Source organism: Malania oleifera, chromosome 6, assembly GCF_029873635.1.
Source record: "Malania oleifera isolate guangnan ecotype guangnan chromosome 6, ASM2987363v1, whole genome shotgun sequence".
Classification (NCBI taxonomy): domain Eukaryota; kingdom Viridiplantae; phylum Streptophyta; class Magnoliopsida; order Santalales; family Ximeniaceae; genus Malania; species Malania oleifera.
Window position 1 is genome coordinate 108,149,051 of NC_080422.1, and position 72,089 is coordinate 108,221,139.

At 34.4% G+C, this 72,089-nt stretch overlaps 2 protein-coding genes across 2 annotated transcripts; both read right to left on the reverse strand.

The window, feature by feature from the left end:
• Positions 1 to 3,928: 3,928 nt before the first annotated feature.
• On the reverse strand, positions 3,929 to 30,217 carry LOC131158757 (uncharacterized). The gene is made up of 2 exons (XM_058113612.1): positions 30,146 to 30,217; positions 3,929 to 4,297 (listed from the first exon to the last, which is right to left on the reverse strand). The coding sequence occupies exons 1-2, from the start codon at positions 30,215 to 30,217 to the stop codon at positions 3,929 to 3,931; spliced, it is 441 nt and encodes a 146-aa protein (XP_057969595.1).
• An 8,484-nt stretch (positions 30,218 to 38,701) lies between these two features.
• Positions 38,702 to 41,110, reverse strand: LOC131157899 (probable E3 ubiquitin-protein ligase RHY1A). Its single transcript, XM_058112354.1, has 4 exons — positions 40,837 to 41,110; positions 40,315 to 40,573; positions 40,054 to 40,178; positions 38,702 to 39,190 (listed from the first exon to the last, which is right to left on the reverse strand). Exons 2-4 carry the CDS (start codon positions 40,471 to 40,473, stop codon positions 38,854 to 38,856), a joined length of 621 nt encoding a protein of 206 aa, XP_057968337.1. The 5' UTR covers positions 40,474 to 40,573; positions 40,837 to 41,110; the 3' UTR covers positions 38,702 to 38,853.
• Between the last annotated feature and the right edge of the window lie 30,979 nt (positions 41,111 to 72,089).

A 72,089-nucleotide genomic window follows, 5' to 3' on the forward strand; every position in this document is an offset into this window, starting at 1 on the left:
TCATTAGCAGATAAATTTTCAAAAAGCATGAGTTATATATGAGTATACTTGTAAGAATGTATATTTGGGAAAATACTGCTGTTATACATGAATGTACATTTTAATATGAAATGTTAGGAAATATGATTTCAGAACAGAATGCATGATTTTATTTGGCTTTGTGTGACATGAATATCATTTTACGCATATCGTATTATGTTAAGTTAATTTTACAGTTAAAGAATGTTTCAGTTATTTTCAAGAATAACATGATAAATATAAAATTATGATTTTAGAATATATGATATATAGTACATTTATTTAGATCAGTATTTATGATATGTTCGGTGCAAGGCTATGATTGATAGCCGGCGCAAGGCCGTGGATTATACTTGTTTTTGGCGCAAAGCCGTAGTTATGAATGTAATCGGCGCAAGACCGTATTTATTTTTGTTATTATAGAAACTAGAAGACGCTATCAATCTATTTATGTGTAAACAGTATATTATCATGTATTATATGTTATCAGAACCTAGATGGTAGTTCAGTTCAGTTTCAGGAGCACAGTACTGTTGCTATGCAGATCAGTTGTGTTTAGACTTGTGCTAACCGCCCCTGCTAGTAGAAGGGGTGGGAGATGGATAGTCGATGTGGCTTTTAGTGTAGAGTTAAAAATGTCCACCTGGTAGTCCAGACCAGGGTGTGGCGGACCCTTCGTACTTACAGACATTTTTGACTTGACAGTGGTCAACCAGCCATTGTCGGGTCCCCCCTTCGGGCTGCGCAACCCCTCATGGGGGGTAATACATGACATCGATTAGCTATTCATTCTGGGTAAATTTCAGAATTACTAGTTATATAAGATATTTTATGAACAATGAAAGGTAGTATGATTTAGTATATTTATGAAATGATATGTTTATTTAGCTATGATATTATCAATATTTTCAAGCATGTGACGAGTACTGTATTTTTAATATAGTACCTAAATATTCATGTTGCCACACAACTGTATTTAGTTATTTCCCTTACTAAGAGGTGTGTCACCTTAGTTTAAACCATTTCAGGGAACCTAGAAAGACCGGTGAACTGAGCCCGCCATTGAGGCAGTATTACTACCCCCCTAGGAGGGTGAGTTTTTTGAACTAGGGTCAGTGGGTTTCTGATGTAAGACCCTAGATATAACTTTTGATGTTTTGGGAATTCTATATTTAAATAGTATATGGTGGAATGTAGGTACTCTGGTATAATGTGTTATATGGTTTGGTGAATGAAATTTATATTTATTACTGCTTAGGTTTCCGTCGTGCATAACAAGTGTATCACCGTTACCCACGGGTTTCAGGTTGAATTTATTGAATTGTTAGAGATGGTATCAGGGTGTTTAACATGATTAATTATGTAGTAAGTTAAGCAGGTCGTTACATCAGTATTGGCTGTTCCATCAGGGGAGAATGGATTTGTGATATACAATGATGCATCTTTGAAGGGTCTTGGATGTGTTTTAATGCAGCATGGAAGAGTCATTACCTATGCATCTAGATATCTTAAAGAATATGAAAAGAATTACCTTGTGCATGACCTAGAGTTAGCTGCAGTGGTATATGCACTGAAGATCTGGAGGCACTATCTTTATGGTGGGAAATGCGAGATTTTCACTGATCACAAAAGCTTAAGGTATTTCTTCACCCGAAAAGATTTGAATATGCGGTAGATAAGATGGTTGTAGCTTATCAAAGACTATGATTGTACTATTAGCTACCACCTAGGGAAAGCAAATGTGGTGGTTAATGCGCTGAGCAGGAAAATGGTAGGAGTAGTGGTGTCAGTAGTAGAGATTCAGTGCCCTATTCAGATGGATTTAGAGAGGCTAGGCGTGGAACTGATAAAGGGTGGTCACCAGGCATTTATTATCAACCCGGCGTTACAACCTACATTGCAAGAGAGGATTAAAGTTGCCCAGAGAACTGATCCAGAGTTAGTAAAGTTGATAGAGAAAGTGTAAGACGGGCAAGAGGAGGAGGTCAGCATATCAGATGACGGAGCCCTGTGGTTCCATACTAGATTATGTGTTCCTACAGATGTTGAGATTAGGAGGATTATCTTAGAGGAGGCACACAGATCCTTATATACCATGCATCCAAGTAGTACTAAAATGTATCGGGATCTACGAGAATCCTTCTGGTGGAGCAGCATGAAGAAGGAGATAGCTGAACTCGTAAAGTAGTGCTTGACGTGCCAACAGATAAAGGCTGAGCACCAGAGACTCGCAGGGTTGTTGTAGCCACTTTACATTCCTGAGTGGAAATGGGATCACTTCTCCATGGATTTTGTGATAGGGTTACCACCAACTCGACAGGGATAAAATGCTATTTGGGTGGTCATAGATTGATTGATGAAGACCGCTCACTTTATCCCTATTAAAGTCAACTATAATACTATGGACGGGTTAGAAGAGTTGTACATTGAGGAGATAGTTCGCTGCTATGGAGTTTCGGTATCCATAGTCTCAGATCGAGACCCCTGATTTACGTCACGATTTTGGAAGACTTTTCAAGAGGCATTGGGGTCACAGCTAGCATTCAGTACAACTTTTCATCCTCAGATAGATGGACAGAAAGAGAGGACAATACAAATACTTGAGGATATGCTACGTGCATGTGTGTTGGATTTCGGGGGTGGTTGGACCCAATATTTACTGCTGGTTGAGTTTGCGTACAATAACAGCTATCAAGCCAGTATTAGGATGACACCGTACGAGGCTTTATATGGTAGGAGGTGTCGTTCTTCATTATACTGGGATGAAGTAGGAGAAATGCGAGTATTGGTACCAGAGTTGGTGCAACAAGCGTACGATAAAGTTCGACTTATTAAAGATAGAATTAGTGTAGCTCAGATTTGGCAGAAAAGTTATGCGGATACTCGCCGCCAGGAGTTAGAATTTGGTGTGAGAGATCGGGTATTTTTAAAGGTAGCTCCATTGAGAGGAGTTATGATATTTGGAAAAAAGGGTAAGTTAAGCCCTAGGTACATTAGCCCATTTAAGATACTTGAGAGAGTGGGGTCAGTTGCTTAAAGGCTAGCTTTACCACCAGACCTATCTAGAATACACGACGTATTTTGTGTTTCCATGCTGAGAAAATACGTCCCAGACCCGTCTCACATGATTACTTATACAGAGATAGAGCTTAGGGATTCACTGGCGTATAAGGAAGCACCAGTGCATATTTTAGACAAGAAGGAACAGGATTTGCGCACAAATAAAATTTAGTTAGTAAAAGTCCTATGGAGGAATCATGCTTGTAGACACCTTATTTTTGCCCTAGCCAAATAGAACAAGGGGTTCCCTTTGTTTTATTATTTTATTATTATTATTAGTATTTTTATTATTATTATTTTCTTCAAAATTGATACTTTATTATTATTATTTTTTATTATTTTTATTATTATTATTATTTTCCTATATTATTAGTATATTTATTATTATTATTATTATTATTATTATTATTATTATTATCCTTACTAGTACTGTTATTTTAAATTTTATTTTCCATTTATTTTATTGTTTTTGATATATTATTATTACTATTTTTATTATTATTATTATTATTATTATTATTATTATTATTATTATTATTATTATTATTATTATTATTATTAGTATTACTATTATTTTTATTATTTTTATTTTTATTATTCTTATTAGTAGTAGTAGTATTATTATTATTATTATTATTATTATTATTATTATTATTATTATCCTACTAGTATTATTATTACTATAACTATTATTATTATTATTATAAAAAATAAAAACAAAAAAAACAAAAAAAGGAAAGTGTGTATTAGGGTTTTGGGGAGATGCCTATTTAAAGGCATGTTTTGGAACCAAAGGGGGGGAGGCCAAAAAGAAAAACAAACCAAAAAAAAAAAAACCTCATTCTCTTTCTCAAACCCTCTGCTCTCCCTCTCTGTTTCTCAGTCCCCCTGCTCTTCCCCTGTTTCCCCATCTTCCGGCCGAGCCACCACCATCATACCAGCCCCACTGTTCCTGCACAATCTCCCGCCGGAGCACCACAGCGGCCCTGGACCAACAACTTCCTAAACATCCAGCAGCAGCGGCTACTCCGGCCTCCATCAGAGCACCACTCCCTCGCCCTCCGCTTTCTGCTCCAGAACTAGCCACAGACCCCTCTGCAACTCCTTTGCTGCACCAACTCCGGTAGCCACCCAAGCCCTCACGCACGTCATCTCGTCGGCAACCACAAGAACCATCTCCTTTCCCCTTGGGTCGCGACTTTGGCGATAGCAGCAGCAGCTTCAACCATCACCGGCGTTCTCCATCAATACCAGACTGAACCCGAACCTCCGGCGAGCCTCACCCACAGCCCCTGCTCAGGCCAGCGTCTCCAGCGATCCTCTGCAACTTTTGTTGCTCAGGCCTCTGCCTCCATCGTCTCCCCAGCCGTGCCTCCTCCACGGTAAGCCTCCTTGCTCTCTCACACACACACACACACACAGTAAACACAAAAACATAGCACACACAGACACACACCATACACACGACCAGCCACACACACACGCTGTACATGAACAGAGCACACACAGACACACACCATCCATACCCACAGACACAGACACACACACGGCTCCTACTCCAAAGGTAATATTTTTGGGCATTATATTTGTGTTTGTTATATCCTCATATACATATATATTTATTGTTATATTATTATGTAATATTGTATATTCACATTATTGTTGTTATATTGTGGCTGTAGTTCAGGGGTGAGAATTCTAGGCTGATGCCGGCAAGTGATTTTGTATTATTCAGCATCTAGTTTCTAGTTTTAATTTATATTGTATGATTTACGATTTGTATTGTTTTAGTATTATTTTAAGTTTTTTTTTTATGTTAATATTTAGGTTTGTAGAGGTCAGATTTATCATGTTAATATGGTTTAAATTTTCCTTTAGTTTATTTTGTGTTATTTAAACGTGTGTAGGATTTTAGTTATGGTTACTCATTATTTAAATCATTTCATATTTTATATCTAGGTTTGTTTAAGACTTTGGTAGTTTTCATGTTTTTAGAAGATTGATAATTTTATGTTTAAGTATTGTTTTAGAGTTTGAGTTATTTTCCTATTACTATTGGTCTTATTATTGTACATTGATTTCTGTCCACATCATTGCATATCAATTTCTAGCATTTCTATATTATTGAACACTCTTTGATAAAATTAAAATTATTTCCATATTTATTTTTAGGGTTCCCCTCTTGTGGCATATTGATTTCTCTAGAGTTTGTGTATATATTAACTATTATTGTTGAAAGGAGTATATTGTTGATTTAGTTTAATATTAACTTCCCCTGTTTAGGTTTTGTTGTATTTGTTTGTATTTCCTAATGTAGGTAATCATATATATGTTGACATCTAAGGTTCATGTGTAATCATAGTTATATATTAGTAGTTTAGAATTTTAATCATATTGTATAGCATGTTAGGACTTTAGTAGGTTAATATTTTAGTTGTATTATATATAGCATCTTAGAATTATAATTGTATTTAGTATTCTAGAATTTTAGCTATATTATATGTTTAGTATCTTAGTATTTTTGGTGATATTGTGTATTTAATACATTAGAACTTTAATTACATTATATTTGGTAAGTTAATATGGTATGGTTTATTATGGTATTTTTTCATAGTATATATGGTATTAGAGTATTTTATTATTATTATTGATATTCTTAGCATTTTAATACATATAGAGGACTACTTATTATGGTAACTTTTGTATATTAGCATGAATAATTGATTGGCGGTGACTTTTAGTATTTCAATATATAGGAGACTATTTATTATAGTATTAGCATATATATAACTTATTGGGATATTTTAAGTGTTTTAATATATAGGGTATTACTTCTTGTAGCATCTTAATATATATGGTATTTTATTACCTATTTTAACAGTTGAAATATTTTAGTAATTGCTAATTATCCTATGATCATATATTAAAACTTCCCATACTAGTACTTTCCTACTAAAAATTTCTATACTATTTTCAAAATATGGGAATGTATTTTATTAAAATATTTTTGATTTTTTATCCCTATGATTTTATTGCGGGGGTATGAGCCTTCGGGCATCACGTACCTTAAGCTCTGAGGGAATATATGTATATATATTATATGTATTTATTTATTTATTTATTTTTTATGTGTATTTATAAATTCATAAAAAGGAGTAATGTAAAGACTTATTAGATTAACTTAGGGATAATTTCAAATTAATTAGGTACCGTTCGTAAGAACGGGCGCGCAGGGGGTGCTTGTACCTTCCCCTCGCGTAACCGAACTCCCGAGCCTAACTCTGGTAACATAGACCCACTCTACCCCTAACGGGGTAGTAATCATGTGTTCTAACCACACTAAAAGGTTAGTGGCGACTCCGACATTCCATGATTTTTCCTTGAAAATTAAAATCGATGATTTTAATTTCGCCGCCCGGGGCACACGCACTCCCGGGACGTCGCGACAATGCTATAGAGGAAGCTTCATGGGAGCTTGAGGAGAAAATCAGACAAAAATACCTACACTTATTTAGTGGGATACAGTAATAGTCAGCATGATTCAAATAATGACAATTTTAATTTAATCAGTACAGAGTGATGAATGTATAGTTGCATTTTAGATTAGGGTAGGTAGTGTTTTGGTTTTGAGAGAATTTTCTTTTATGAGTATATTTTTAATCTCCCAGAACCCTCAATGTAACCACGGTATTCCTCTGCTATAAGTGAGGATAAATAATAAAATAAGTAGCCTATTTTCCTCAAAGAATAGTGTTTAATATAGATAGCAAATTTCGAGGATGAAATTTTATAAGGAGGGGAGAATGTAGTAACCCGGATAATTATGGGAATTAAACAATAAAGAAAAGAGAGGGAAAATTTTTTTTAAAGGGGGACGCAGTAGATCCTCGTCGACGAACAGTCTTCTTGGGCTCGTCGACGAGAGTTTACCAAGGGGCTATTTTTGGGGCTTGAAACTTGTCGACGAGGGTTAGGTGCTCATTGACAAACTTCCTTCTTGAACTTGTCAACGAGGTGATGTGCTCGTCGACGAGGCCACGTGGCAAAAGGTCTATAAATAGTAGAAAATCGGGTTTCAGCAAGAGAAATTAATTTCTCTCTTTTTCTTTCTCTTTCTAACTTAATTCTCTCTCCTTCTCTCTACGATTCTCGCCCTGTTTCGATGATTAGAAGCCGCCACGTTGATCTTGGGGAGATTCTCTACAAGTTTGCGGGAACATATTGTTGGCTTGGCCAACTTGAGCACCATCCCAAAACTAGCGTAAGTAGATTATTGGGGTATTTTTAGTATTTCCAAGCTTACCTGAGTTTAGATTTTGTGTTATATGGAAATATACTGGTGTTTTGTAGAATAAATTAGGGTATTATGATTTCAGGACTAGGGTGTTTTTTTGGGGACCCTGCAAGCATGAGTTAAGGACCTCGATGGATATTTTATAGGAGCTCATGTGACAACCCGAAAAATAATGGGATTTAAATAATAGAGAGGAAAGGAAATGGAAACAAAAACAGCAGGAGGCAGCAGACTTCGTCGACGACAATGCATTTTGGGAATAATAACCAAGGGAAATTATCAGGGCCTCGTTGACGAACACAGGGGATTCGTCGATGAGGGTATAAGAGGACCTCGTCGACGAAGCCCAGTTTTGTCGACGAGAAGATACCGAGAGAAGGTTTTGGAGAAGACTAAAATTCGTCGACGAAGGTGTAGGTTTGTTGATGAAATTTCTACAGGACTCGTCGACGAGGTGACGTGTCTCGTCGACGAATTTGACCCTATAAATAGTAGAAATTCGGAATTAAACGTGAAAGTTAAGAAATCCTCACACACACTCTCTTTCCCCCTTCGGTTTCTCTCTCCTCTCTCTTCGATTCTGGCTCCGTCGCTCACTGGATCAACGATCTGAGGCCACCACGACGCTCCTGGAGAAGTTCTCTGTGTATCTGCCGGAGCAGATTGTCGGTGGAACTCCATTGAAATTCATCCCTGAATTTATGTAAGCCTTTTTAAGCCAAATTTGGTCTTACGGTAGTTATAGGAAATGATATGCATGTGAAAATATTGAAATTTAGTACTGGGAATTTTCAATTTCAGGGTATTGATAAGGAAACCCTATGGGTGTTAGACCAAGATTTTTAGGGATTTTCTTAGTAGTCAGGTAAGGGAATAAACTAAAACAATTATTTTTATGCAAATTATTATTATTTATGAGAAAAATTATTTTCAGGAAAGCATGTATTATATCTGTATATTACGAAGGAAATGCATGTTTGAGAAAATATTGCTACTATGTTGAAATGTATATATATGTATGAGATGTCAGAAATTATGATTTTAAGAATACAATGTATGGTTTTATACAGCAAATGTGTGGCATGAATATTATTTTACATGGAAGAATATCATGATATGACAATGATACGAATGAAATATGTTTTGAGAAATTATGAAAGAATACAGTACATTATGATGTTGAAAATACATGATAAATTGATTATTTTCAGAATGATATACATATATGAAATGATTTCAGCGCAAGGCCGTATTTATGTATGATATCGGCGTGAGGCTGTGTTTATGTATGATTTCGGCGCGAGATCGTATTTATGAAATGATCGGCACGAGACCATATTTATGAAATGTTTGGCGCGAGGCTATATTTATGAAATTATGAAAGATGCTATAATATCATGTATTACATGTTATTAGAACCTAGATGTTAGTTTAGTTCAGTTCAGGAGCACGGTACCGTAACTTATAGATCAGATATTTATGATCAGATTGGTGCTAACCACTCCATGAGGGGGTGGGAGATGGATAGTCGATGTAGCTTTCAGTAGAGTGTGGACGTCCACCTAACAGTCCGGACCAGGGTGTGGCGGGCCCATCGTACTTACAATCATTTTTGACTTAGCAGTGGTCGACCAACCATTGTCGAGTCCCGCCTTCGGGTTGCACAACCCGTCATGGGGGGTAATATATGACATCAGCTAGCTATTCATCCTGAATATGTTTTCAGTATTATCAGATATAACAGACAATTTATGAATGATATGAGTTACTAGAAAAATATGAAAGTATATGATGATTCAATATGTTACGACGAACGTTTACAGATATATAAAATGCATCGTATATGTAATAACCCCAAAAAGGGTTATAGAAGATAGTGGATAGATTTTTTTTTTTTTTAAAAATAATAATAAATAAATAAAAATAAAATTAAAAATAAAATTAAAAAAATAAATTAAAATTAAAATTAAAAAAAAATTAAATAAAAAAATATATATTAATTAATTAATTGGATATTAAAAAAAATAAGAAAAAATAATAATAATTAAAATTTATTTTTTTTATTTTTTTAAATAAAATATATTATTTTTAATATTAATTAAAATATATTTATTATTATTATTATTATCATTCCTGAAGCTAGAAGCTTCAGGAATTTGGCAGCAAGCCCCCCCCTTCTTCCTTTCTTCTTCTTCTTCTTTATCTTCTTTTCTTTTCTTTTCTTTTTCTTTCACTTATCCTGCGCAGCCTCTGCACAATCTCTCTCTCTCTCCTCACGTTCTCTCTCCCTCTCTCCTCAATTTCATAACGGATTTTCGCCCGATCGAAAATCCAAAGATACCACTGGACTCCATTCGCCGCTGCTGTCATTTCTACCGGAGCGGATCGGTGGTAGGAGTGGCGTAAGCGTATTCCCTGGGGTAAGCCATTTCCCCCTTTTTCTTTAATTTCTTGCAAAATATAAGCCCAATTGACGAACGGACACCACCACGAGAATCTAGGGATGATTCTCTACAAGTCTACTAGGACGGAATTCTCGTGGAGGTGTCGGGTCAAAACTCCAAATTTGGGGTGCGGCGATTATTAAGGGGCTTATTTTTAATTAATTAGCATTAATTTAGAAATGCTAAAATATTGAGCATTTTGGGTTGAAGTAGGTTTTCTAGAATTTAGGGTTCGGGTGAGCGCCGCGAGTGTAATTTTGGGACCCGCAGGCAATATTTAGAAAATTAAGTGGGGGTGTTAAATAATAGTTTAAATATTAATTTGAGGTATATGGAGTCTAGGGAAGGCTAGATGGGTATTATTTTGAAAAAATAGATTAATTAATTTGGGAAAAATGTAAATTGCAGGAGTTGAATTTCAGACGCCAAGGGCGTAGAATTTGGGATTCTAGGGAGACTCTCAGTAAGTCAGGTAAGGGGAATAAATTATAGCAGTGTTTTTAGAATTATTATTTGAATGAATATGTGAAATTGAGCATATGATATTTTGTCTGAAAATTATTATGATATAAATATAAGATAAATTGTGTGGCATTTGAGTAATTGTAAATTGTGATATTTTGGAGTGTAAAATATAATAATGTATAATTTCTGAGAAAATATTGAAATGAGAATTACTGATCTGATTAGTGAAAAATAATGTAATATGGTATTATTATATGAGTAGAAATGTTTTGCCTGGAAAATGGGATTTTGTGAATTATTGATATTGAAAAATAATGAAATATGGTATTTATTTGTGAGTGGAAATTATTTGCATGAGAAATGAGTATTTTGGGAAAATGTGAAAAATACATGAAATATGATATATGATATTACGAGATGATGAAATGTGCACAGAAAATGATGAGAATATTTATATTAAACTGAATTGTGATATATTGGAATATAATTGATAAAATGCCAATACCGCATAATGATTGCGGGTATGTGGTGGTAAACCCTGTTGGATGGTTATGATATTTGGTACGGTACCGTTGCGAGTGGTGTTAGTGCAACCACACGGACTCTTGGAGCGTGTGGCGTGACAGTCGACTGTGCCATTGTGTAAGGTTGTTGGGCCCCCTGAGTCCGGATCAGGGTATTAGGCCGGCCAGTCATACTACAGACGCGATATGTTATATGATATTTGATCTAACCGGGTCGGCCAACCGCGGTTAGATCCAGCCTTCGGGCCGCACAACCTTGACCATGGGGGGAAGCATGGCGTGTATAGAAAGATCCTTAGGGTGGCCATGAGTTACAGACGCGATGTTGGTATTTGATACCGAGGATACTCATGAGCCGGAAAGTAAAGTGGAAATGAAAAGTGAAAGAATGATAAAATTGGCTAAAATGAGAAATGAAAGAAAGAATGGAAATTGAGAAATAAAGAATGATAAAATTGAGAAATGGAACAGTGTGAGTTAATAATATAAATAATTAAGGCGAAGTGAAACTCTCCGCCTAAGAGCTTACTAAGTAAGGTGAGTGCCCTGATGGGTATCAGATGTGGCTATACCCGGCTGCATAACGTGTTAGGGCAGAGGGAAGCTACCTATATGGGCGGGTAATCTTCCCTATTCTCAGGAACTTCACGTGTAAATATGTGTTGGAAATCATTGAATTTGATAAATGATTTTTAAGCTTATAAAAGCTTGTGTTGTATATCTATATGATTATGTGTATGTGAATATCAGTGTATTTTCTCAAATGAAATGGTGATTTGAAAAGTAAAGTGTATTATAATTGTACTCATTTGGCCACACACTGTAAATAATTTATTCTTTCTTACTGAGATATGTCTCACCCAATTTATCTAAATTTTTCAGGGAACAGAGACCGGCCAGGTGATAGAGCTCCATGATAGTAGGGAGCTGAGACCCTGATACACAGGGTGAGTTTTTAGACTAGGGGAGATGTAATTCCCCTAGAGTTGAATAGTAATTTTTAGTATGGGAAGGTAGTGTGAATATTTGTATGTATGTTGATACTCTGGGTATTGTATTCTGACTGATATGTGTATATTGTCTTCCGCTGTTAGGTTGAATATAATAAAAACTTTTTACCCGGTACCCAATGCGGGTCGGGTTGTATGAATGGTACTAGGATTGTTGACGTGGCCGATTTGTGGATGTTGTGAATTTATGACGTGATTATTTATTATATAAAAAAAAATTGTACGAAAATCGGGGCGTCACAGTATATGTATAACTGCATTAAATATTCATGTTGTCACACAACTGTATTTAGTTTATTTTCCCTTACTGAGATGTGTCTCACCCCTAAACTTAATTAATTTTTTTTCAAGAGACCCTGAGAGACTGGTGGGCCGTGACCGCCGTTGAGTGAGTTGAGCTACCCTGCTAGAAGGGTAACCTTTGATCTAGGATCAGGAGATTTTTGTTATCAGATTCTAGATCTATTTTGATGTTTTGGAGATTGTATTCAAATATTGTATTTTGGGAATGTAGTAGACTCTAGTATTATGTAATTAATAGTTTGATGGATGTAAATTATTTTTACTGCTGCTTAGGTTTCCGCTGTTTACGTCAGGCTATCCCTGCTACCCACGGGTTCGGGTTGATATTATTATTATTATTTATGTTTATTATGTGATAAGTTAAGCAGGTCGTTACAGCTCAAGTATATTATAATTTAGGAAATTGTGAATAGGCAAGTTCAAAAATATGAGTGAAATAATTTTCTGGGAAAATTCAGTAATTTACTAAGAAATTTGTAAAAATGTATTCTTGTAGGATTTTGGGGATAGTACGCCGTGAGCGTGAGATTAGAGTTGGAGGCGAGCCTCCCAGCTAGTTAGGTAAGGGAAATATGCTATGCTAGGAATTTCATAAATTTTTTCCAGTAAATTATAGTATTTGTTTATTAAGATACAAAGTATAAATTATGCAGTTTTACATATTCCAAAACATGAGTTTAATTAATTGTGTGGACTGAGTAGTTATTTGTTTAGTACAAAATTTATATAGTTTTGTAGAATATTATGATTTACAATGTTTTTGTATAGAATCATGTTTCACTAGATTATATAGAATTATGAATTACAGTATATATACAGACAGATATTTATCAGATAGATATTTTACAAATATTATACAGACAAGTAATTTATAGTATTTACAGAATGCCATGCTTTCCAAAAACATAACACTCATACATTATAGATTATTCAATTAGATATAACAAACAGATATTATAGTCATATATTATAGTTATTTTAGTTGGATATTATAGTATTTTTAGATCAGATTTATAGTGTTATCGTTATTTTGGAAACATGATGAAAACATTAGGATATCTATAGAACTAGTATATACAATATTAGACCCTGATGAAACAAGTTATGTTCAAATGGCAGAGCACGGTACCGATGTTAGTATAGATCAGAGTGCAACCACACATCTTAGATAATGTGTGGACGGTTTCCATCAACTGTGCCTGGAGAGATTGCAGATTCCCTAGAAGACTGCGTTGAGGTGGCCGGTTTGACGAGGTAATTACCAATTCCGTGCCTGGGAGAGGTTGTAGTTTTTTCTGGGCTGAGGATTGGTAAAGTTACAGTTAACTTACCTGGTAGGCCAACCAGGATTAAGTCCCGGCTATGGATCGCACAACCCTGTCATGAGGGGTTAAATCATGACGTATAATTTTCCAGGGTAAACATCTCAGTTATGTATATGTATACAGATTCATAGAATATCAGCAGATATAGTATGATACTATAAGTATGATAAGTAGAAAACTCAGATATTACAGTTATACTTTAAACTATGATAGATGCAAATTATATTGTATATTGATATATAAGCTTTTACAGTTTCAGATATTGTCAATATAGTATTTACATAACTCAGCCGCCAAACACTAGTAATAGCATATTTCCTTTTACTGAGTATTATCTCATCCTAGTCATTTAACATTTTTAGGTGATCCAACTAGGTGAGCAGATCAGGCTCACAGATAGAGAGATCTTTTGTACTGCCATGTTTATAGGGTAAGTGTATTCAGGGGATTGTATTTTTGAGCAGATGACACTAGGGTGACGTGTGAATATATATGTGTGGTTTGGAAATATTGAATTCTGGTATTGTTTATATGGATGGACAAATTTATATTTTTCCGCTGCATAGGTATGTAATATGATCAGGTTTCCTCAGTGCTCACTTGAGGCCTGGAATGTTATAGCAGGTATTAAAGGGGTATCAGAGTAATATATATATATATATATATATATATATATATATATATATATATATATATATAGTATGAAATTTTAGGTCGTTACACTTTCAGTCCAATTATACTCTAGTTAATTCCCCTGATAAATTATATGATATCGGGGACTTAGTGCACTATGTGTAGGAACCTAAAGTCTAACTAAGGTCATTTGAGCATGCCTACCTATCATGCATGATGCAGATTATTACAAGTCATATTGAGGTACATTCCATAATTAAATTACAGTTCAGAATGAAGAATATACAAATAATTACAAATACAACATAATTTTCTTCATTCTTCTGCGTGATCACCATACGCCATCATGATGTAGCTTTTTGTTCAAATACACACATCAGGTGAACCTGTATGCAAGTACGAGTGCAAACATCAGTACCATGTGTATTTGTCATTATCAAAACGGGATATGACCACCCAGGTCAACACAATTGAAAAAGAAAAATTGAATGAGAAAAAAAAAAAAGCTGAATTCAATCTAAAAATGAACAAAATGAAATTATGTAAAGTGGATTTGTATTTTTGTTGCCTTGCATTTATTTTTGTTTTCATATTTTGTGTTATACTTTTCAATTATTGCAATTTAATTATAAGTTTATAACTCTATCATGTATATGTGTCATACAAACAAAATGCACTTATAAAGGAAATTCGAACCTCCTCTTAAAAGACTTTTTATAAAATATAAGAAAAAATTAGTATCTTTTTGCAAGTATTAGGGGAGGTTTTTAAAATTTGAAACCTCAAGAGGGAGGTTTTTGAAATTTTGAAAACCTTAGGAAAAGTTGATATCTTCTTATTAAATTTCGGGGGAAATTAATATCTTTTACCCAAAATTTAATGAGGTCATCATTTAGCACAAGGATTTATCTATTCTCCTTAATTTTCTATTGGTAAAGGGAGGATCTTATAGTGTCCTTTGCTCTCCACCATCTTCTCTACCTTGACATTTCCTATTTATCAAATACTCTATTTGGACAAGAGGTTCATTCAAACACTACAAAAACAAAGAAAGAAAATATGAAGAATTGGAGATGTAAATTCTTGAGTTAAATGCATGTGACAAAGAGAAAAGGTAAAATAACAAAAGGGATAATCTTATCGTTTCATGAAATAAAAATAGACATAAAAACTATACCTGAAAATCAACAATAATTTTCAATTAATATTTTTAAAATTAAAACAAATTTAAAACTTGATTGAAAAAATTTTCATTATTATTTTTTGCTTTGAATCAAGAAAAAATTTAAAATATAACTAAATAATAAAAATAAAAAAAGGATGCAAAATTTTAAAATATTATAATAAATTTTTTTACTTAATTATCTTATTTTAAAGCTCATTGTTTAGTGCTAAAAGAGTAATTCTATTGTACATGACAATTGAAAGTAGTAAAATCATTTTCTAAATGACTTCTATTATTTTTTTTTTTTGTTCAAAATTTTAGAAGTTTTATGGGTGTTTTTACTTTATTTATATTTCACATTCCCATGGTTTTGTATTCTAATTCTAATTAAAAATTATGCATAGAATGAATGGTTTGACTAAAAAAAAAAAAGATATAACAATATTTTGACAACATGTTGTAAAAATAATGATAAAACAATAAAATTTGATTTTTTTTTTTTAGTTTTTTGAAAATAGTTGAAAACTTATAAAAGAAATAAAAAATCGGCAACATAAATAAATGAGTTGTAAGAATCTGTTCTTTCTCTTTACGAAAATGAAAACATAAAATAGAAAATAAAAATAACACCAAAACGACTATAAGAAACATAGTCTAGCTATCACTTTAAAATCCTTCAAACTAGCTTCTAACTCAAAAGAAAATTCTTGAAAAAGAGAAACCATTTAAGAGAAATTGCAGATTGTTCACATATTATTCAATATATATATATATTTTAAGAGAAACCATTGGATTAGCGAGAATCTTGATAGGAATTCTCATGCACATAAACTACATGTCTTCCCATAATACTCTTAAAATACAAGTTTCGAAAAAAAAAAAAAAAATATTTCTTGATTGCAAGTAACCTCATAATTAATAATAACTATGTAATCTTATCTCCTCCATCTCCATTAAAATTTGTAGAATAATTCTTCTTTAAAATCCACAACAACTACATGTTCATGGTTATCCCATATGGAGTTTTGTAAAAACAGGTTCCTTAGTAACCTAGTTTCATAAGGAAGAATGTTGTGCTATGGATGGAATAAATATGAAACACAACAGAAAAATGCAACAAATAAATGAAACATAATCAGAAAATAATAAATAGGAAGAACAACAATAACATTTATGTGGTTTGATAAGCTTACATCCACGGAAGTAATGACACACAAATTTCACTATGGAAATTACAAAGTACACAAGACAATTCTCAAATGATCACTCTATCAATCAATATATGCCCAGAATGACATATATAATAGTCCCTTGGAGGTTTCCCTCCGAATACCCAACCACCCAATGTTCAAATTCAAAATTCAGAAAAACTGCTCGCAACCTAGGCGCATTCGTCGATGAGTACAAGGATTCATCGACGATCAATAGAAGACCACTCGTCGACGAGAACAGGGCATTCGTCTACGAGTCCGGAACTTTGAGATTTTCCTGCTCTCGGGATCTACTCGTCGACGAGCATAGGGCACCTGTTGATGAGTCCCTGTTGTGTTGCCCCTTTATGTTTTTCTTCTTTCTTCTTTGTTTAAAAAAACCAAAATATAAGAGCCATACCTCAGACAACAATCTCTACTTTGACGATTATACGCCCCTTAGGAGAATCTCCAAAAACATGTCTAATTGCTCTACTTTGTACTTGAAATGCTTGGTTGGGTTTGTCTTCCTTCTATCAATTTGAGACATGGAGTAAGTCCAAGTAATGCTTGAACTTCTTAGAAGTAACCGATTTTGTTAGAATATTCGCTGCATTTTTAGACGTGTTGTAATAATCCCAAAAATGATTATACAAGATTAGTAGGGTGATTTCAAAAAAAAATAATAATAATAATTAATTAAAATTTTTAAAAATAATAATTAAATTTTTTTTATTTTATCAATTAAATATATTATTATTAATATTAATTAAATATTATATATATATTTATTTATTTATACCTTATCCTTTAGGAAGGCTCCTTCAGGAATGATTGCGCAGGAGACCCCCCCTTTTATTTTTTCCTGCTTTCTGCTGCGCGCAAGTTCTCTCTCTCTCCTCTCGTTCTCTCTCCCTCTCTCCTCAGTTTCGTGATAGATTCTTACCTGATAAAAAATCAGAAGGTACCGCTGGACTCCATTCTCCACTGCCGTCATTTCTATGAGAGCGGATTGGTGGTAGGAGCGGCGTAAGCGTATCTCCTGGGGTAAGCTAATTTCTGCTTTTATCTCAATTTCTTGCAAATTATAGCCCAATTGACGATCGAACACCACCACGAGAATCTAGTGGTAATTCTCTACAAGTCTAGTGGAATAGATTTCTCGTGGGGTCGTCGTGGGCATAACCCCAAATTTGGGATAAGGGGGTTATTAAGGGGCTTATTTTTAATTAATTAGAGTTGATTTAGAAATGCTAGCATATTGAGCATTTGGGGTCGAAGTAAGATTTTTGAAATTTAGGGACCGGGTGAGTGCCGTGGGTGTAATTTTGAGACTCCCAGGCATAATTTAGAAAATTAAGTGAGGGTGTTATTCATAGTTTAAATAATAATTTGGGGTATATGGAGTCTAGGGAAGGTTAGTTGAGTATTATTTTGGGGGAAATGAGTTAATTAATCTAGGGAAAATGTGAATTGCAGGAATTGAGTTTCGGGCGCCAAGGGCGTAGGATCTGGGTGTTAACGAGACTCTCAATAAGTCAGGTAAAGGGAATAAATTATAACATTATTTTTAGAATTACTGTTTAAATTAATATGTGAAAATGAGCAAATGGTATTTTGTCTGAAAATTATTATGATATAAATATCAGATAAATTATGTGGCATTTGAGTAATATTAAATTGTAATATTTTGGTGTGTGAAATTAATATGTTATAAGTATTAGATGAGAACTGTGTGACATATGACGTGTATTGAAAATGTGAAATACAACGATGAGTAATTTTTGAGAAAATATTGAAATGAGAATTATTGTTGTGATTAGTGGAAAATAATGAAATATGGTATTTATATGTGAGTAAGAATGATTTGCATGAAAAATGAGATTTTGTGAATTATTGAAATGAGTATTTTAAGAAATGTTGAAATATGTGAAACACGATATATACTATTATGAGATGATGAAATGTGCGCAGAAAACGATGAGAACATTTATTTTGAGATGAGTTGAGAAATACTGATATGAGAATATTGAAATGTGAAAATGGGAAATATGAATACTGCAATATGGAATTGAAATATGATTGATGAAATGCTAGTACTGCATAATGATTGCAAGTATATGGTAGTGAACCCTGATGGATGGTTATGATATTGAGCATGGTACCGTTGCTGGCGGTGTAGTGCAACCACACGGACTCTTGGAGTGTGTGTTGTGACAGTCGACTGAGCCATTTTGTAGGGTTGTTAGGCCCCCTGAGTCTAGATCAGGGCTATAGGCCGGCCAGTCGTACTACAGACGTGATATGTGATATGATATTTTGATCTAATCGGGTCGGCCAATCGTGGTTAGATTTAGCCTTCGGGCCACACAACCTTGACCATGGGGGGAAGCATGGTGTTGAAAAAAAGATCCTTAGGGTGGCCATGAGTTACAGACGCGATGTTGATATTTGATACCAAGGATGCTCATGAGCCAGAAAGTAAAATGGAAACGGTAAGTGAAAGAATGACAAAATGGGCTAAAATGAGAAATGAAAGAAATAATGAAAATTGAAAAAAAGAGAATGATAAAATTGAGAAATGGAACCGTGCGAGAAAATAACATAAATAATTGAGGCGAAGTGAAACTCTCCGCCTGAGGGCTTACTGAGTAAGGTGAGTGTCCTGATAGGTATCGGATGTGGCCATACCTGACTGCATAACATGTTAGGGCAGAGGGAAGCTACTTGTATGGGCAGGTAATGCAACCATGTAAATGTAAGACAGCTAAAAAGAGTCATGTTAGCATATTCTAGTACATTTCTATGTAGACTAACTGATGACAGCTAAAAGGAGCTATAGACTAACTGATGATGGCTAAAGGCCAGCTGTAGTACGAATGAAAGAAAGGAAAATACAATGTAATGACAATGAAATGATAATGGAATGAAATGTAAAATGTGAACGATATGAATGGAAAGAGTCACTTAAAGTGAAATGTAATGTTATGTTTAAGCTATGAACATGAATAGATGTGAATGGTTGAATAATGGCAGAAAGAATAATGTATTATATTCTTAAAAGTATTTATGCACGTAGAACATGTTATAATTGGGCGGGGCATACACTTTGTCTGAGGGCTTGCTAAGAAAGGCGAGTGCGCTAGTAACTTCAGATGTGATAGTAGTTGTATAACGTACTAGGGCAGAGGGAACCTACTTATATGGGCAAGTAGATTTCCCTATTCTTGGGAGCCTTCACTGGTAAATCTTTGTTTGAACTATGTGAGTACGAGATCAATCTAATACTTGAGGGCTTACTGAGTAAGGTGAGTGTCCTGATATGCTTTAGCAGTGACCCTAGGGTTGCCTAAGTATCAGAGTAGAGAGGTGCTACTTGTATAGGCGAGTAATCACCCCTATCCTTGGGTAATCTCATGGGTTAAATCTTTTGCATGTGATTGATTAGGTTTAGAGAATGATTTCAGTGTTTATGATAACGTTTTGAAAATGTTATTAAAATGATATTTATAAACCTCATGTTAGCCACACGCTGTTTTAATATATTGTTTCTTCCTTTACTGAGATGTGTCTCATCCAAATATGATTATTTATTTTTCAGGACATCCTCGAGGTCGGGCCTAGAGAGCTCGAGGGTTTATAGTCTTTTGAGAATTGTAAAGGGAAAGGGTATATTTTTGTTAAACTATGGGGTTGTATAAAGTTTAAGTTTTTTCTTTATGTTTTATATTGTTATGTTTTAAGTCTGTTGAGGAAGGAATGATTGTGAATACGGAAATGTTTTGGAGATATGTGAATATATGGAAATACAGGTGAAGAATGGATGATATGGCTTGTAGATAGGAATTAGTAAACTCTGGTATGATGGTATTATATTTATGGAGACTATGTTTATGTTTTTCATTGCGTATGTTTTGATTTATGGATTATCAGGATTTTATCAGGTATAACGCACCGGATCGGGTTTAGGAGTTCGGGGCGTTACACCTCATATTTCTCATAATTTCTCTTCTTCCAATCCGAACACTCCAGTTTCACATGCCCCTTTTTACCGCATTTATAACATCAAATTTCTTTCTTCTTCTTGGATTAATTTTGTGATTTTTGACTTGATCCATGTTTAGATTTTCCCTTGCCTCGCTCGTTATTACCCTTTACCACAAGTCATTTTCCCTCATCATATATCTTTAATCTTTGATGAAAATTTAGTAAAGCACTTGTTACCTCTTCAAGATCAAGAGTTTCTTTTCCCTACATAAGAGTGATCACAAGATTTTCAAAGGTATGAGTTGAGGGTAAAGAACTTAACAACATTAAAGCTTTGTCATCCTCATCAAAATTAACATCAACTATCATCAAATCACTAATAATTTGAATGAAAGCATTAATGTGTTGATCTAAGTTTGATCCTTCAACCATATTAAGCCAATACAGACGTTGTTTAAGAAAAAGTTTATTATTGAGAGATTTGGACATGTACCGACTTTCTAACTTTCGCCATATAACCGCTGGAGAATCCTCGTCCATCACCTCGATAGGGTATTTCGTCGGCCAAACATAAGCGTATTGTAGAAGCGGCCTTTGCTTGTAATTCTCCCTATGTTGCCTCATCCATTCTATCTGATTGAACACAAAGTAATGCCTTTCCCATTCCTTGTTGTACAAGAATATCTTTCACTCTCCTCTGCCATAAACCAAAGTTCCTAGTTCCATCAAATTTGATGATGTCAAATCTTTCAAAAGATAATCCCAATGCCATGACAACAATCGTTCTGATACCAATTTGTTGTGATATGGATGGGATAAATATGAAGCTTAACGAAAAAATAAAACAAGTAAATGAAATACAACCAGAAAATGATAAATATCAAGAACAACAACAAGATTTACGTGTTCGGCAAAGCCTACATCCACCGAAGCAATGACATACAAATTTCACTATGAAAATTACAAAGTACACAATACACTTCTCAAATGATCACTCTATCTATCAATATATGCCCAGAATGACATATATAATAGTCACTCGAAGGTTTCCCTCTGAATACCCAACCACCTAATGTTCAAATTCAAAACTCAGAAAAACTGCTCGTAGTCCAGGCACATTTGTTGACGAGTATATGGGATTCGTCGACGATCCATAGAAGAACACTCGTCAATGAGAACAGGGCGTTCGTTGACGAGTACAGAACTCTCATATTTTCCTGCTCTCGGGATCTACTTGTCGACGAGCACAGGGCACTCGTCGACGAGTTCCTGCTGTGTTACCCCTTTATGGTTTTCTTCTTCCTTCTTAGTTTAAGAAAACCAAAATATAAGAGCCACACCTCAGACAACAAAGAAAAATCTAAAACCCTAGCATGCTGAAATGAAAATATAATAGATAGAAAAAGGAAAAGAAAGGAAAATGAGAAAGAAATTCATTTTCTATTATATTTTTTTTCAATACCAAATGCTACTAAAAATAAAATTTATTTTAATATAGTTAAAAGTTAAGAAAAATGAAATATAAATGGTGTGTAAAATCATATTTTTATTGATTAATTTGATATATTTTTTATTTTATTTTTATTTTTTTGATAACCAAATATAAAAATGTGGATTCTATCATATTTTCCTTTCCTTTCTTAAAGATTTTTCAAGTTCCAAATAGGTACTAACTCTGCTTAAAAAGGAAAAAAAAAATTGATTCCTCGTTCACCACTTTGTGCTACTAGTCACGCCATATATATATATATAGCTATGAGTTTAATTTTAAATAAAAAAAAAAGAGTAAAAATCAAACTACATAACAAACCAATTCATCTAGAAACTTAAGTTCAATTGTCCAATCTTAAAAATAATCTTGCTTTTAAAATAATTGGATATATCACATCATGTTCGAGTAGAAACATGACTTTACAACCCTAGTTTTAATTTGAAAACCATCCCCACATATGTATCCACATTTGACTAGCTAGCCCAAATATATATATATCTACTATCTTGTGCATTTAGGCAAGAGTGAAACTTAAGACGATTTTATTGACAAGATAGTAGATATGTAATACATATATATAATCAATATATAGCATAGAGGATGAAAATCAATATAATTACATTCAACTTTAGTTCAAATATTTATACAGTAGCATAGGGGGACTATGCCCCTTTTGTCCACCACATCTCCCCTACATACTTTCTTGAGTTTGCTTTAAATAAATAAAGAGATTTCGCATATGGTGGAAAGCGTCATTATTTTTTTGGATAAAATCTACCTTTTAAAACGTGATTTAAATGAATTTAAATGAATAAATTATTCTAAATATGAAATATAACTCAATAATATATATATTAAAAAGATAGAGCACAAGCATACCTCCTCCCCCACTTAGCAACTTCCGGAAGAATGAAAGTAAACAAGATATCCCTGTCCAGCAAGAGTGTTAGGCCCATGAATGGGACATATCCCTTCCCATCAAAATTCAAAGCTGAGGGACTAGAAGGCAAGCGTCTTCAACTGATTGGTACGCCTGTCCCCTAACCCAAGCCAAGCACCTCGCCCACTTCATTATTCATCTCCTAGGAGGAAAAAATGACAAGAGCATTAATTTTGTACATTGAATTTAGATTTATGTGTGTTTAAATAAATATAGTATAAAATTATATTAAAATTAAAATTAAATCTTATCTCATATCTACTTTGATTGTTTTTGCACCAGGAATTCAAAATTTTTGCTTAAAATAAGAAAAGGAAAGGAGAGGGTAAACTTATTTTCCATTATATTTTCTCTGTATATTATTGGGTTTTGGTACCCTCCTATGTGAAAATATCCATTCAACCCTTTATCCCATTTTATTTGGGTTCTTTATTGGGTTTTCTTAGAGACCCTTTTTACACCTTATTTAAGTAAAGAAAATTAGAATTGACATCGTAGAATTCCATCATAAAAGTGAGAGAGAGTGTGCGTAAGTAAAAACGAGGAAGAACCACGTTGAGAAAATTTGGATTTTTGTAATAGTGTGCAGTTTTGATCAACCAACGATTAGAGAGTCATCCATGATCCGATTGAGGTAATTTTTTGTCAATAGATATAGAACTCATAGATGCTGATTTTGAACAATTGGATTGGTCATCCAAATACTGTAGCGTCAGATATTGACATTTGAATAGTAATCACATTGAGAAAATCTGAGTTTTTGCAAGAGTAAGCAGTTTTGATAAACCAACAATTGGATGGTCATCCGTTGTCCGATCGAGCTAATTTTTTGTCAGTAGATAGGGAACTCAACTGATTTTGAATAGTCGGATTGGTCATTCAAGCACTGTAGCGTCAGATATCGGGTTTGAACAATAACCATATTTTTGGTGAAATTCTCAATTTTCCTTCTCTGATTTTTAAGATCTCTTATTGTTAGCTAAAAATAGAGTTATGTACTCATTTTGATAGCTAAAAATTGAAACCTTTGTACCCACACTTTTATTATAGTGAAGTTTTTGAGTGGACTCTTAAGTTCCGTGGTTTTTACCCTTTGATTTGAAGGGGTTTTCTACGTAAAATTGTGTATCTCCTGTGATTAATATTTATAAATATTTTTTGGGGTAATTTTGTGCTATTGAAAAAAAATATATTTTTTGTGCTATTGTCATATTAGAAGAACTGATTTTGTTAATTAAGAGAGAAAGAACTTTCGATTGTACTTTCGGGATTTTTCAGTAAGTCTCGTTTCTTCCCAACATATATCAAATACCATTTAAAATGAAAAAAAAAAATTCTAATATGATTAAAAATTAAGAAAAAATAAATATTAAGTATGTATAAAAAATTTAGATTTTGTTCATATCTTTTAATCTTCTTTCTCACTTTGCCAGATAACCAAACACAAAAAAAATAAATTTTTAAAATTTTTTTTCTCTCTCCTATTTTCCAAGTTCCAAACTATGTCCAAATTAATCTCCAAGACTTATATACACACATACATATACATATATACATATATAAAACTTATATAAATATATTGTGGGTATACTACTTATCAATTACCCTATTCCCTACCATGGGATTTAAATTCCCACATCCCAATTTGGTCCACCAGTGGAGAAGAGTGCACGGCACTATTGCAAAATTTGAATAATAGAGTGGGCCAAATACAGAGAGACATGAAGGGATAGACAGTGATATTTGGTGCAACCACGATCACTTGCACTCATAGCAAACTGTAGGCCATCCTCCATGCGCATGAACCACACCTGCCCCTGCATCTATTCTATGCAAAAATCAGTTTAACATTAAGGTTAAGTTTGGATAAAAGGTTTTGTTTGAAAAATAAAATAAAATTATAAAATTGATTTTCTCTTTTAAATATATATATATATATATATATATATATATTCTCTATCAGATATTATCAAAAAATGATGATGTAGAAAAATTTTAAAATTTTTGTTCATAAATTTGGTGTACTTTTTATTTTTTCTCATTTTATTTAATAACTAAACATAACAGTGTTGATTCCTTGATATTTTTCTTATTAAAGCTTGATGTACATTGATGGCCCAAAGCCTATAGTTTAAACTTTTAGATAAAGTGATAATCTAACATGGTATCAGAACTCTAGTTGCCAGGAGGTCCTAGATTCTAGTCTTGTCGCCCGCCTTTATTTTGTGGTGTTATTTATTGTTTGTTTATCTCTCCATGTGCTGTCGAATTGCACAAGCGGTGGAGTGTTAAAACTTGATATATATTGTTGGGCCACAACCTCATAGCTTAAATGTTTAGGTAAAGTGATAATCTAACATTTCTTTCATTTCTCAAATATTTTCCAAATTCCAAACAGTACCTAAAAGATGTATGAACCTTCTCTTCACCATTTTAAACTTCATGTTTTTAATAATCCCCTTCCATAGTCTTTCCCCTTTTTTTATTTATTTATTTTCATGAGTCTATGGAGAAGTTATTGGGTCTACATTACACGTAATTCATTCCTTTTTGTAATGTCTTCCTGCCTACTTCAAATTTAAGCTGAAGCGTCTCTTAGAAAAAATATTTATTTTATAGGTTCATAAGATTGGACTAGACAATCATATTCTCTTAATTTCTATCTAGTTTTTATGTATATAGGACAAGATAACCGCATGAGCAATTTTTTTTTTTATTTCGTATTTTTACTTACAAGATGTATTCATTCGAATTGGCTGGTAATTAAGAAAGAGTCCAGTACTAGTTCTAAACCACATACTTAGATTAAGAGTCCCTTTACTAAACGTACTATATACCAAAATATAGTAAAGGCCGATAATTTCTTTTAACTTGTAAAACAAACTCATCTTTTGTACTTGAAATTCTTATTAGAAGACACATAAAACCCTATTGTCTTAATTAAAATTTCAAGAATTTACCCTTTCTTGCCTTTACATTGAGTACCTGTGTGTGCTGATCACACATCACAGCTCCAATGGCCATGTATGAAAAAAAGCAAGCTATAATTGCTATGAGCAATGAATGAAACTTCCCATTATGTGAAAAATCTAGATGGAGTTGTTTGTCCTATAGCAAAAATGAGAGGATTTGACAGAGTGTCTTCACTTGGATAAGGGCAAAACCACAACCAATGATATGGTAGTGGTAGGAAAATGTTTCTTTCATTTTTCATTTTATTAAATTCATACTTGCCTTTATATTTTTAATATCATGTTTTGTTCATGAAATAAAATAAATTTTTTTAAAAAAAGAAGAGTAATATACAAAAATTAAGTGACAAATTCCACTTCTTTTCGTTCATGTATATATGTAAGACATATGGTCGATGACCAATGATTTATACAAGGAGGCTCAAAATGTTACATCGGTTGCAAATAAAGAAAATTGTAACTTGTAAAGTTGGGTTAACTTGACCAATGCGAAACTCTGAGTCACATTATTGGAATTCAACAAAAACTATGGCTTGTGAGACCGAGACTACTTTGAGCGTTATTTTGTTCGTAGAAAACTTTTCAAAAATATAAAAATGTCAAATTATTTTTGAATTTTCTCATATTTATGCGATAAACTTAAAAAATAAAATAAATGTTTTCAAATTTTCTCTCATAGGATTGGGAACATGAATTTTATGACTGTCGATTTAGTTTGAAATGGTGTGAATTTTGATAAATTTGAATGCAAATAGAGACGAGACAAAGCTTTCAAACAAAGATTTTTAACTTTTTCTTCTTTGTCTACGAGCTAAGTCATGCATTTTATGTTGTCATGTCACCTTGAAAGTCGTGCATTTCATGATGGATCAATTGTTCATGAAATTCTTGGAGTGTTCTTTTCATGATTTTGTTGTTTTCTTTATTTCAACAATTTTGAGATATGGATTGATGCATTTTTTTAATTTGAAAACAACCCATTCATGAGATTTCCAAATGATTTTAAAAGGGCTAAAAGCAAATGTGGTGGGAAGTTGCTTTCCCCTCCACAGCTGGCCATTTGCCTTGTCCATTTCTCATGCCCTAAATATTTTATTAAGAAAGAAATAAAGAAAAGGGAACACAAAGGTGGGAACTGGGGGAGTCTCTTGCAAACGACCTCTACTTGCTTGGAATACACAACAGGGCATAGAATATTATTGAAAAATTAAAAGGCTTCAATACCTTATCCCACCAAAAAATCCTAAAAGTGTGATCAGTGTGATGAAAAACTTTCGGTAGAGGTTGAATCATAATCGATGAAAATACCTAAATAAGGCATCCTCTTCCCGAGTAGCTATTCCACATTGACTTAATTAACAATAATTCGACAATGATTGGTTCCTCACTTAACAAGTTTAAGCAACTTGGTTCTTTGATATAAGTAGGATAACATATTAGAGAAGCTAGTTTATGAAATGTTTGAATGACCCATTTGTGTAGATAGTAAAAAAAGTGATAAATTTTATAGTGGCATACTCAACCTTTCAACAATAAATTGTATTGAAATGTAGCTAGAGCGTTATTTTTATAATCATGCAGCGATGTAGAATTTAAGCCCTATTGTAAGAACCTGAACTATGATAAATGGGTAAAATAAATAAAGAGAGGGGCAAATTGGGAATTTGACACATTTCGTTGACGAAGCCATATTTCATCGACGAAGCCTTTGTTCTTCTCGTCGACAAAATTCAGAGACTCGTCGACGAGGAGAAGCTGAGGAGTCTCGGAAAAACCAAAGATCCCAATTTTGTCGACGAGGCCACCGATTCGTCGACGAAGTCAGTGAAAGATTCGTCGATGAGAACATCATTTCGTCGACGAATTGGGTCAGGTCGAAGGGCTATAAATAGAAAATTTCATTACTTCTTCATTAAGAAAACTCAATTCTATCTCTCTCTCTCTAAAACTCTCCCTACTCTCTCTCTCTAGATTTCTTTGTCGATCGTTGATGGAATCGAAAATCTGAAGTTACCACGAGAATCGTGGAAGGATTCTCTACAATTTCTACAGATCGGAATCTTGTTTCAGAGATTTTCGGGTTTTGGCGTAAAATCAAGGTAAGGCTCGGTTTTCATTTTTGATTTGGTAGTTTTGTAGGTAACTGTCTTGTGAGCATATTCTGTACTGTGATTTGTAGGTTTTGGAACTCGGTTTGTTGTTTAGGGACCTTGGAGTTCAGGATTTGCTATTCGGGGAAAAAGGTAAGGGGAACTATGTTTATTGATTATTTTTGAAATCGGACTCGGTGAAACTATGGTTCACGGTTCTATGTGTGTTTTGGCTACTCATTTGGGGGGATCTAACAGGAAAAACTATGAGTTTTTCATTATTACAGTTTTGGGAAAAGCGGGCGACGGGCTGCATCCCTAGTTTTTTTGAAAACCGTGGGTATATGTTGATTTATACTGTGATATTGGGATGACCGTGCCTTGACTTGTTTAAACTGTATTTGTTTGGAAAACCATGATTTAGATTATCAAATGGGTGTGGTTTGTTTGGTTATATAAGTATGTTGTATCTTGGTGAAATAGGAACGGGGTTCCGAATTGTTCTAGGTTTGAAAATTTGGCTTTTACTGAAGAGTGCGCAATACAAGTAGATTGGTCAGCTTTTGAGCCGAAGGGTGTGCGAACACCAGATCTGCACCGGTTCAACGCTGATGCTATGCCAGGTTACCGGGGGCACCGGTGTTTGCCGAAGGGTATAAAATATCACCATACTGTTGGCATTGGCCGAAGGGTGTGAAATATCACCAGTTTTTACCGAAGGGTGTGAAATACCACCAGACAGTTCGGCTTCAAGCCGAAGGGTGTGACGACACCAGATTGTATTGCTTGGTTTGTGAAAATACTGGAACTGTTTTGATTGTTTTGGCTGTTGATCCATGCATGTTAGTGTATCATGATAACACTCAAATGTCACACACTGATATAACCTGTGTTCTTCCTTACTAAGAGGTGTCTCACCCCTACTGTACGTACATTGTAGACACCCCATTTTTACCCAGGCCCAATGTATGTATTATTATTATTATTTTTCACTAATCTTATTATTATTATTATTATTGTTATTATTATTTTCTTTACATTATTATTCTTATTATTATTATTATTATTATTATTATTATTATTATTATTTTTCATTAGTATTATTATTATTACTTATTTTTACTTCTATTATTATTATTATTTATTATTTTCATTATTATTTTTATTATCATTATTATCAGTGTTTTTTATTACTATTATTACTATTATTTTATTTGTTATTATTACTATTATTATTTTTCGCTAATCTTATTATTATTATTATTATTGTTATTATTATTTTCTTATTATTATTATTATTATTATTATTATTATTATTATTATTATTATTATTATTTTTCATTAGTAGTATTATTATTACTTATTTTTACTTCTATTATTATTATTATTTATTATTTTCATTATTATTTTTATTATCATTATTATCAGTGTTTTTTATTACTATTATTACTATTATTTTATTTGTTATTATTACTATTATTATTTTTCGCTAATCTTATTATTATTATTATTATTGTTATTATTATTTTCTTTATATTATTCTTATTATTATTATTATTATTATTATTATTATTATTTTTCATTAGTATTATTATTATTACTTATTTTTACTTCTATTATTATTATTATTTATTATTTTCATTATTATTTTTATTATCATTATTATCAGTGTTTTTTATTACTATTATTACTATTATTTTATTTATTATTATTATTATTTTTATTTATTATTATTATTACCTTATTATTATTATTATTTTTGTTTCCTTATAACCATAGTGGTAGTATATCTTATTTCCAAAAAAGAGAAAATACCAAAAGTTGAAAAAGGAAATATTGCTAGGGTTTTTTTCAAAAAAATTTTATAAGAAGGGGGATCCGGCGCTGCACAGAGGACACACGGCCGGGGCTGCGCAGAACAAAAAAAAAAATTCAGTCCTGCTTCTTCTGCTGGCTCTCTTTCACACACCCGGCCATCACCATCGCTCTCTCCCTGCTCCTCTCAGTCACCCACAAGCATCTCCTGCTTACCCTCTCCGTCTCAGTCTCCTTCGCTCGCCACCCTCTGCACAACCAACAGCCAGCAGATCAAGTCACTCCCCACAGCCATCTTTAGCCTCCAACCCTTACCAGTTCCCTGTCACCATCGACAGCCAGCACATCTAGCCATCCTTTGGTCATCCTTGCAACTCCAGCGGCAACCCGACGACTCTCTCCGGCGACCACCGAGTACCAGCAGCAGCCTCGCAGCTCCACTGCTGCCCCACTGCAACCGACCACCCCCCAGCAGCTCCGCCATCACCATCGTGCCAGACGAACCCAGTCGTCGTTCAGCGTCTCCCACCGTACCCCCCCTCTGGTGAGTTCCCTAGGCTCACATGCATGCACGGCTCGCGGGAGGCTTCCTGGTGAGCGCCTCTGCATGCTAACCCTATACACACGCACACACAAAGATATATATTTATATATATAGACTGTTTTGTTTTATTTTCATTATATAAGGTTTAGGTTTTATGTTATTTTATTTTTCTGTAAGTATTGTTGTTTATTATTACTTTGTTAAGTTTTTTATCTATTCATTTATTTATATTGTTAATATACTTGCTAGATAATTAGAGAGGAGTTTTAATGTATTTTATATTCATGTTTAAGTTATTATATATATTTAGATTTATTATTGTTTGTTATCATGATTCGAGGCTATTATTTTGTATACATGCAGTGGCTTGGTTTGCTATTTGCATTATGTTATATTGATATGTAATATTATATTGTACGTGTTTCCTTTATTTATTAGGTATATATATTTTATCATCCCATACATGTGTGTTATTGACTTATGGTATTAATTTTTGTAGGTTTATTGTGTATTTATTATCCATGTGCTTTCGCATGTAGTATATTTAGGGAGTTTTTATTTATGTCTAAATTTATTGTATATATTAAATAATATTATTATTATTGGATTTTATTGTTGTAATAAGTGCTTTAATGTTTAATATCCATGCAATATTTTCCTTGTTGTTATTTTTGTGTTGTAATACGCATTGTAGTATTTCTGATGTTGTAACATTTGTTTAAATGATAATATCCAAGGTTATTTTAGCTTATGGGGAAATATCGGAGTATTGGTTTATTTTTGCGCAAGTATATATATAAATATAAATATATGTTTTATTATTAAATGTTAAGCTCATGTACATGTATATTTACGTAATATCATTGTTGCATTATTATGTAATATTGTGTATTCACATTATTGTTGTTATATTGTGGCTGTAGTTCAGTGGTGAGAATTCTAAGTTATTGCCGGTAGGTGATTTTGTATTATTTAGCATGTATTTTTAATCGATGTTGTCTTATTTAAATTCATATTGTTTAGTGTTATTTTACATTTTGTTTTATATGTTAGTATTTATGTTTTTAAAGGTTAAGTTTATCATGTTAATACAGTTTAATTTTTCTTGTAGTTTATTTGCGTTATTTAAATTCGTTCACGGTTTTGGTTACGATTGTTTATTACTTAAATCATTTCATATTTTATGTGTAGGTTTGTTTAGGATTTTGGTAGTTTTCACGTTTTTAGAAGGTTGATAATTTTAGGTTTAAGTATTGCTTTAGGGTTTGAGTTACTTGCTTGTTATTATTAGTCTTATTATTGCACATTAATTTTCGTCCACATCATTGCATATCAATTTCTAGTATTTTCATATTATTGAACACTCCTTCATAAAAATTAAATTTATTTCCATATTTATTTCTAGGGTTCCACTCTTGTGGCTTATTGATTTCTCTAGAGTTTGTATATATTTCCTATTAGATTCATAGCTTGAATTGTTTCTATAATTAATTTCTTTCCCTTACATGTTTATAAAAGTACATAATTTCTAGGATTTAATTTGTTTCCACATTGTCATTGTATATTAATGGTAAGACTTCGATTGTTTCCATAACTATTATAGTATACATCCTATATTTATTCTAGGGATTAATTGTCTCCATAATGACTATTGTATATACCGTTATTTATCTTAGGAATTAATTGTTTCCCTATGTGCATATATTGAGGTTTTGAGTACTTATAAGTGAGTATCATTATATTTATAGAATGTTGATATCTTACTATATGCTTGTGTATTATTATTATTATTATTATTATTACGTGTAGTATGTCATTATTAGTATTACTGTTATTAGTATTATTATTATTGTTATTATTGTTATCGTTATTGTTATAAGTTTAGTATTATATTATCATTCCTATTTTTGTGTGTATATCACTACTATCTATTAGGTGGGTTTATTATTAGGATATGCCATTAGGTATTATAGCAATTTATTATTATATCCCTATTATTATCACACATATTAGGGTAATTTAATTTCTTAGGTTATTATCTTATTAATATATATTAAAACCTCCCACACTAGTATTTTCCTATAAAAATTTTATATATATAATTTCAAAATGTTGGGAGTGTATTTTCTTAATTTTATCCCTATGATTTAATTGCAAGGGGTATTAGCCTTTGGGCATCACGTACCCTAAGCTCTGAGGGAATATATGTATATATTTATTTATTTTCCTATGTATTTATAAATTCATAAAAAGGAGTAATGTAAAGATTTATTAGATTAACTTAGGGATAATTTTAAATTAATTAGGTGCCGTTCCTAAGAACGGGCACGTAGGGGGTGCTCGTACCTTCCCCTCACGTAACCGAACTCCCGACCCCAACTCTGGTAATGTAGACCGATTCTACCCCTAACGGGGTAGTGATCATGTGTTCTAACCGCACTAAAGGTTAGTGGCGACTCCTACACCATATTTTTCCTGAAAATATTAAAATGATTTTAATTTCACCGCCCGGGGCACACACGCTCCCGGGACGTCACGACATACATTTTTACAGATCCTTCGAGTAACCGGAACTAGCGTTGGTGTAGGGAGCGTAGTGGTCGGTGTACTGCGTATAGCGCTTAGGTAAGTGTTAGGATTGTATTTGTGGTGGGTTGCCATTTTGAGATGTATTTGGGCACCAGTTTGTACGTTTTTGATAGAGCCATGTTTTGCTCTTGTATAGACTCTAATATGGTACTGCATATGTGTATATAGATGACATTTTTCCGTTGCGTATATGTTTGTGACTGGATGTGTTTAGGGTGGCTGGGAACCCCTCAGTGTCGGAGCCTCATCCATTGTACTGTATCTTTGGATGTTTGATCGGATATAGGGACATGTTAGATTACATTTTCACCCTTGGGTCCCATTTCGGGGTTCGGGGCGTGACACCTATAGCTTGAATAAGTTGAAAAGCTTAAAACTTAAGGTTTAAGATGAAAACTTGCAAAACAAATTTGGTTAGAGAGTGCTTTGATAACAAACTTTTGATACTGTTGGAATTGGTGTATTCCCAAGAGGGGGGTGAATTGAAATTTTAAAACTTCTTCCTAAGTTAAATAAGATATTAGTAATACACAACCTAGGGTCTTTTTAAGCATATACTAATTGCGCAAATAAGAATAATATATGAAAATTAAATCATGCGCAACATTCACAATATATCAAATATAACATACATGTGAAAGAATATAAAGTGCTAGAAATTAAAAGTAGACACACGATATGTTATTGGGGTTCAGCCAATACTGCCTACGTCCCCGCCTCAACTCGCAAGTCCAAGGATTACCACTATTGCTCACTTAATGGGTGGAGCAGCACCGTTTACAACACCTTACCAGAATGATGCATCTAACTTTCCTAATCAGGTAAAAGCCAATTAGAAATTATTCATAGGGCTAGTCTCCCTCTTCCAACCATACGTCGGGAATACAACAGATAATCAAATATTATGTACAAATACAGTGTTTCTAATACAAGTAGATGATGTACAACAATTAAAGCACAATAAATACACTCACATATTATAAGGATTTATGCTCAAGTAAGATTGGTCAAACAATGTATTGACTCACAATAATATGTGCATCTATATGTATATGTGTGAGTAAGTGAGATCTTTGAATCAGAATGGTATGATCACAATATGAATATTCAAAGATACTCTACAACCCTAAACAAATATCTCAATAAGATTTTTCAAATATTAAGCACAATAGATATTAGGGTTTTTGGCTTAAAAAATGTTTTCGCAAAAAACAAGCAAGTGAGCCTTTGAATCTTGCAATGGATGTGCAAGATTCACAAGCTAAAAATATATTTCTCCACCAAAAATATTTTCCAAAGATAATGTGGGAGAAACTTGAATAATACTCTCAAAATAGGATGTGAAGAATAGATGCGATGTGAGAGTAAATAAATTTTTGATTTGTAAAGCAAGTGCCCAAGATAAATAAAACATTCTCTTTGAGAAATGATTTTCAAAGCAATGACAAAGAGAGGATAAAAAATTAAGCTTGGAAGATGAAAATAAGATTTAAAAATTTAAGAGATTTTTCTGACTAATCATCTCCTAATTATGCATAATGAGGGGGTATATATAGAGTTGGGTTGAAATCTAACCGTTAGGGACCTATTAGATATTTTGAAATTATTAAATTAAAGTTTAACCTAAAATAACCTTAATTAACCATGGTAAAAATAAGGCAACCCGAGAGTTTTAGTCGCCCGGACCTTAGGGTCAGTCGCCTAAACACTCACAACTAGAAAACTTGAATTTTCAACTTCGGGTGCCCGATGACAGGTTCGAGTAGCTAAACCAAGGTGGTTTTCCAAACGCTTGAGGTTCGGTCGCCCGGTGGTCAGTTCGGTCTGCCAAACTTCACACTTTAGTCCCCTGGGGCTATTTTAAACTTAGAGTTCGGGCGTCTAGGGAAGGTAAAAAGTGACCATTCTTATATTCGGTCGATCGTAGTTCAAATTAGGTTCGGTTGCCCGAGCCATGATCAATTGTTGACCCTTTGCCCATTCGGTCGCTCGAACCATTTTTAACTCTCTGGATTCGGTCACCTGAAATCCTATTTTTCTCCGTGAACTTATTCAACCATGTGTGAATAAGTTATAGCATTTTGTGCAAAGGTGTTAGGGTCCTAGTGGGCAGTCTATGGTCTTTTCAGAGTTAACCCTAAAAATCCGACTTCAATCTACTGAACCCTAAGGTCAATCTATGGTCTTAAGCAAAAACCTATCATGCATGAGAGACAGTTATTACAGACTACAATATTACAGACCAAATAATGAAACAAAATGCATTATACAAAATAAACAATAAGTCTTCTTTTTCTTTGCTCTTCTGAAACTTCATAAAATATGCTAAGAATATGTGCGCTTTATGTCCTTTCTAACTTCCATTTCCTTGTCTTATGTGTGTGTTTGAATTAAAGACCCGTTCAAGTATTGAGTGCACACATAAGTAACTTGCAGTTTATCATTATCAAAATCAAGGATCGGACTCAAAAGGTCAACAAATACTTAAGTCTACTAAAGAATAGCGGTGTAAGTATGAGTATGATTGACTCTTTCGTGTGTAGTACTTGAGATTTGGATTTGCATAATCTTATTTAAACTTGTAATGGTATGGTCTATTTTAAGTTATAGGCATTGATATGTGCTCTAGGGTCAATGCAATTTATTTGTATTTATATTTTCTAGTAATGAAGTTTGTATTACGTACACTTATATTTGCTATAATAGTTATGAAGGTATGCAACTAGAATTTCTATGTAGAGATTGAAAATGTGAACGTGGCTAAGATACTTATTGTGCTGGATTACAATGAATAAGAAGGACATATAACGGGATAGGCCCAAGAATAAAAGAAAAAGTCCTAATAAGTCATTATGACTCTGCATTGCTAAATATGGACAGGAACATTCACAAAGATATGATACAAAAATTCAAATAATACACAAAACCACAACAACAAACCTCCAACACAAGATGGCGATGATGATGTCAACCTGAGTTTGCATACTAGATCATATCACAGTAAACACTTGGAAGATGAAATTAATTTTGTTGGTGTCAACATGTTGGTCATTTGAAGCCAAGTGATGTAGTTGTAAATCTATAACCAACTAGCATGTCTATGTAAGGATTGAAACTACGAATGTGGCTAAGATACTTATTGTGATGGATTGCAATGAACATAAAGGGCATATAGTGGAAGAGGCAAGGGAAAAAAAAAATCCTAGCAAATCATTGTGATTGTATATGCTAAATATAGATAAATGCATTCAAAAATGGCAACCCTCAAACTTAAGATGGTAATGATGATGTCAACTTGAGTTTGCAGACCATGATAAAGACTCTTGGAAGATGAAACTAATTTTGTTGAACGTGTCAGCATGTGATATAGTTGGAGTACTCCTTGATGAATATGAAGTCAAATAAAATGACGTTCAATCTCTAGATGCTTTGTATGCTTATGAAAGACATCATTTGAGCAATTTGGATGTCACTTACATTGTCAAAATAAATAGTAGAGGAATCAGGGAAAGGTACCCCCATATCCCTGTAATAATCATCATAGCCAAATAAGCTCAAAGTGGTAGTGTTAATCTGGAGAAGCATTTTAGTCTTATCTCTGAAAGGTATTACACTCTTTGCGGACCAGATGACATCAACCTCAAAGAAGCTAGCCAAAGGAGTTAGTGCAATTGATTTGTATTTGTATTTTCTAGTTGTGAGGTTTGTATTAAACTTTTATTTACTATGTTTGTTATGAAGACATACATATATAACCAACTAAAATTTCTATGTATTAATTGAAAAATATGAACATGGCTAAAATATTTACTAGGATGGATTACAATGAACAAGAAGAGCATCTAGCAGAAAAAGAAAAGTCCTAATAAGTCATCTGTTTGTCCATAGCTAAATATGGCCGAACAAGAGCATTCACGAAGATATTATATAAAAATACAAAAAATACACAAAACCTCAACAACGACCCTCAATCTCAAGATGATAATAATATCAACTTAGAGTTTGCATACTAAATCATGATAAAGACTTGGAAGATGAAATTAAATTTGTTGAAGGTGCCAACATATTGGTCATGTGAGGCTATGTGATGTTGTTGGAATATATCTACAACCAACTAGCATTTCTATTTAGGGGTTGAAAATATGAACGTGGCTAAGATACTTATTGTGATGGATTACAATGAACACGAAGGGCATTAGTGGAAGAGGCCTATGAAAAAAAAGAAAAAAGAAAAAGAAAAGTCCTAGTAAGTAATTGTAACTATGTATGCTAAATATAGGCAAGTGCATTCACAAAGATACAATTCAAAATTTCGAATGATACACAATATCAATAACGACCCTCAAACTCAATATGGTAATAATGATGTCAACTTGAGTTTGCAGATTGGATCATGATAAAGCTAGACTCAGAAAATGAAATTAATTTTGTTGAAGGTGTCGGCATGTTGGTCATGTGAAGCCATGGGTGTGATGTACGTAGTTGGAGTATGCCTTGATGAATATGATGTCGAATAAAATGACATCAATCTCTAGATATTTCATACGCTTATGAAAGACATCATTTGAGCAATTTGGTTGGCACTTATATTGTCAAAATAAATGGTAGAAGAGCCAAGGAAAGGGATCCTCACACCCTTGTAATAACCATCATAGCTAAATGGACTCAATGGTAGTGTTAGCCAAAACTCTATAATTTTCCTTTGGGTTGGAGCAAGAAATAATTGTGTTCCTCTTACTTCACCAAAAGATGAGGGAGTAGCCAAAACATATTTAAAAAGCAATAGTCAGTGATGTAACGACAATCTATAGGCTCACCAACCTAGATTGTAAATCCAATCTAACTAGAGATTGAGATTGCAAAAAATGTTAGGATATTGTTTTTATCTTCAAATAGATAAACTCCCAACCAATTTATAAAGAATGGTATTTGTTAGAAGGTCATCCTATGTCGAAAGAAGCTTAACATTGGTCTCCAAAAGTAGGTCAACCATCTCACCATTAGTCAAACTAGCACAAAAAGAAGTTTGGAAGCATGCGTAGATTGTGAAAAATAGTATCCATTTGAATGAGAGGTGACCTTGAAACCAAAAATGAATGAAGTGCCTCCAAGTCTCCCATCTCAAATTTTTGGATAAGAAAAGCCTTTAAAAACAATTAGCTAGTTTTCCATGCATAGTTGAATACTTATATGCATCATCATATTATTTAGGCATGTGATCAGGGTTATAAGTCTATAATAGGAAATTAGTAGATAGCAAAGCATGTTTCCTGTCTTGCTTTGACAAATAGGAGCATGACTTATTCGTATTTTATATGTTGCCAATTATGTCCTTAATGTCATATTGATTAGATTTAATGTGTCTATTACTAATTAGGAGTACCATTTAGGCATAATTATTGACATTTTCATGCAAGAGTAATCAAATAAAAATAAGATAAATTAACTGACTAATCAATCTAACTTTGTCAATCTTAACTGTAATCGCTTACTTATATTATGTACGTAAAACTTTTAACATGCGTGCATATTCCAAACTTTAAATTTCCAATTATCCTAAATCACATATCTAACTTTATGTCATATCATGTCATATCTACTAATTTTTCCATTTTGAGTATAAAAATGAAGATGACTTCTTGCATTTGAGCATCCCAAGATTCCACAAACTTCTTTCCCATATTCCTTCATATTTCTTCCTAACCACTATATATGGAGGAGCACTTGCTGCTGTCTCTCTTCATCACCCCCACATGCATGGGAACTCCTTTACTCTTGCCAACTCCCAAATCACTCGCACAACACAAACCTTCACCAAATCTGACAACAATAAAAAACCCATGCACACAAATTAACTACTACCTCTTATTAAAACAACCAAGCGGCTGGTATCCATGCTCGTACACAGAAATCATGTAAAACACAAAAAACAAAAACACGAAAGAAGAAGAAATTTAATTAAGCAGGCAGTGGGGGGGGGAGAGAGTGGGTTCTCATTTGATGGTCTGCAGGAGAATCTCCATTCTGCAACAAGGGCAGTGGGAGTTGGTCTCCAGCCATGGCGCCAGACACTTGCAGTGGAAGCGGTGGGCGCAGGGCGGGTGCACCAGGGTGTCGCCTGGCCTGAACCTTTCTAGGCAGACGGCGCACTCCTCCTGCTCCGCCGCCTTCCACCCCAGCTTTGCCCAGCTGAACCTCTTCGATCCTCCACTGCCACCTCCACTCTTCTTCTGCCCGTAAACCCCCGTCTGCAACTGCTGCAGCTCACCCATTACCCTTCCGCTGCCGTCCCCGCCCGCTTCCCTCGACTTCTCCGGTCTGCAAATTTGCCTGAAAGACAGCAACAGGGCGTTGGTTTAAAACGAGGGCTACTATTTTCACATTCTACAAAAATGGGCGACCCAGCGCATTTTAGCATGGGCCGTGGTTGTTTGCTAACGTGCGCCATAGTGACCCCAACTGAGCTAATCAGTTTAGCAGGAATTGGGTACTTAAAAATGAGGGCTCTTAATTCCACAATGTGCAATATGACGGTAAAATTTCATATTGCACAATATTTTATTGGACAAGAAATTTTTAGATATATTGATTGTGCACAATGATTTAATATGATATCGCTAAACTTGAAAGAGTGAGCAGAACATACTTCAATAGAGCTGGTTTTAATTATATACTTGATAAAAAGGGTGGGTGGTGGGGGTGTGGAATAAGTATGGGCAGTGGAGGTGCATTTTAGGAGGGGGTAATTGTGGATTTGCTAAATTGCACCAAAGGGAAACCATATGAGACATGAACTCATTAATTTTTCTGATGGATCTAGTACAAGGAATTGGGTACTAAAGTTGAGAGCCATTACTTCCACTTTTCACAAAAAGAGCATCAAGGCGCATTTTACCACACTGATTTTGCTGTCATGCGCAGGATTGAAACCATGCACATATGATTTCACTAGTTTTTTTTCTCTTCTGATGGATCATGTACTAGCAACTGGGTATTGAAAACAGAAAAAAGGTGGGGGCCATTAATTCCACATTTCACAAAATGGGCATTGGGGCGCATTTTAGCAATAGACGTTGTGCTTTGCTAACGTGCGCCAAAATGAAACTATATTATTTTTTATTTTTTATTTATTTTTTAACCTGACAGATCATGTAAAATTCATTAGCTGTTGGTTAAGTAAGAAGTAGGTTTACCTTCTGCTACTGCTGCTGGTTTCTGATTTCCTCCCTGTCCTCAGCCTCTCATCTAATCTCTCCTTGGCCTCCCTAGCCACTCCTCCTAGCTTCTCGTCCTGGTATGCCTGGTACAATGCACTCCTCTGTTTTTTTTTGTTAGAAAAAAAAAAAAAAGAATTCAGTATTAATGGTTTAAAAAGAAGGAAGAATATCAGGATATTCACCCAAAAAATGAAAAATAAGGAAAAAAACATTGAGGTATGGGCGTTTATCCAATACCGGAGAAGAGGTAGATGAGGAAGTGAGGTGGCTGGTTTCATGTTTGCTTGCATAGAGACAAAAGGAAGACCGCCGTGTCGCCACCGCCGCCGGAGAATCCGACCACCCCCCGCTCCGCCTCCTCCGAGCACACTCCACCCCGGGCAGATTCCCAGCCATTATTCACAAAAACCCACAAAGAAAATGCTATAACATACAAATTAAGTATATATACTTGCTAACTGCTACCAGCCCATCTTGTCTCTGTTCTTCCAGCTGCCTGAAGCAAGGAAATAAGAAGAAGACCATTTTATACACGAAAGAATTAAGAATCAGTCCCGTTGAAAGCTGATTCAACCCATGAAATTAAATAAAGAAAAAAAAAAACAGAGGACTGGGGCACCCTCTATTATAATCACGATTGAACAGCAAAAGGGGTATCGTTATTCGGCTTTAATTTTTTTTTTCTGGGGTTGGGTTGATTAATTAAGGAAGAAAATAGGGGATGAGGAAGGGGTGGAGAAGGTTCGTGGGGTACCAGACCTAAAACAGAGCAGCGCAGGGCACCCAAGTTGGTCGCAAGCTAAGGCCACGTGACCAACCTAAGAGCTGAAGAGAAGGACACTTGGATCTGCGACGAAGTGATGATGTTCATCTTGTGGAAGATGGAAGAGGCTCTGCAGCTATGCAGGGTATCCCCTGGCTTATATGGGATCTGAACTACAGAGTTACTGACTCTGCTTTTGTGCTTTTTGACTGGTTGTAATTTCTTCACACTCTGCCTTGTCCTTCTGGAGAAATTTCTGCCATCTCAGATACCATGAAGAGGATCTACCATCCACTCTATACAAATTTTCCTTTTCCCAAAATTTTAAATTTTAGGCACTTCAAAAAATTATCCTTACTTTTACTTTTTATTTTTAAAAAATTTAAAATAAGCATATTATTTGTGAGACTAGGAATGATTATCACTTAGTTTTTAAAATTTATTTATTTAAATTCAAATTTAATTTTATTAATATCCTATTTTATTTCGTAAACCGAATATAATTATGTTAGTATTTATAGTAAAAGCGCAAGAGCGGAAAAAAATATTGTACACGGAAAGGTTAAGTGAGAATTTGGTAGTCTTTTAGATTTGTCGTAGTTAGAAAAAGATTCATTAGCCGACTTTACTTAATGAGAATTTAAGGTTGCTATCATTATTTTAGTTTTATTCATATTATTTTTTAGTATTTACATAAGATTACAGAAAGTAGTTTTATTTTTTTTCTTACTTATGGTGTTATTTATTTTACAAAATTTTAAATTTTAATAAAAATTTTGAAAAATAGGTAAAGATATTTCTTAACTTGTATGTTATAAATGTTGGAAAACTAAAAAAATAATATGATATTTGTATTTTGTTTAAAATATAATTAAAAAATATAATTACCTTATACAACTAAGCTGCTGAGAATTTCAGTTGTAAGTTTGCCTCACATTGAAAAAATTAAGTGGATGATGGGTGCTTATATATATGGTTGGGCTCAAGACCAATAATCTTAAGCTTTTGGGTTAAGTTGGTACTCACCTATGTGTATCAAACTCACTATGGACTCTTCCAGTGCTAACAGTAAGCATGTTTTTTTTAAAAAAATAAATATATTTTTTCATTTTTTATGCAAAATCTAAAAATAAGGCAATATTTTTTTATTTTAAAAAAATTGAGTAGTTTGAAATGAAAACTAAAAATTGTTTTTTACAGCTAAAAATACCCTTAAATTTTATAAAATTTGAATCCAAAGGCAGAAACAATATATAAATATCATCATATAATTCATGAGAAAATATCGTACACCATTGAGTTGAGTACCATGTCATCATCCCTATTGGTACTTTTCAATTAATAGCTACCATTGTTGCATGTAGAAATGTAAACGAGTTGAGCCGAACTTTGCCTCATTCAAGCTTGTTTATTAAATTTTTAATCAAACTCAAACTCAAACTCGAGCTCGAGCCGAGTTCAGACCTAGCTTTAATATACTAGCCTAGGCTTACTTATTATGTAAATGAATGAACTCATAAACTCTATCGAACTTACTTTAATGTACTAACTTAGGTTTATTAATTATGTGAATGAATAAACTCATAAACTCTATCGAATTGAACCACCAAGATTCTCACTAATAATTTGATTCTTTTGGAATATCTCATTTTGAGAGATAAGAAGTTTTGTTAAATAAAAATAAAAATAAAAGGAACTCTTACCAATATTATTTTAAAGTTTTTTTTGTCTCACCAAACTAGCCTATTGGCCTTAAATATTATCTTTATCATTAAATTAAGATTATAAAGTTTGAACTATGAAAATTGTTGTGTGTAATAACCAGCTGATTGCTAATTCAATTTTCAGATTTTAATCTAAGCATCAACTACAATCACACTTAAACTTAAACCTATTTATTTTGACGCGAGTGTGTGCTAAGTATGATCAAGAAAAATATATGTTCACCAAATAATATTTAGCAAAGCATAAACATGTCACAAGCAGAATCCACAAGAACACATTTACGTAGTTCGGCCCAAAAATTGGCCTACATCCACGGCAGAAACTCACCTCCACAGACACTATATTAAATTGGCGGAACTAAACACAAGTACACACAGATTTACCCTTGTTTCTTGTCTTACCGATCTCCTTTGGAAATCAGCCCAAGAACAACCCAAGAAACCCCCTCTTCGCACCTGCTAAAAACCCTAGGTTTATTCCTATTGTTCTCCCTTATTTTCCTACAAGAAATCCTCCCCAAGAAACCAAATCTGAGCTTACCTTGTCTTACCCTTGCGCGTGCCTCCGCTGGAGGTTGGAGATCCCCCCAATGCCGAACGCCCTCCTGCCGTCTCCTTCTCTCGCGCGACCCTTGCTCTCCCGCACAGCTGAAGAAACCCTCGGCTGCAGGTGCTCTCTCTCGGCTATGGAAGGCTCTTGCTCTCGGCAGGAGTCTCTGGCGGCTAGGAAAAAAAATCCTTCTGCGCTGCTGCAAAAACTGAAGTCCAGAATCTCAACCCCCGCCCCCTACTGCTCTGTTTTGTATTTACAAGTAATTGACGGGTAAAATTACAGCTATGCCCCCCATAACAAATAAAAACAAAACTAGCCGCTGGATCTCTGCTTGACATGAACGGCCTGGATTCGTTTTCTTAGCTTGACACTCCAACAATTCTCCACCTTAGCAAGCTTGTGATCCTTGCACCTCCTTAGCATCTCCTATGGCGGTTCCTGCAAAACAGACATTAGAAACTTCCAAGGTTAACCAAGTTCGAACAATGTTCAAACTTGGATTTAGGTACTGCTTTAGTCATCATATTCGAAGGATTATCCTCCGTTGGAATTTTTCTTACTTCTATTTCTCCACTAGAAATAATATCTCTCACAAAATGCAACATAACATGTATATGTTTAGACCTATCATGATATACAAGATTCCTAACCAAATGAATAGTGCTTTGATTGTCACAATAAATTGTAACGGCTCCACTATACATTCCTAACTCTAGACATAGTCCTTTTATCCATATAGCCTCCTTAAAAGCTTCAGTCATGGCAATATATTCAGCCTTCGTGGTAGACAAGGCTACCACTAACTGCATGTGAGATTTCCAATTAATAGCACTACCTAAAAAACAAAAGACCATACCAGACAAAGATTCCTAGTATTTAGATTTCCAACATAGTCAGAATCTACATATCTTTTTAACCCTATTTCACAATGCATATCCTTTTAACCAAATATTAATCCTTGTTGTTTTGTTCCAGACAAGTATTGAAAAATTTGTTTCAAAACATGCCAATGTGGTTTTCCAATTTTGCTCATAAATCTACTCACTTGACTTACAACATAAGATAGATCAGGTCTAGAACATACCATAACATACATTACACTACCAACCATACTAGCATAAGGTATTCTATTCATAAACAGTGACTCATCTTTAATTTCAAGACAATGTTTGCTAGACAACTTAACATGCTGTGCAACAGGAATAGAAGTAGATTTAACATGACTCATTCCAAATCTTTTCAACACCTTTGAAATATAAGACTTTTGGGACAAGTAGAGAAGCTTTTTATTCCTTTCTCTAGTTATTTCCATACCAAGTATCCTTTTAATAGGTCTTAAGTCTTTCATTTCAAATTCAGATTTAAGTATACTCTTAACTTGATTTAACATATCCATGTCTTGACAAGCAACCAACATGTCATCAACATATAATAGCAAATATATATGACATTTATCACATGATTTAAAATAAACACAACCATCATAATTGCTTCTACAGAAATTATTTTGAATCATGTAAGAATCAAATTGTTTATACCATTGTCTAGGTGATTGTTTCAACCCATATAAAGATTTCTTTAATAAATATACATGATTTTTATTCATTTCCGTATCAAAGCCCTCGGGAGGTTGCATATAAATTGTTTCTTCTAAAGTACCATGCAAGAAAGTAGTTTTAACATCAAGTTGTTCCAAATGCAAGTCATGTACAGCAACAAAAGATAATAGAATTCTAATAGAACTATGTCTCACAACAGGGGAAAATATTTCATTATAGTCTACCCCTTCCCTTTGTGTAAATCCCTTAGCCACTAACCTAGCTTTATACCTAGGTGGTTCAACTCTAGGGATTCCCTCTTTCCTATTAAAGATCCACTTGGATCCTATGAGTTTTTGTTTTTCCGGTCTAGGTACCATCACCCATGTCTCATTCTTGTTAAGAGACTCCATTTCTTTTTGCATTACAAGAATCCATTTTTCAGCCTCTTTACTATCCATGGCCTCTCTAAAAGTCCTAGGCTCCATCTCAATTTCTATTTTAGCAACAGAAAGAGCAAAAGTTGTCATATCAGCTTCCTTATACATTTGAGGAGATCTTATGACCCTCCTTTCCCTATCCCGTGTTCGAAGGTAAGTTTTACTTAATTCAGAGGTTTCCGTTTCTGAGTTTTGCTCCTCAAAAACTGTAGCATCTGTTTCTAAATGGCTATGAGAAGTGGAGGGTTGCTCCACCTCAAGCTGCGGGTCACTGGTATCGAAGTGCCTAACACTTTCATTTGAATTTTTTGGTTTTCCCCCCATTATAGTTTCATTAAAAACTACATCCCTACTAATAATACATTTTTGTTTTCCAGGTTCTACTACCCATAGCTTATAGCCTTTAACCCCCTCTAGGTATCCCACAAAAATACATTTAATAGCCCTAGACTCTGATTTATCAGTTCTAATGTGGGCATATGTTACGCACCTAAAAACTTTTAAACCTTGATAATCAGCAGGCTTACCTGACCAAATTTCTTGAGGGGTTTTATAATGTAAAGCTGTGGAAGGACACCTATTAATAAGGTATATAGTAGTGGTCACCGCCTCTACCTAAAAGGTCTTGGACAGACCTAAAGTGGCTAACATGCATCTTATCCTTTCCAAAATAGTCCTATTCATCCTTTCAGCTAATCCATTCTATTGGGGAGTATCCCTAACAGTCCTATGTCTAGCTATGCCCTCAGCTTTACAAAATTCAGAAAATTCATTTGACAAGTACTCTAATCCATTGTCTGTTCTCAGTGTTTTAACTTTTTTGCCAACTTGATTTTCAATTAAGGTTTTCCATTTTTAAAATTTTTCAAAAGTATCACTTTTATGTTTTAGAATATAAACCCATACTTTCCTAGAAAAGTCATCTATAATTGACAGAAAATACCTAGAACCACCATGAGAACTAACCGTAGTAGGCCCCCACAAGTCTGAATGTATATAATCAAGAGTCTGTTTAGTGGTGTGAGTGGACTTCTTAAAACTAACCCTAGTAGACTTACCCAAGACACACTCCTCACAGAATGACAATTCCTCAAGTTTCCTATCTCCAAGGAGCCCCTGTTTCTCCAGCCCCTTTAGGCCCAGTTGGCTAACATGCCTTAGCCTCCTATACCACAAGGAAACCTGATTTTCTACCCTATGATTAATAGGTGAAGTTTCACCAATCACTGTCTTTCCTACCAAGGTGTACAGCCCATTCTTGAGCACCCCTTTCATCACTACCAGTGAACCTCTACAAACTCTTAGGCTACCTCCTTCAGACTTAAACGTGTAGTATCTAAGCTACCAAGAGAAATCAAGTTTCTCTTCAGCTCAGGTATGTACCTCACATCTCTTAACACTTTTTCCATCCCATCATGCATTAGAAGTCTCACAGTTCCAATACCTTGTATTTTACATGACTTATTGTTTCCTAGGATAACATGACCTCCTTCTAAGCATGTAAAGGACTCAAACCAGTTTTTCAATGGACACATGTGGAAGGAACATCCTGAATCTAGTATCCATTCTTTTCCCGAATCTCTATCCAAGACATTCAATACTTCCGCACTATCATACCCATCTAAAACTACAGCTGCCTTACCCTTTGATTCAGAGGTGGTGACATTTGCACCATTTTTCCTCTCAGGGCAGTCCCTCCTAAAATGTCCTTCCTTGTGACATGCAAATCATTTTAGTGCCTTGCTCTTAGACTTTGATCTAGACCTCTTGTCTTTTCCTTTCTTGCTCCTCTTTTCAGACCTACCTCTCACATTTAACCCTTCCCCTAACCCTAATTTAGATTCAAACTTAGTGTGCAATTCCCTAGAGTGCAAAACGGCTTGCACATCTTCTAAAGTCAGCCTCTCTCCCATACATCATAGTTTCTTTAATATGGTCATATGTGGAATCAAGAGAACTCAATAAAAGAATTGCCTCATCTTCTTCATCTATACTAATATCAATATTAGCAAAATCCAAAAGAATTTTATTAAATTCATCTAAATGTTCATCAATCGATGTTCTAGGGGTCATTCTAAAGGTGTAGAGTCTAGTCTTCTTATAGAGTCTATTTGCTAGGGATTTTGTCATGTACAAACTTTCTAGTTTTAACCACTCTCCAGCTGCTGTATCCTCATTGGCAACTTCCCTAAGCACTTTGTCTCCTAAGGACAAGATAATGGCACTATGTGCCTTTTGAAGGATTTTGGGTTTGACTTTGTCGGCGGAGGGAAAATCTTGTTTCCCTTCTTGTGAAGTGGATGCTCCCTTCTTTTCTCCAAGAAGAGCCTCCTCAAGCCCCTGCTGTACCAAGATGGCACGCATCTTAATCCTCCACAAACCAAAGTCATTTTTTCCGCTGAATTTTTCTATTTCAATCCTAGCAGTCCCCATCACATAGCCAGACTCTGATACCACTTGTTGTGTGTAATAACCAGCTGATTGCTAATTCAATTTTTAGATTTTAATTTAAGCATCAACTACAATCACACCTAAACTTAAACCTATTTATTTTGATGCGAGTGTGTGCTAATTCTGACCAAGAAAAATATATGTTCACCAAATAATATTCAGCAAAACATAAACATGTCACAAGTAGAATTCACAAGAACACATTTACGTGGTTAGGCCCAAAAATTGGCCTACATCCATGGCAGAAACTCACCTCCACAGACACTATACTAAATTGGCGGAAATAAACACAAGTACACACATATTTACCCGTGTTTCTTGTCTTACCGATCTCCTCTGTAAATCAGCCCAAGAACAACCCAAGAAACCCCCTCTTCGCACCTGCGAATAACCCTAGGTTTCTTCCTATTGTTCTCCCTTGTTTCCCTACAAGAAATCCTCCCCAAGATACCAAATCTGAGCTTACCTTGCCTTACCCTTGCGCGGGCCTCCGCTAGAGGTTGGAGATCCCCTCAATGCTGAACGCCTTCCTGCCGTCTCCTTCTCTCGCGCGACCCTCGCTCTCCTGCGTGGCTAAAGAAACCCTTGGCTGCAGGTGCTCTCTCTCGGCTATGGAAGGCTCTCGCTCTCTATAGGAGTCTCTCGTGGCTAGGAAAAAAAACCCTTCTGTGCTGCTGCAAAAACTGAAGTCCAGAATCTCAACCCCTGCCCCCTGCTGTTCTGTTTTGTATTTACAAGTAATTAACAGGTAAAATTACAGCTATGCCCCCAATAACAAATAAAAACAAAACTAGCCGCTGGATCTTTGCTTGATATGGACGGCCTGGATTCGTTTTCTTAGCTTGACACTCCAACAAAAAAACTAAGGTATAGTCCCAAGAGGGGAGGTGAATTGGGTTTATAAAATTTTTCTTTTAATTCTTTTTTATAAATTCCCAACTTATTTTATATTTAGCAATCACTCAAGAATAATTTAATATTCAATGGTTGTATAGGCCAATCACAAATCACACTTAATTAATGAATTAATTTAATATCAATGCAAAGTAATAATTCTTTAATGAAAATCAACCAATTTATTTACCAAACACAAGTTAATGTATAAACTGCTGTACTATCAAGATTTGGTGATTAAATAGCAAAATTTTGAATATGAATGCTTGCAGAAAATAAGTCATGTATTAATGAAATTGGTCTTTCAAGATGATAAGTAATATAACATCCAACACTTTTTCCAAAATTTAGATTTCAAATAAACTTTCAGTTAATAGGTTTGGGTGTTAACCAATCAACGTACTCCCTTATGGTTTTTGCAATTTATATTGATCAACCAACAAACTTTCTTTCGATTTCTGCAAGTCCCAAAAATAAATTTATTTTATTTTATTTAAAGTCCAATCAATGTAGTATTTATGATCAAGAAATTTAAATCAACCACGCAATTAATAAGTATGCTAGAAATTAAGGAGTTAGGGAAAGAGAGTGAGACCGAGTTTTTTATGAGGTTTGGCTTATACCTAGCCTACGTCCTCGCCTTAGGCAACAACGTAAGATTCGACTAACACGTTCCTTTACGGGTGGAACTGACCGTTACAATCCCTCGTTCAATAGGGTGGAGCTCCCTCTCCAAGCGATACCCCATGCTCGATTATAACGATCCAATAGCCCTGAATCGTCAAGAAATAAGAAACAAGAAGAAAAGATTTGTGTACAAGAATCACTCTCAGATAGAGTAAGTTAGTACAAGTTTAAGCACAAAATATACTTCAACATAAATCTCAATATAATGAAATTGAAGCTCAATGTAAATCTATCACTGGCATAATCTTCCTATGATTGAAAGATTCAGACTTGATGCTCAATTTCGGTGTGAGAAGTTTAGCAAAAATTCAGTTGAAAGATCATCAAGATGTGAGCAAGATAGCCTTTGAGAATTGAGAACACTTGAGAGTATGTTGATTGCTAAAAATATTTTCTTGTTATAAAAATCTTTGCCTTGGGGGATATATATAGATTTAAAAAAGTGAATTCCTAGTTCCCCAAGTTTACTTGGAGTGTTTCTGTAGTAACCCGGATAATTATAGAAATTAAATAATAAAAGGAATGAGGAAAAGGGAATTTCAAAGGGGGGACTCAGCAGGGTCTCGTCGATGAGCGCAGAGCATTCGTCAATGAGCAGTCTTCTTTAGCACGTCGATGGGAACATGTGTCTCGTTGACGAGAACTTACCGAGGGGGCTGATTTTAGGGCTTGAGATTCGTCGACGAGGGTTATGTGTTCATCGATGAACCTCCTTCTTGGTCTCGTCAACGAGGTTACATGACTCGTCGACGAGGCCATATGGCCAACCATCTATATATAGCCGAAAATTCATTTTTCAGTGAAAAAATTTGTCCCATTTCACTCACTCTCTCTCTCTCTAGAAAATGATCCCTCCACCTTCTCTCTAGATTTTCAGCTCCGATTTTCCCCTGTTCAACGATCAGAAGCTACCACAATGATCATGGGGAGATTCTCTACAACCTAACCGGAGCAAAATGTTGATTTGAGAAGTTTGGGGACCGTCCCAAAATCAAGGTAAGTAGACTATATTTGGTTTGTAGGTTTTTTGAACCCAAATTTAGTAGTAGATGTTGTCATACTGGTGTTTGGGATAATTTATGTGTGTATTATGAATTCAAGGTGTTGGGGCTTTTACTGCAAGCAGGTTAGGGAACCTAGAGGGTGCTCCCAAAAAACCAGGTAAGATAATGAATGGTTTATAATTCAGAAGATATGAGTATGAAAATTATTCTAGGTATTCAGTTATTTGACAGGAATATGTGTGTGTGTGTATGTGTGTGTGTGTGTAATTTCAGGAATATGGAATTATGAACGCCGTAGAACCAATAGACGAGTTTAGTTAGCCAAGGTAAGAGAAATATGCTATGCTAGTAAATTCAAGAAATTTTATCAGAAAAGTATAGTATTTGTTTATTAAGATACAGGGTATAAACAATACAATTTTATAGATTTCAGATTATGAGTTTTATTATTTGTGTGGCATGAGTAGGTATTTTGTCACGCCCTGAACCCGAAAATGGGATTCAGGGGTGAATATGTAATCTAACCTATCCCTGTATCAAACAAATATAATAAAAATAATGGACAATGGATGAGGGTCCGACCCCGTGGGGTTCTCAGGCACCCTATACACATCCATACACAACAGAATACACGCAGCGTAAAAATGTCATTCTATACATATATGGTACCATATCAGAGTCTATACAATAGGAGTCCGAGTTCCATAACACAAAATACAACCCGATTATCAACCTTACTCCAAAACAACAACCCGAGCACAAAAGTCCTAGAACTTACCCAAGCACTATCCACGGTACACCGACCACTACGCTCCTACACCAAGAAGCTAGCTCCGGTTACCCGAAGGATCTAAAAATATGTACGTACAGCAGGGGTGAGACACCTCTCAGTAAGGAAGAATACAAGTTATGTCGGTGTGTCGCATTCGAGTGTTATCATGATACACAACACACACAATTAAATGCAGTTCTAGTACTAGTTTCAACACAGTGCATACGAGCACACGCACATGATCAAATCCGGCGTTGTCACACCCCTTGGCCTGAAGCCGGCCTGCGATACCCGACATCCAGCCCGGTACATGGCAAGTCCCAGACTCCCATGGCATCATATCGGTACAAACTTGTGGATCCACACCCTTCGGTGATCAGCTGGTAAGGCTCACGCCCTTGGATATAGATTCGGACACTCTGCCAACCTATGGCTAGCGATTTCATATGCTCTTGGATATAGAGCCGAACACTCTCAGTACCTGGAACAACTAAAAACTCAGTTCCGATTGCATTTCGCACAAAAACACAACCATGCATGCTTATATAACAAAACATACCACATCCATTTGGTAATCTAAAATCATGGTTTTCCAAACATATACAGTTTAAATAAAGTCAAAGCATGACCATCCCTATTACATGCCAACAAAACCATGGATGCAACCCAATACCCCATTTTTTCCAAAATTGTAATTGTCGCGACGTCCTAAGAGCGCGTGTGCCCCGGGCGGCAAAATTAAAATTATTTTTAATATTCAAGGGAAAATATTGGAATGTCGGAGTCGCCACTAACCTTTAGTGCGGTTAGAACACATGATTACTACCCCGTTAGGGGTAGAATCGGTCTACATTACCAGAGTTGGGCTCGGGAGTTCGGTTACGCGAGGGGAAGGTACAAGCACCCCCTACGCGCCCGTTCTTACGAACGGTACCTAATTAATTTGAAATTATCTCTAAGTTAATCTAATAAGTCTTTAAATTGCCCCTTTTTATGAATTTATAATTACACATGAAAAATAAATAAATAAATATAATATAATATAATATAATATATACATATATATTCCCTCAGAGCTTAGGGGTACATGAAACTCGAAGGCTAATACCCTAGCATTAAAATCATATGGATAATAAAAATCAATAAAATATCTAAGAAAATACGCTCCCAAATTTTGAAATTGTATATAAAATTTTTATAGGAAAATACTAGTATGGGAGGTTTTACTATATATTAATAAGATAATAAGTTAAAATATTAAATTATCACAATGCATATAAAAATAGTAATGATAATAAGCATATCTATTAAAATATTACAACTTTCAAAACAGGCAATAAAATACCATATGTATATATATATATATTAAAACACTCAAGATACTATACAAGGTAATACCATCTATATAAAAAAAAAAAAAATACCTTAATAAGTGAAGTTAAATAATAATTATATCATAAGATTATATACAATATCATACTAAGCAAAATATATACCAAAACACTAAACTTACCATAATGATTGATACCTTTATATGTAAACATGATAAAATATTAGAATACGAATACTAAATATCAGAAAATGTTAATATGAGTATAGATAACACATAAAGAAAACCCTAAGTAATTGAAATTGAACATGCATCAACCATGAAAACCCTAAATAGCCCTAAACATATGGATTAAGTAACTAATTACAATAACTATTCTAACTACGTATTAAACATGCAACAATAATATTAACAATCCAACGAATAAAATGAAGTTAAACTTTAAATATCTAGACAAATTCCAACTATAAAAATTTCGCACTCAAGAAAATTAACTTATATGAATAATACAATCAAAACTTACCCTGCGTATCAAAAATTAAAATGATTATAAAAATTATAAAAACCTATGTACCTGCATACGCAAAGAAAAAAAAAACAAAAATCAAGACATTAGATATTAGGACAAACCAAAACTAGCAAAAATAATAATAATAATAATAATAATAATAATAATAATAATAATATTAACTAAATACTACCATAAATATTATATCAACATACACACATACATAGCTTAGATATAAACATTAACTAAATATTACAGCAAATAATGTATTAATATACATATATACACATAGCCTATATGCAAATATTTAACTAAAAGCTACAACAAGTATTATATTAATATACACACACAAAATACCACAATAGATATTATTTTAATACATACCCACATGCAAATAAGAGAAAAGAGAAAAAATAAATAAAAATAAAAACTTGAGCTTTAAGACTTAAAATAAAACCAATATACGTATATATATAAACCTAATTAAATGTATATAAAAAAAATTAAGCTTTACATGTATTTGTATATATATATAGACATGTATATGTGCCTGCAAAAGTAAGCAACAATGTTAGTGTCTCAAATATTCCAAAACAAATAAAGATGTAAAATAAATAAATAAACAAGTAAATAAAAATAAAACAAAATTCATGTGTGTGACAGTGTGTGTGCTGTGTGTGTGTGCAATGTGCGTTTCTGTGTGTGCTGTGTGTGTGTGCTGTGTGTGTGCTGCGTGTGTGTGCAGTATGCGTGTGCTGTGTGTGTGTGTGCGTTTCTGTGTGTGTGTGTGTGTGGCTTGCGTGCTGTGTGTGTGTGTGTGTGCAGTGAAGAGGGACAGCAATGGGTACTTACAGAGGGGGGGCCAGAGATGGGAGTCGTGGCTGGAGGGGGCTAGGTTTGCCTGTGAGATGGCCGGATATAGCCGCGGCTGGGACTGGTGCTGGAATGGTCACCGGAGAGAGTTGCAGAGGCTGCAGGGTGGTCTGTGGTGTGGACGAGTGACAGCCGGAGTTGGAAGGAGTTGCCGCTGCTGCTGTGTAGTTCTCGGATGGTTGCAGCGACAGCAGTTGCAGACATGGCGACAGTGATGGGGCTGTGAGTGGCCGGAGGGAAGCTGGCCTGGGCTGTTGTGGTTTTGGCCGTGAGGTAGCCTCTTGGCTGTATTTTCGGGACGTGAGGGTGAGTTGCGAAGAGGATGGATGGCCGGGGGTTGGGTGTGTGTGTGAGAGAGAGAGAGAGAGAGAGAGAGAAGAAAGGTTAGGTTTTTTTTGTTTTTGTTTTGGTTCCTGCTGCGTGCTGTGCGCAGCCTCCGTGTCCTCCCCCCTTAGCTGTCTTGGCCTCCCCTCTTATAAAATTTTTTTTGAAAACACTAAAAACATTTCCTTTTTGGATTTTATTTTTCTTTTTCTCCTTTTTTTTTTTATTCTTATGGTAATAATGAAAATGGAAATAATAATAATAATAATAATCATAATAATATAAATATCAATAAGGTAATAATAATAGTAATACTACTAAATAGTAAATAGTAATAAATAATTATAGTAAAAATAAAAATAATAAAGATAAAATAATTATAATGATAATAATAAATAAATAATAGTGGTAATAATAAATTACTTATAATAATGTAGGAAAATAAATAATAATAATAATACTAATAAATAATAAACAAATAACAGTAATAATAATAATAATAATAATAATAATAATAATAATAATAATATATCACAAACAATAAAATAAATAAAATAATAATAATAATTATAGTAAAGTAAAAAGAAAATAAAGATAGTAAAAGTACTAGTAATAATAATAAAAATGAAAAATAATAATAATAATGATAATAAAAATACAAGCAAAATAATAGTAAAGTACTAATAATATAGGAAAATAATAATAATAATAATAATAATAAAAATAATAAGAGGGGACCCCTTGTTCTATTTGGCTAGGGCAAAAATAGGGTGTCTATAGTAATCATAAAAAAACCCATAGTTTTACCCATTAGATCGCCCTAAATGAGTAATCAAAACGTACACAAGACCGCAAAGCACAGTTCTACTAAGTCCAATTTGAAAAATAACCGATATAAACACAATTCCCCTTACCTTTCCCCAAACGGTAAATCCCAAACTCCAAGGCCCCTAAACAGTGAACTGAGTTCCAAAATCGACAACGTATAGTACAAAATATACTCACAACTCCATTCGCTACAAAACTACTGGAATAGAAATGAAAACTGAGCCTTACCTCGATTTTACGCCAAAACCCAAAAATAGCCGAATCGAAAATCCAATCTGCATAACTTGTAGAGAATCCTTTCATGATCCTCGTGGTAACTTTGGATTAACGTTTCTCGTGATGGACGACGAAGAAATCTAAAGAGATGGAGAGTAGGAAGAGTTTCTAGAGAGAGAAAATGAGATTTCTTAACTGACAAGTAATGAAAATATCTATTTATAGTACCCTTGACTCAGCCGTTCTCGTCAACAAATTGCGTCCTCGTCTACGAGGCCTTATAGTTTTATCATCGATGAAACCATGACCTCGTCAATGAGCCTGAGATTTCTGGATTTCCGAGACCCCTCGGCTTCTCCTCGTCGACGAGCCTCTAAACTTCGTCGACGAGAAATGTAAGGCCTTTGTCGACGAACTCTGGCTTCGTCAACGAAGCCTATTTAATTACCATCTCGCCCCTCTCTTACTTAATTAAACCCATCTATCACGGTTCGGGTTCTTACATATTTGCTCAATACAGTGTTTATGTAGTTTTCAAAATATCATGATTTAAAGTATTTTTGCACAGAAATATGCTTTATCAGATATTATACAGACAAATATATATATATATTTTATATATAGATACTATACAAATAGATATATTCTACAGACAGATATTTTACAGACAGATAATTTACAATATTTACAAAACTTCATGATTTTCCAAAACAATAACACTCAAATATTACAAATTATTCAGTTAGATATTACAGTTATTCACGTCAGATATTACAGTATTTCATATCAGATTTATAGTGTTATGGTTATTTTGGAATCATGATGAAATAGTAAGATAATTATATATATATATATATATATATATTAGTATTATACAATAGAAGGTCCTTGATGAATAATTTTAGTCAAATTAATTATTTCAGACAGATTCAGTCAGTAGAGCATGGTACCATTGCTATTTCAAATCAGAGTGCAACCACATATCTCAAATAGTGTGTGAATTCCGTCTACCGTGCCTATGAAGGGATTGTAGTCTCCCTAGGTTGTTGGGTTAAGGAGGTCGGTTTGACGAGGTAGATACCAATACTATGCCTTTGGAGGGATTGCAGTAAAGGTCAGACTGAGGATTGGTAGAGTATTCAGGTGACTTATCCTGGTAGGCCAATCAGAGTTAAGTCCAGCATACGGGTTGTACAACCCTGTCATGAGAGGTTAAATCATGATATATAGATTTCTAAGAATATTTCTCAGCTATTTATGTATATACAAATTTATAGAATAACAACAGATATATATATATATATATATATATAAAATATTCCTAGCAGTATGAATAAATAGAAAACTCAGATAACACAGTTGTATTTTAAGCCATATAGGTGTGAGTTACACAGTATTTACATGATATCTCAGTTCAGTTATTTATCAGTAAATTATTTATGTAAACTCAGTTGTCACATACTAGTAATAACATATTTCTTCTTACTGAGCATTGTCTCATCCCATTAAATTAACATTTTTCAGGTGATCTAACTAGACGAGTAGATTAGGCTCGCAGGTCGTCCACACTACCTTGTCTGTAGGATAAGTGTTATCAAGGAATTGTATTTTTGAGTAGTATTCAAGAGTGTTTGGGTAGAAGATGCTGGGATGATGTATTATTATGTATGTATGTTTGGGGATAATACTGGATTCTGGTATTGTATATATGGATATATGACTTTATGTTTTCCCACTGCATAGGTTTGTTATTCCGCGAACAGGAATTTCCTTAGTGCCCACCTAGGGGCCTGAGATGTTATAGCAGACATTATCAGGGATATTAGAGTATTTTATTTTGCAGTATATTTATAAAAAAATTGGTATGAAATTTCAGGTTGTTATAGTTTTTCAAGTTTGCACTATTATAATTTTTTAAAACTCTCGAATGGCGGTCGCCTGTCTCAATTTAATTTTGAAAGTTAGTGTACTGGTAGGCTCCTGTCCAAACATAGTCAGTCGCCTCAGTTGACAAGGCAGGCGCCTGTCTGGCTATGCTGAGGCGCCTGTCACCATTCTATCTACCTATCTTAAAAAATATAAAATGATCAGTCGCTTATGGGTTTTATGTCAGGAGCCTGAGCATTTTAAAATACTTGTTTTTCAAGATTTTTATTTTAAAAACACTTTTCTCTTGGAACCTTTATAATATATAATTTTAGAAATTATATTTCAAGGTTTTTAACAAATGGTTTCTAGGTCTTTGATTATCCTAAAAAGCTTCAATGCATTTATATTGATTTTTACTTGAAGTACTTACAAAAGACTTCCTTAGGACTCTAAATCCTTCAATTCTTGAAGTCTTCATGTATGCCCTTTGATAAAAATGAGTATTTGTAGGTCTTTCATAGTATTTGTCAAACTTTGAGCTTTGTTGCCCTTTGATCTGAGTGTTGCTTGAATCACTTGTTTGTATGTTTTGATTGTACTATTGTGATTACTTGATCTTGAGCTTTCTAATATTTAATTCTTGAAACATTACAACTTTGAAACATATTAAATTCTCTTGATTTGTTATCATAAAAATAAGAATCGTAAGTCTTATTAGGCCAACAAACTAAATAATATTATGTAAAAATAGTCTCTACTTTTAAGCTTAATATAGTCTATCATGCTAATTCAACCTTATTAAACTAGTCCATAAATGATTTTAATTTAAGCCTATTAAATGAGTCCGAGCTGCTTACAAGCCGAAACAAGTCAAGTTCATTTATGTTTAGGCTTGACTCGTTTATTAAATAAGTCGTAAAATTGGGCATTCAGTTGTTTACATAATTAACAAGTCTAACAAGCTTTTATTGAGCTAAACTTTCAAGCCACTCGTGAACAGTTTGACTTAGTTTGCTTATTATTGCATTACTATTATTGAATGAATGATACTAAACTACTAATCAAAACAATGAAGTGATAGTAGGCTAACTCCAAATATTTTTTACACAATTCACATCATAGTATGCATCTAAATTTATGATATACTACTTTTTTTTTAAAAAAATTTATGTGTAAGCAGAACAAAAGTCATTGACGTGAAATGACACGAATCTTGCTTGACATTTTGAAAATTTAAAAGTCATCCCTTGAGATTTGACAAAAGAATGCGGAATACTTTTAGAGTTTTCAAAAATCTCATGAACTTCTTTTAAAATTTAATTAGTCGAGAAAAGGAGAACCGATTTGATGTTTGGTGAAAAAACAAGCCCATAGAAGATCATAATCTTGAGATAATTAGGTTCAAAGTAAATATTCATTAAATAAGATTAATTAATTATATTGAATAATTAATGCTTGAAATAGTTAGATTAAGAAATTTAACAATATTCTGCAAATCATATGGACTTTCTTGAATTTAAGTACAAGGGCACGAACATTATTTAATTTTTGGCTAAAAAACGAGCCCATAGATGTCTAGATTGAAAAAAAAGGTTAGATCCTCTTGGAGGATAAGCATGGTCTTTTGTCAAACTTCTTGTCCAATGAAATCACTTCAAATAGTAGGTTCTATGTAGGTTCTATATGGCAAGCTCACGTGTACTTTGTGAGACCCACTGTTTTGAATAATTTCATTGGCTGGGGGGCTTGATAGGAAAATAATATTGGTCCTCGAATTCTTTCCCCTATAAAGGTGGTATAATTGTCTCAGATGTTAAGGAGGCTTTTGAGATTTTTAAATATAGGAGAGGTTAATTTTTTTATGTCTTTTTACTAAAACTCAAGAGAGATTCATGAAAATTTTAAAATATTGAGAAAAGTGTGCTTCTTTTTCCCAAATAGGGGTGACAAAACGGGTTGAAACCTGACAAATAACCCATGACTTGTCTGTTTAAAATGGGTCAACTCCTGACCCGCTTGTTTATAAACAGGTCAACTCAGGTTCAGGTTGGGTCACCCGGCGGGTGACCAATTCAGTTGGCTCCTATTCCTATATATAAACCCAATAACCTTTAACTCACTAACCCTACCCTACTAAGATAAAACCCTAAATCCTAATTCCAATTTCCTGCGGGTCGCGACTGCCTCCTGCTGCTATCCACTCCTTGTCATCATCGAGTCCTCGTTGCCTCCACAGGTGGTCGTCTCCAGCTCCACAGACTACAGTCTCCACACCACAGCTCCATTGCCATGCCTGTGTGCCCCTTGTGCCCTTGCTCATTCTGCCCAGCACGCTTGCTGCACGTCGCCAAGTTGAAGTCGCCAACAACACCATCTCCCTCACCCTTACATGCTTGGACGGTGGTCATTCGACTCATTCCCTCATGGCCTTAAGGATCAAGCTCCCTCACAATCTAGAGACCCAGACAGCAAATCTCATCTACCATTCTACCATAGAGGACCAACCGTTTTTATTTTATTTTATTTAAAAAAAAAGTCTTTATATGGAAATTTTAAAATAAATAAATTATTTTATTAAACGGGCAACCCATGATTCGCTCGTTTATTGAATGGGTGGGTTAGAGTTTGCATGGTTGTGACCCGTTTAACACCGACCTATTTGCCACCTAGCCCAAACCTGGCCTGCAAACCCGTTTTGCAACCCCTATTCCTAAACCTCAAAAGCAGTTCACAGAATTTTTAAATCAACAGGAAAGAAAATTTGTAAAAATTATATGTTGTGACATGGATCGTATAATGAATATGCACAGTGGAATAAACAACAAGTAAATGTAAATAACACAGCCCACTAGAACAAGATCAACACAAAGATTTACGTGATTCGGCAAAGCCTACATCCACGGAAGCAATGACATACAAATTTCACTAAGGAAATCAAAATGTACATAATACACTTCAATAATGATCACTTTCCCTCTCAAAATATGCCCAAATGACATATATAGAGTTTCCTCAGAGGTTTCCCCCCGTTTGCCCAACCACCCAATGTTCAAAAATTCAAAATTCAGAAAAATTGCCGCAGCCCAGGCGTCTCTCATCAACGAACACAGAATCTCATTGATGAGACCATGAAAAACCTTCATCGATGAATACAGGGCTTTCGTAGACAATGCTAGAAGTTTGGAAATTTCCTGCTCTCGGTAATTATTCGTCGACGAGCTTTAGAACTTTCGTCGACGATCCTCTATTATTCCTTTGTCGATGAGCATAGGCTCCTCGTTGACGAGTCCTACTGTGCTGCCCCCTTCATGTTTTTCCTCCTTCCTTCTTTTCTTATCAAAATAGAAGTATAAGAGCCATAAATAACAATCTCCACCTTGAAGATTATACGCCCCTTAGGAGAATCTCAAAATCATGAACTGCTTCACTTTGAACTTGAAAACGCTTGGTTGGGTATGTCTCCCTTCTAACACTTGGAGACATTGAGTAAGTCCAAGCAATGCTTGAACTTCTCTGAAGTAACTGATTTGGTCAGAATATCTGCTGCATTATCAGATGTGTAAACTTTCTCCAACATAAGTTCACCTGAAGTAATCAATTCACATACTCCGTGGAACCTCACATCAATGTGTTTGGTCCTAGCATGATGTACCTGATTCTTCACCAAGTAAATGGCACTCTGACTATCACAATGCAGCACCACACCATCTTACTGTAACCCCAGCTCTCTGACTAAACTAGTAAGCCATAAGGCTTCCTTTGCAATTTCGGCAACTGCCATATATTCTGCCTCAGTCGTGGACAATGCAACCAGAGACTATACCATGGATCTCCAACATGCCGGTCCTCCTACAATGGTAAACACATATCCCATTGTAGACCTCTGTCATCCATATCCCCAGCATAATCTGCATCAACAAATCCTATAACTAAAGGACAATCCTATTACTTGCTGAACATGATGTCATATCCCGATGTACCCCGCAAGTATCTAAGTATCCATTTGATAGCTTCCCAATGTAGCCTTCCTAAATTAGAGAGGAATTTGCTCACCACGCTTACTGCATGAGCCAAATCTGGCATCGTACATACTATGACATACATTAAACTTCCCACAATACTAGCATAGGGGACCTTTGACATGTCCTGGATTTTCTCATCTGAACTTGGGCAATCTACAGTAGACAACTTAAAATGATTCTCTAGAGGTGTACATACCAGTCTTGCATAAGCTATGCTAAACCTTTCCAACACATTCTGAACATAACCGCCCCGAGATAACCATAATCTCCCTGCAGTCCTATCACGGTGAATCTCCATCCCAAGTATTTTCTTGGCTAAACCAAGATCCTTCATGTCAAATTCCTTATACAACAAATCCTTTAACTGATTCACCTCAGCTAAATCCTTTGCAACTATCAACATGTCATCGACGTACAATAACAAGAAAATAAGAGAACCATCCTCAAGTTTATTCATATAAACGCAACAATTATACTCACACCGTTTGTAGCCAATCTTCATCATATACGAATCAAACCGTTTATACCATTTCCTTGGAGATTGTTTCAGCCCATAAAAAGATTTCTTCAACCTGCAAACAAAATTTTCCTTTCCTTGTTTAATGAATTCCTCCGATTGTACCATGTAGAATTGTTCCTCCAAGTCACCGTGAAGAAATGCCGTCTTCACATCCATTTGTTCCAAATGAAGATCTTAATAAGCTATCGACCCTAACAAAATTCTGATAGAAGTATGTCATACCACTGGATAAAAGATCTCATCATAATATATCCCCTTTTTTTGTAAGTATCCTTTTGCCACCAATCATGCCTTGAATTTCTCTTATTCCTTTTCTGAAATGACCTCATTCTTTCTATACACCTAGTTGCACCTAATCCGTCTCTTCTCATCTGGAAGCTCCACCAACTCCCAAGTTTTATTCTTACGCAGTGATTCCATTTCCTTAATCATTGCTCCCATCCACCTATCTTTCTCCTGGCCGTGCACTGCCTCTTGAAAAGAAGTTGGATCGTTGCAACAAGTAAGGAAAGAATAAGATACTAACTAATCAAAACCATACCTTGATAGAGGCCTGATAGTGTGTCCGGATCTCCGTATAGGAATATTGTCTACTTACTAGCTTTCAAAGCTAGAGCTCCCTGAAACCATGGGACCATGATCATTTCCGTTGCCCTGAGCTTCCAACTCCACCTGTACAATATGTTCATCACTGCCCCAGTTTTCTGGCTCCTGTTTCTATTCATCAAACTCTTGAGTACGCTTCACCATAGCCTTCTCATCAAAGACTACATCTCTATTGATCACCACCTTGTTTGCCATTGTGTCCCACAACTTATACCTCTTCACACCCTCTGGATATCCCAAGAAGATGCAACGACGAGACTTCGGGTCAAGCTTAGACCTCTCCTCACTAGACATGTGACATAGGCTGGACACCCGAATACCTTCAATTCGGAGTAATCTAGTGCATTTCCTATACAAACCTCTTTCGCCACTTTACCCGCTAGTCATGCCCTTGGTGATCGGTTAACCAAAAAATAAGTCATACTAATTGCCTCGGCTTAGAAGTTCTTTGGTAGTGTTGCATTCAATCTGAGACACTGAACCCTATCAGCAAGAGTCCAGTTCATCCGTTCTACCACACCATTTTGTTGAGGTGTCCGGAGAACTGTAAAATGTCTCTTAATGCCCTGCTGCGCACAAAACTCCATAAACTAAGAATTAGTGTACTCGGTCCCATTATCTGACCTTAAGTATTTGATTCTCCTCCCTGTTAGGTTTTCCACTTCAGCCTTCCAAATCTTAAACTTGGCAAACGTACTAGATTTATAACACATGAAGTAAACTGAAACCTTCTATAAGTAATCATCAATGAAACTCACACAGTATACATGTCCACCCTTTGATGCAACTCCTACTAGGCCCCAAACATATGAATGTACATAGTTAAGAAATCCTTTCATCTTGTGAGTAGATGAACTGAATTTTGCCATGTTCTATTTCCCAAGAACACAAAATCTGCAAAATTCCAACTGACATGATTTTAAACCTTTCAACAATTTTCTCTTGTGTAGTTCTTTCATGCCATGTTCTCTTATATGCCCAAGACGCATATGCCACAAAACGGTCTCATCTGATTCAGCATTCACGGTTGCAACTCCACCTGCAATGGTAGTTCCTTGCAACGTGTAAATATTCCCATCCAACTTATGCTCTTTCATCACAATTAGATTATCTTTTCATACCGTCAAGACTCCACCTTTGGACTTGTAATTAAATCCATTACAATCCAAAGTTCCAAGAGATATCAAACTCTTTCTTGACTTAGGTATATGTCTTAAATTACACAATGTTCTTACAACACCATCAAACATTTTTATCTTTACATTTCCTATGCCAATGATCTTGCAAGAAGCATCATTACCCATAAGAACTAATCCATAATTTACTAACCTGTAAGTACTAAACCACTCCTTGTTTGGAGTCATGTGATAAGAACATGCCGTATCAAGTATCCAAGACTCCGATAGATTATCCGACTCCGCTGAAACTGATAAAACATTACCATCCGCTGAATCCTCTTCTTGAACAACATTTATAGATTTAGAATTATAGATTTAGAAATCCCTCATACTTATTAGAATTTCCCTTCTTCCAATACGGACACTCCGGTTTCACATGCCCTTTTTTACCGCATTTATAACACCGAATTTTCTTCTTTTTCTTGGATTGATTCTGGGATTTCTGATTATACCCATTTTTAAACTTTCCTTTATCTCGTCATTACTACCCTTTACCAAAAATCCTTCTCCTTCATCGCATATTTTCAACATTTGATGAAAATTTAACAAAACACTTGTTACTTCTTCCAAATCAAGTGTTTATTTTCCCCACGTAAGAGTGGTCACAAGATTTTTGTAGGGATGAGTCGAGGGCAAAGAATTTAACAGCATCAAAGCCTTATCATCCTCATCAAACTTCACATCAACCCTCATAAGATCACTTATGATTTGGTTAAATGTATTGATGTGTTGATCTAGACTATATCCTTCTACCATCTTAAGTAAATATAAATGCTGCTTAAGAAAAAGTTTGTTATTGAGGGATTTAGATATGTACCGACTTTCTAACTTTCATTAGATAGCCGTTGGAGAATCCTCCTCCATCACTCAATAGAGAACTTCACTAACCAAACACAAGCATATTGTCGACGCTACCTTTGCTTTCAAATCTACCCATGTTGTCTCGTCCATTCCTTCCAATTAAGTATCAAACAATGCTTCAGCAATTCCTTGTTGCACTAGAATATCTTTCACTTTCACTCTCCTCTACCATAAACCAAAGTTTCTGGTTTCATCAAATTTGACAACGTCAAATATTGTAGAAGATGATCCCGATGCCATAACAACTACGCTCCGATACCAATTTGTTGTGATATGGATCGTATAATGAAAATGCACAGCAAAATAAACAACAAGTAAATGTAAATAATACACAACTAGAACAAGATCAACACAAAAATTTACGTGGTTCAACAAAACCTACATCCACGGAAGTAATGACACACAATTTTCATTAAGGAAATCAAAATGTACACAATACACTTCAATAATGATCACTCTCCCTCTCAAAATATGCCCAGATGACATATATAGAGTTTCCTCAGAGGTTTCCCCCTGTTTGCCCAAATACCCAACGTCAAAAATTCAAAATTCAAAAAAATTGCCACAACCCAAGCAACTCTTATTTACGAACACAGAGCCTCGTTGACGAGACCATGAAAAACCTTCGTCGAAAAATACATGGCTCTCGTTGATGATGCCAGAAGTCAGAAAATTTCCTGCTCTCGATAATTATTCATCGACGAGCTTCAGAACCAACCTTCGTCGATGAACATCTGCTATTCCCTTGTCGATGAGCATAGGCTCCTCATCGACGAGTCATGCTGTGCTGCCCCCTTCATGTTTTTCCTCCTTCCTTCTTTGCTTATCAAAACAGAAGTATAAGAATCATAAATAACATTATATGATCTCTAAAAAAGTTTAGGCTCATTTATTTATAGAAAATAATTTTTATTTTTCATATTAGGTTTTCAAAAAATTACAAAAAAAGGTAGCTAACTTTTTATATTTACAAAATTTGAATGAAATAAATGAAAAATGATAACACTTTTGGTACTATTTTTGTGTGAAAATAGCTTTATTTTCTATTTTTAATTTTTAAAATAATTGCAATAATATCATCTTATTTTCTATTTTTCTAAATTTATATAAAAATTTAGAATATATATATATATATATATATATATATATATATATTACATTTCTAATTCTTTCTTTATATATGTGAGCATGAAATTTGGATTTTGAACTTTAATTTGTGTGGATTATGTGTAAACTTTTTTTTTTTTTCTAAATCCATATGAACCCAAATTCAAACCCAAAAATCCATGAACCCAAGTATGATTTATATAATTTTTGAAAAAATAAAAAAGAAGTAGTCTTTTTGCAATTGTTCTAAAATATAGAATAAAAAATGAAAATTTATTTTGCACATTTAAACAAACTCTTTATTTTCTACTTTTAAAATATGATTCTTGAAAAAATATAAAAGTAAGTTAATAATTTTATAATTCTTTGAAAAACTAAAGAATAAAAAATAGAAAATATTTTTCACTACAAAACGGGTTGCTACGAGACTGTCAGTGTCGTGTCCGTTTTCAGTCTCCTTTTTTGGTTTCTATACAGTAAAGAAACAAATTATGAAAATGTGTGTGTGTGTGTGTGTGTGTTTTTTTTTTTTTTTTTTATCCTGTCAATTTTCTATTTTTGTTAACAATTTTCAGTTGTTTGCGAAAAAAAATTGAAAATTAGAATTTTTTTATTTTTTTTTAATTTAGTTATTTTGTCAACCTATTGCCAAAATGTTTTAGTATTTAGAATTAAATTTTTTTCATATAAAACCATTCATTCTATCCATACTTATTAGCTGAAATTAAAATAAAATGATCATGTGAATTCAAAAATGTAATTAAATTAAAATGCCCATAAAATTTTTTAAAAAATGAAAAATAATGAAAATCATTTACAAAATTGCAGTATTTTAGTTGTCATGTATGATAGATTGTGCTTATGAAGTGGATTTAAAAATATAATAATTAAGTAAAAATAACTATAATAATTTTATTTATATTATAGCATTTTAAATTTATATGACATTATTCTTTTGTTATTTTAATCATATCTTATACTTTTTATTTGATTCAAGGACAAAAATGAGCATTTGTTTAATGAAACTTTTAATTTATTTTAAAAATATTAAACGAGTAGGTTGTCGATTGCCATTAATCTTTAATTTCTATTTTTGATTTTTAATTTTAATTTTCATAACTTTTGACAATAATATTAAAACACCTCTATATTTAGACCTAACAAAATGAATAAAAATTCGTTAATGCTAACCGAATCCGATCTGCACATTAAATGAATCGAATATGGTTTGAACTTTTTTTATCCTCCTCTAAATGAATCGGTTGGTAGATTTAGGATTTTATCCGATGGACATCCGTATATCCGTTAATAACTAATATTTAAATTCATTGATAATCTAATATGTTCATGTTTATTAGACATCAAATCAATTAACATAAACTTTATTGGCTAAGGACTAGTCCCACACTCTTAACTCTTGTACTACTAATTTTGTCTCTAGGTCTACCTTATGCCCACATTCAAACTCAAGCCCAAATACTCAGTTTTCTTATGAATAAAACAAAAGTCCCTAAATTCATGCTTTGAAAAATAAAATAAAAATTAAAATTTTGTGATTAGTTATTAAATGTTTAATATATTAAAAATTATAATTGATAGTGGGTGGTATGCTTCGATACCACTCATTGGCCCGGGAATATATAGAGTCAGAGGGGGAAGGGGAGTGAATGGACTCTTTTACGTATTATCGACTTTCTCCACAAAATAATAATATTGGCAAAATTCAAACAATTATATCACATTATATAAAATGTAAATCATGCACAAGACACAAATTAAAGAGTATAGGGAGAGAAATCTTAACACCGGTATTTTAACGTGGTTCGACACCAAGCCTTCGTCCACGCCTTGAGATCAACTCAAGGATTTAACAATCCATTATAAACTTCTTCATCGATGGAGAAGCCTTTACTCGGGAACAAATCCCTAACACTCATTAAGAGTCGCAAGGTTCACCAAGAAACCTTGCAAATCAGTTCAAAAAGAACTTTCACCAAACGGTTCACAAAAAACCTTACAACTTGGTTCACAAAGAACCTTTAACAACAAGAAGATGATTCACAAAATGATGCTCCTTAAATGACCAGATTGTAAATACAAAACAAATCTCACACTATTCTCTCAAGGAATGATTCGCACAAGATTAGTGAGTAAGAGAGAATGTGCACTTGTGATGAATAATTAAAATGCAAAGTGTAAAGTGCCAACCGTTATTTGACTGTTGGGAGCAACTCCCAATTAATTGGCTCACAAACTAGCCGTTTTTTAGCGATTGGGAACTAAATCCTGATGCGAATCGTCGATTAGTCTACCCTAATCGTTGACGAGTCAGTTGTAGTCGTTGAGGACTCGTGATGGCTATTGGAAATTTTCGTTGACGAGTCAACTACCATTCATCAACTAGTCACTGTCATTCGTGGATGACTCAATGCCATTCGTCGACGAGTTTCCTAGGCAGAAACTCAATTAGGGCTACTGGATTAATTAGTCGACGAGTCATCCTCATTAGTCAACTAATGCTCTGTTTTTCCATGCTAATAAGCCTTTTAATGACTTAAAATATTCTTGGATAAAAGCATATAAAATATATTAAGTCTAAGAAAGATTAAAACTTGTCCAAGTGAGTTTTCCCTTGAATATGAGATATCTTGATTGATAAAACATTTTTGAAAGCTCATTTAGATATCTTATATGCTTCTATGTCCTTTTATAAAAACATATTTGACTTTCATAAAGCTTTAGGACATAAACTATGCTTTGACAAAACTAGGACAAAGTATATAAAAGTTTATAATACAAAGATGTTGAAAACTTGTCCCTTATGAAAACATATTTAAGTTTAGGATTCTTTTGACAAACTCTTTGATTTTAACTTTGAAAACTATGTATGTTGAGTTTGTGACTTTAGTAAAATCCTATAAACTTAGGTGTCCTAGTATGCATGTTGTAATGCCCCAACCCGTCATGTGGGCCTGGGATGCTACTTTAGTGACGTCCATGTATTTGATACCATTTCATAACAATAAACATGCAGCGGAAGTAATGAAACATTCTCCATATATACATTACCAGAGTTCTAAGTTCTTTCATACATAAAGGTTTCCCAAACATCCTTATTACAATCCAACCCAAAACTGGACAACTAGTTCAGTCCAAACAACCATAATACATATCCATTAACTTACAACATAACTTACATACACCTGAGGTCATACAAATCTTCCCAAAAAGACTATTATAACTTTCACCCTCTTGACGTTGTTAAGCACGATACATGTTATTTCCTGAAAAGATGATTTGTATATTGAGGTGAGACACTTCTCAGTAAGGGTGATCAAGTTAATATCAGCATGTGGGCAGCATGCATTAGTTTTTACAAAAAAACATCCAATCTTCATATAACCAAAAATAACCGCATTGATATCATACATACTTATACAGTTGAAAATACTCGTTTCATTTTCCTGACATAAACAATTCATTAATCACATAACATCATTTACATAAATATATAGATATGCATAAAAGACACCTCCTAGGACTAACCGCCATGTATAAACCCCTGTGGTCAGGGTTGTGCTGTCCGAAGGTTGGACTAAGCCTAGGGTGATCAACTCAGACAAAGTCAAACATACATCTGCGTCTAACACCGTCCACGCAAGCATCCACAATTTCTTGCGTGTTGTGATTGGCCTACCATGTCTTGAAAGTCCGGGGTTCCAGGTAAGGTACACCCTCTACCGAGGCTAATCGGCTAAAACCACCCACACCACTCTCACAGTATAGTGTGGGCGCACATGGCCACATATATAAATTCTAACAACGGTACCGTGCTCATAACATAATGGTCCTCAGGGTTCCTAAAGCATATCATGCAATTTAAGTAATAAAAACATATTTCATATTCATTTCATATAAAATCTATCATTTAAAAACCTCCAGCCCTGGGCCATCACATAAAACTCGGCTCACAGCCTTTAAACATAATCCTGGCCCTCACGACCGAAAACATAATCCTATACTTTCATAAGAAGCTCCAATATTTCACAAACATTCATCATTTCAATTACAAAAAAGTACGTACATATCATTTGCCTGCCACACAATTTCCTATACTTTGAATATAGCCTATAGGCAACCAAGAAAACATAGCATATACGGTTCAAAACATAAAACTGAGCTTCCCACCATTTGTTTATACTAAAAATACCATAACATATATCCTAAGTTTGAAAACGGATCTTTTGAACGGTCTGTTTTAGAAATCTCAACTGGAAACATAAATATACTTACTTCATAAACATTTCAAATGGTTCAATTTTATTAAAAAACTTACTTAACTTAATCCCCTTACATTTTTCTGAAAAAGAATCCAAAATGCTCGCAAACTGAACCCAACCTTTTTCGCGAGATCAAGAATCTACTCTGTTAAGATTTTAGATATTCGCTTCCTGATCCTCGTGACAACTTCCGATCGTTAATTCAGGCGACGAACAGCGAAGAAACCAGAGAGAGAGAGAGAGTATGGTTCGTGGTTCTAGAGAGAGAGAGAGAGAGATAGATAGATAGATAGAGAGATAGAGAGAGAGAGAGAGAGAGAGAGAGAGAGAGAGAGAGAGAGAGAGAGAGAGAGAGAATTAGCTTTCTTAATGAAGAAGCAAGCAAAAATCCTATTTATAGACTCTTAACCCAATCAAATTCATCGACGAAGTGGTGCCTTCGTTGATGAGCTACAGAAGGTCGTTCGTCGACGAAAGAAGGGCTTCGTCAACGAACCCTAAACCTGATATTTTTGGCCATTTTGGATCTCCTCATCGATGAGGCTTTGAATTTCAGCGACAGACCACATAAGGGCCTTCGTCAACGAGAACCTGGACCTTGTCGACAAAGCCTACTGTTCTACTTTTGAAATTTTCCTTTCTTATTTAATTTTCCTTATTTTTTTGGGTTCGTGTCTCTACAATGTCCACTCCTTATAAAAATTTTGACTCCAAAATTTACTAACTATTTTCTATCATATCATTTTAACTATTACTACTTCGACTCTTGGAAGAGCCGGCGGCCACCCACATAGCAGTCCTGTCCCAAATTTTTTACTAGCCCTCACTTTTGGCAGAGGAATACTATGGTTACACATAGTGGCTCGGGAACTTACAATACCTTATATAATTCTCTCAGAGACCATCCATACATAAACTCATAAACAACTGACAAACTAAACAACTAATCTTTGCCTTTGATTCAGTACTTCATATACGAGTACTTGTACCAAACATGATTGTAAAGATAGAAAAAAAATTAGGAACAACAAATTAGTTAATATCATCAAAACACAATAAGCAATGTAGCCACTGAGACTAACAATCTCCCACCGAGACTAACAATCTCCAACAAATAGGTTAATCTATTAACAATCGATGAGTGTGTACTTACCATAACTTGATATGCAAATATTAGTTCACCTACAACCACTAATGGGTTATTGTCATCAAGACATGACAATTAAGCTCATAGAGCCACCAAGGCTAACAATAATTTCAAAAATAACTTCAGTTATTTCGTTACAGAATAAATTATTAATTGGATGGTAAAAAAAAATTATATTAGGGATGAGAATGACGGATCATCCATCATCCGCCACTGATTATCCAATTCGAACTACCATAAATCCACAACTTAAATAACTCAGATATGGATTGTAATTGTAACAACATGAAGAATAATGGTATTTAAATAATAGAAGAAAGGGAAATGGAAATAGGAACAGAAGGAGGCAGCCAAATTCGTCGACGACGTAGCATTTTGGATGGGATGATTCCAAGAAATTTTCTAGGCCTTGTCAACGAACATAGGGGTTTCGTCGACGAGGGTTCTTCAAGATCTCGTTGACCAAGTTCCATCTCATCAACGAGAAGATACCGAGAGAAGATTTTTGGAAGTCTAAAATTCGTTGATGAGGGTTTAGGTTCGTCGACGAACTTTCTACAGGACTCGTCGATGAATCCCCTAGTTTAAATAGGCCTAAAATCCATTTTTGGCCGAAATATTCTGCGTAGAATCTCTCTCTCTCTCTCTCTCTCTCTCTCTCTCTCTCTCTCTCTCTCTCTCTCACTCTCTCTCTCTCTCTCTCATCCTTCGGTTTCTCCTCTTTTTCTTTAAGTTTTTGGGCCGAATTTTCGCCGGTTTGACGATCTGAAGCCACCACGATGCTCCTAGGAAAATTCTCTACAAATATACTGGAGTGGATCGTCAATGGGGCTGAATTGGAAACCATCCCAAATCTAAGGTAAAACTTTCTACTCAATATTTGGTTATCTGACAGTTGTAGGAAGTGTTGTACACGTAGTAATACTGAACTTTAGTTATGAGGAATGTTGTTTTCAGGGTGTAGAACGGGAAACCCTGTGGGTGAAGGAGTATTTATCTTAGGGGCTTTTTAGAACTCAGGTAAGGGGATAAACTAAACTAGTATTTTATGAAAAGTATGTATAATATTATATAATTTAATTTCCAGGAAATAAATATATTTATATATGATTGATATTTGAGAAATACTGCTGAAAATGATGGTATGTTAGATATATGAAAAACCTATTTCGTGTAGCATGAGTAGGAATTACAATGAAAAACTTTTTCCTGGGAATGTGTTAATGATACGGATTTTTATAAAGGAAAACCGGCGTATGGGCCAAGATTTTGATATATTTGCCAGCGTACGGGTCGAGCTACGTGTATGATTTACCAGCGTACGTGCTGAGCTATGGATATATTTTGCTGGCGTAGAGGCTGTGCTATGTGTATGATTTGCCGGTGTACGGGTCGAGTTATAGATGTGATTTTCCAGCGTATGGATTGAGCTATGAATATGATTTGCCGGCGTACGCATCGAGCTATGGTAAAATGTGAAATACCGGTGTACGGGTTGATGATTTTCATGATATACG

Bases quoted from the DNA above. Each gene is read 5' to 3' on its own strand.
- LOC131158757 (XM_058113612.1), bottom strand. From the start codon at position 30,217: ATGGTGATGGCGGAGCTGCTGGGGGGTGGTCGGTTGCAGTGGGGCAGC. The intron at 4,298-30,145 runs GTACTCGGTGGT...TGATGGTTGAAG, and splicing joins GAGCTGCGAGGCTGCTGCTG to CTGCTGCTGCTATCGCCAAA.
- LOC131157899 (XM_058112354.1), bottom strand. From the start codon at position 40,473: ATGGCTGGGAATCTGCCCGGGGTGGAGTGTGCTCGGAGGAGGCGGAGC. The intron at 40,179-40,314 runs GTATTGGATAAA...AAAAAAAAACAG, and splicing joins CCTCATCTACCTCTTCTCCG to AGGAGTGCATTGTACCAGGC. The intron at 39,191-40,053 runs GTAAACCTACTT...GCTGTCTTTCAG, and splicing joins ACCAGCAGCAGTAGCAGAAG to GCAAATTTGCAGACCGGAGA.